Genomic DNA, 70,278 nt, shown 5'->3' on the forward strand with positions numbered 1-70,278 from the left:
TTAAAAGATTATTGTAATTGTAATTTCATTGAAACGATATCCTGTTTGTGGCCTACCCAAGTACATGTGTTTGAAAATCAAATACTGAGATAAGTCGTACCAGTTGAACATTTTTTTAAAAGAAAAAAATGAAATCCTATCAATATCAACCCAATTTACGGTAGTTCTCTAGAATTTCAAACTATTTGTTTCTTAATTCAGTACAACCTTTTGGGATATGCTAGAAACACTTAATTTTGTCATTTTCTACACTGAAATAAATAAAAGTACCAAATTCCTAAATTCTAGGAATTTTGGCTCCTTTTCTTATTTAGTAATCGGGTTTTTTGGATTACTTAATAGGAAAAGGAGGCAAAATTTCTAGAGTTTAGGAATTTGATGCTTCTTTTATTTCAGTGTATTGATGTGCAACATTTTATAAATACACAGTTATTTTTATTGAGAAGAGCCAAAAGTTTCACAAAAGTTTTTATTGTTAACATTGAAAATGCACTTATTCCAAAAACAAAGCCAATCTAGCAAACAGTATTTGTTAAATTAGTCAAACTTTGTTGTAATTTATATTGAAAATATGAAACACAAAATTTATCGAAATTTCCCGTTTTTTGTGGGTGTACTTTTCCTTCATAAAGTCCGTATTAACAGTTCAATAGGGCGAATCTGCGTTTGTAAACAAGCAGTCTATCCCCCTCTTACTTAACGTGAACTGTCACTTGAGCGAAAGGGATAGATTGCTTGTTTACAAACACAGACAAAAAAAAAATCAAAATTTTGCCAAAAAAAAAAACAAACTTTGGTACCAAATGTTGTCTTAACCTGTAGCATCAAATATGCATTTTAAGTCCTCTTAAACATATCAAAACATAAGGAATTTCCTTTTTGTTAGAAAAAATGTGTAATTTTACCTCTTAAAAATATGTAATTTTACCACTTTTTTGGTTTGACATTACTTTTTCAGTCTAAGTTGAAGTAAAATTACATCTTGAAAGAAGTAATTTTCAACCTTCCAAAGTTACACCTTCCAAATTCATACATTATTTATTCTGTACAACTTTGCCGAAGACACCAAAGTGATTGTGATCACATGTCCAGTTTTTATAACCAATCTTAAAAATTGTATGACAGAACTAATCATGGACAAAGTTTCTTTCAAATCAATGAATACGAAGAAAATAATTTTCATTAGTAAATAGCAGTATACAACTAGTTGCAAAACTCAATAAATCCAGCAATCGTCGTATTTTTTCACTTTAGTAAATCTCGTTCTAAAAATAATATTCTTAATTTGATATAAAAAAAAGTTAATTATTAAAGAAAAATGTGAAAATCTAGAGAATTACTTCGTTGCTCATCAAAATTGTTATTCGAAAAAAAATTTCTTTAAAAAACCACTCAATAAAAAAAACATCTTGCGTCAGCCGGGAATCGAACCCGGATCAACTGCTTGGAAGGCAACTATGCTGACCATTACACCACCGACGCCTTATGTTTGCAAAGAGCTAAATTGCAAATTAGTGTGGATTGTAGGTAAATTGTATCGTTTTTTTGTAGATATAAGGGAATGGCATGGCGTCAGTTGTGTGCTATCTTGTGACAGCGAAAATTTCGTGCTTTTCAAGAAAATAGATTTTTTTATGTTTGATCGCAAATATTGTCAAAACTATGAATGTTGGTGTCATACTTTTTGAAGCAATCAGTTCTCATTTGGTCATTTCAGTTAAAAGATACAGTCAATAATGTGAAATAATTGCGATTGCGATAATCGAAGGGAAACGGAAGCGAATTTCTAAAATCGTGTTGGTGAAGTATAGCAAAACGTAATCATTAACTTATTTTTTTTCAAAATGGTCAATTTATTTCAAATAATCACTTACGATTTAATGCACTATATCAGAACAGAACAAAAATAATTTTTGAAATTGTGATAAATAAAAAAAAAGTGTCATCAACGAACATGTTTGTAATGGTTTACTGGTTTATTCAATAATGCTACGAAACAATCTTGAATTCTTTTTTCTACAAACTAAAGGAGATTGTATTGCACAACACATTCTCTCAGCTATGCGAGTTTACTTTCTTATTAATCTCAGTCTCGCTCCGAGTATTTTTTCCCTGATCTTTGGTACATTTGGTTAATCTCTGTTGAGGTTAGAGCGGTGTATTGTTTTCAATAAATTAGCACAATAAATAGTTTGCAATAAATTACTACTGTCTAAATCCTTTTTTTGCTGCCAGCAGCAGTTCCCCCTTCTACGGTCTCACCTCCCTAAAGATTGCCGGAAATCCCGGCGGAAAGGTCATCATGAGAACCGGCGTTTGCTGGCCAAATCCACCCACTCCCCCACCGATGGGAACGTTAGCGGGTCGCTGAACCGGAAACTGCTGACCTCCCGGAAATTGTCCCCCTCCAAACATCGGATTTTGCTGCGGGTGGAACACCGGAAAGGACTGAACCGGGTACTGTCCAATCGGCCGCTGGGGAAACTGCTGGGGAAACTGACCGGGGAACGGGATCCCCGGAAACCGGTTGACTCCGGGGAAGGGTTGCTGGGGGAAGGTGGGAAACATGGCCGGGAACGACTGCATCGGATCTTGCTGGACCGGGTGGCGTCGGTTAGGGGCAAACACCTCCACGTCCGGATGCAACGGAATCGACTTGTCGGCTAGCATTTCGTTGATTGCTATGTCACCGGTTAGGTCGATAACTTCCGGTTCGGAAGTTTCGTCCACTTCCTGGTTTTGGTTTTGGTCACGGATTGGGTATCGAGTTCCGACTACGATCCGCTTTCGGTCGTCCTGGTGCTGCTTCCACTCGTCCGGGGAGATGATGTCATCGGAGTCTTCGATGGAATCCTCGTTGAGTTCGCTGTTGAGGGCGTTCCGCTCGAGGGATTCGCTCAGTTCCGGTGAGGAGAGGGCTAGCTTCGCTAGCAGGATTTCTCCTTCGAGAGATTCGATGCCGGAAGAGGCGCTGAGCTGGCGGAAAATATTGTTGGTTGAAATAATATTTAAAAAAAAATAGCAGAAGCAATCATAGAAATATCTTTAAGATTACTTTTTTTAAATAATTCTCTTGAATTCTTTAAATATTTAAGGAAGTTATCAGGCTTATGTTCGGGCCTTTTTATAAATTTATAATTTTATATCTGTATTTTTGCTCAAAAATGACATCAAACTCACTTTTTTCATACACAGTCCAAACTCTATTATCATAAGCTTCAGTGATTCGAAGTTCGATTTATCCTGTCTTTTTTTTTTATTTCTATGGAACTTCGGGTTACACATCATGGACAAAGAAATAAGTTTTTTGTATTTATTATCTCATCTTGAACATTCTAGATTGTATTCCAATCACATTAGATCCGAAAACCTGTAAGGCTGGTACAATTTTTATTTACACCCTCACCAGGGAGCAAATTTATTTATTTATTTTTTCAAAAAACTTAAAAATAGATATAAAAAAAATGATTTTTTGAAAATTTTCAATGTTCAATATATCGCAAAAAAAGAATGTTAAAATTTTTGTTTTCGTAAAATGCATTTTAAAATACTTTTTGCGTTCAATTGTTTAGAACAGCCATTCTCAACCTTCTTTTAGGCTGGTACCCCCTACCGTGTAAATCAAGTAGGCTCGGTACCCCCGTTGAGAATCGCTGGTTTAGAATATGGCTTGTTATTCATTTTTTTTAGCCGACTTTTATTATTTTTTATTTTTTTTACGAAAAATATACACTTTTTCATTTTAACAATACTTCATGAAGAAAAAAAAAATGTTATTGCTGAAAAAATGTGAATATTGTCAAACACTATTTCAAAGATCATTTTAAAATAAATGATCAAATTTTCAATCGAAAATAACATTTTTTAAACCTCTACGACTCAACCCCGCCATTAGACGGGCTTCGATTTAAAAAATCGTCAAAAATCCATTTTTCAACCAATTTATGATCTTCAAAAAGCATTGGAAAGAAGAACTCTTAAAATTTTAGACAATTTAAGGGTTGGAAGTTTAACTTGTTTTATGTAACTTTGTCAATTTTATTACTAACATTTAAAATATGTTAAGTAAAAAGAAGTATGCAGTAATTTTTGTAGTGTCCCAGACTATGCCTCTCGGCATTTTTTCACAATTTAAATGATAATGGTACGATTTTATTGCAGAAAATGTGAAATCAAGCAAAAAAATGAAAAAGTTACTGAAAAAGAAGAAAAAATTAGATAGGCAAAATGTAATGATAGGAGGTGGTAAAATAGACCAAATACTACCAAAAATAAAACTAAAATAAACAAGATAAATGCAAATTAAAAAACTCAAAATAAAACTAGAAAAACATAAAAGAGAAGTAAAGTTTTTCGTAGAACAAAAGTTGCTCGAAATGACCTCCTGAACACGGGAAAAATAAAAAAAAATGGGCAGTAGAGGGTTAAATAAAGTTTACAATTTTCAGTTTATATACATGTTTAGCATAACATAACTACCTTTTCGAAAACTGTTATTTTTTTTTTGTTGCATTTCATGAGAAATCTCACGAGGAAAAAGCACCCCTGCAACAATATTTTTGTTAAGACCTGAGGAAATTTCCTACAATTTTCTTTTTATTTACTTTGTTGGTCACTGCTGGTTGCTGAGATACAGCCATTAAATGTCTAAATTTTGAGAAAAATTAATTCTTTTTAGCCGTCATTTTTCAACAAGCGATCCCTCGAAAATTATTGGATCGTTTTTTCAATAGTAAAAATTATACTTTTGAGGTTTTTTTCTTCTCTTTCATTTTCAAAATAATATATAATCAGTAGTAACGTTTTTTAAGAACCAAAACACTTAATAGGTCATTTTCAAATGTTGGCCTTTATTTTTAGATTTCAAAATATTTTTTATCGAAAAAAGCAGAAAATATCACACGAGAAAATTTAAACTTCAAGAGACTGCATGTCAGCAACCAGGCAGTCCGATAAAAAGTCATAAAGATAAAATTTAAGGATTTAAAAAAAATTAAAAAATTTAAATATTTTGCTAGGGTGTTTTTTGTTTAAATTTGTCTTCAAATGCAAAGTAATGGACAAATACCTGAAAATGTATTTAACTTGTGTCTTTTATTTGAATACTGTAAAGTAATTTTAAATTGCAAATTTAAATATTTACTTACCTTTTTTATTTTTTTGGCAATATTTTAGAATCTTTCAGAAATCCAAAAAAAATGTTTCAATTATCAGATTTTGCACCAACCTAAACTCAAGCGCAAAAAATCTCTTTTTTTTGTATTTTAGGAATTCAATTTTAAGTCATGAGAAGTGACATTAAAGCATAGAGTTTCAATAGTCCTAACAATGACCTACAATTTTACCGAGAGCACCAAATCGATCAGAAAATTCCATGCACATTTTGTATGCCTATCCCGAAAAAAATTATGAAGCCTATGAAAAAAACTTATAGTGACATAAAAAATGCATAGGCAAATTTTCATCCAAATAAAAAAATTAAAATTTAAAATCTCAAAAAATTGCGAAATTCTGGAAAATGACTTCCAAATGATTTTTTTAAATAAACTTCGGATAATCGAGCTAGTCTGAGAAAGTTTGTAAACCATTATTTTTGATGTTTTTTAAATTATATTTGGAGCAAATTTTGAGCAAATTTTCTGATATTTCGAAAAAAAAAATTTCGTGAATGATAATCCTGGGCAATTATTGTAAAGAACATTTTGATAGCAAATTGAATATTACAAAAAAAATATTTTTGTTGGTAAAATTTTAACAGCTTTGCCAAAGATATCATAAAAATCTTACCAAAGATACAAATTTTCAAATATTTACATATAATTTTTGTACGGAATGTTACTAAAATTCAAATTCATAGGCCAGGGAAGATTCCTACAGAATTTCTTCCAAGTAGAAACATGCCAAAATAAATTCACAAACACATCTTAAAGGGATAGATACTTAGACTTTTTTATTTGCCTCAAGTTAATATTATTAAACTATTGTTAAGAAAAGTCCACTTACCTTCATGATAATTGTTAACCTCGTTATTCACATGCAGAATTCGCGAACTTTAGTAGCATCAGCATAAATATGTAGTAGCAGTATTAAAAGTAGTAAATCAAAGGTTCAGGAAAAAGAAACACAACTCAACCGTTTAGAGGGGGTAAGAAAAATTAATCGTGTTAATTCGTTTAACAGTTGTTTCCTTTATTTACAATACAAAGTTTTCATAAAGTTGTTCTTTCTTGTCACATCATCTCATTCGTATCTTTTTTTATATAAAATATATAAGGTAATATTCATCACACTTCTATTCATTTCATCACATCTTCAATTGCAAACCTTTTTAACACGTGCTTTTTCTATTCATGTTTGTACAATTCTAAACTGTTTATAGTTATTATGGAAGGGAAAAAGTAGTAGCAATACACATGTTTTACAAAAAGTCGAGGATCGCGCGATCGTCGTGGGGACGCTCTATCGCTCGTATTGCAATCAGGCCTGTGGAATAGTTTGGATTCGTTTTGCAAATTTTATATATTTACAAGGGGTTTGTTTTTTAAGAGTACAGAAGATGAAGTTGAAGAAAGAAGTTTGAAGAAGATAGAAACTAGCTTCTACTGGTAATACTTGTTTGTTTGTTTTTGAGTTTTCGTTTGGTTGCAAATGTTCGAGATGAAATTAAGACAACAACAGTTAGAGAGATCGACTACAGTTAAGAGTTTTGGATGGAAATAGTTGGAATCTGTACAATTATGGCCAATCCAATTCAGATTTACAGGGTATGTTAGGAGGGAAAAAAGATAGATTTATGCAGCAGGAGCAGAAGTGGTAGTAGAATCGGCATCGGCTTCAGTATTTACCTCCGTGTCCTTCTTGTCACCGTCAATGTCCTTAGTCTTGGAGTCGTCAATCGTGTTCAGACTGTCATCCGCCGCCGGGGAAGCTTCCTCATCGCTCGAGTCCAGCTCGGTGTCCCGCTTGGGCGTTTCCGCCGTGGTCGGTTCCTTCTTGTCCTCGTCGTCCGAGTCCTTCTTGGGTGCCTCATCGGCATCCGTTCCCCCATTGCGATTGCCAGTTTCGAGTGACTTTTCCGTGGTCGTGGCCGACTTGTCTCCGCCATCCTTCTCGCCAGATTCCTCTCCGTCGGCGGGCTGGACGTCGATCACACGCACCTTAAACACCGAAGTGCCAAAGTCGGTCTTCTTGGTGTAGTACGTGTCGTTGATGATCACCTTGTGGCCGTCGATGACCTGGAATTAGATATTCAGATTGAATTTAGTTAATGATATTTTATGAATTTTGAGAACCTTTTCAAGATTAAAAAAAACAAAATTCAATAGATAGTTAAAATATACTTAATCTTATTGTTTGATAAAAAAAACACTTCAAGGCTTAAAGCAATGATTAAAATTTTCATTGGCAGTAAAATCGTATTTCAAACACTTTTTTGGCATCGGGAAAATTACAATATTATTCAAATGTTATCAATTTTATGATTCGATTTATTAAATTTGTCTTATCAAACAAAGAAAAAGTTTGAACAAATTAAAGAGTATTTGGAGTAACTTACTAAAATAAATTCAATATGAGAAATTCTCTACGAAATCGTTTTTTTTTTATTTTAATTTTTGTATTTTCTAAATACGGCTAAAACTTTTATGGTGCTTTCGGTATGCCCAAAGAAGCCATTTTGCATTTTGTATTTTCGAAAAAAATACTCAAAATTAAAGTTTTTCACGATATGGGTATCAAATAATCGGATTTTTTTTCATAAATTTCGAATGTAATAAAAATATTAATAGAAAATACTCAAAATTTTCACAAATCTAGCTATTTTTGAAAAAAAAAAAACTCAAAATTTCAGTTTTTCAGAATATGGGATCAAATGATTAGGATTTTTTTATACATTTCGAATATAGAGACAACAGTTTTAAAAAAATACGTGTTTTCGAAAAATACTACAAAAATCCGTTTTTTACAATATGGGTTTCAAACGATCGGAATTTTTTCATACATTTCAAATGTAATAATAACATATTTTTTGAAGTACACACGTATTTTTGAAAAAATACTCAAAATTCAATAGCTGAAAATTTTGAGTATTTTTTTTCGAAAATAAGTAGTTTTGTGAAATTTTTTATCGTTTGATGCCCATACGTTAAAAAACTGATATTATGTGTATTTTTTCGAAAATACATAGTTTTGTGAATATTTTCAGTATTTTCTAAAAAAAATATTATTATTTTCGAAATGTATGAAAAAATCCTGATCGCTTTATACCCATATTGTAAAAAGCTGCAATTTTGAGTATTTTTTTCGAAAATGCGTAGTTTTGTGAAAATTTTGAGTATTTTCAAAAATATGTGTTAATACTTTCGAAATGTATGAATAATCCCGATACCTTGATACCTATATTGAAAAATCTGAAATTTTGGGTATGTTTTACAAAATACGTAGTTTTTTTTTAATTTTTAATATTTTCAAAAAAATTTTATCAAATGCGAAATGTATGAAAATTTCCCGATCGTCTTAAACCCATATTGTAAAAAACTTAAATATTAATTATTTTTCGAAAACACGTAGTTTTGTGAAAATTTTGTGTATTTTAAATAATGATGTAACTACATTCGAAGTGTATGAAAAATTCCGATCATTTGATACCCATATTGGAATAACAATAATTTGGAGTATTTTTCGAGAAACATAGCCAACATATAGATATTTTAAAAAAAGGTTTCTTTCAAATTTAAAATAAAAAAAAATATTTATTTAGGGAAGTTTGGGCACCTTGTACAAGAAAATCTTTTTTTTTTGAAAATCTCGTCAAAAAAGCTTGTTTCTTGAGACAAATTCGAGTATTTTAACTTTACTAAATTTATAATGTTGATGTGTCGCAGAAAATCTAAAAATATATATTTCAAACAAAAAAAATAAATAAAACTGAACGCCACTTTTTACATACTTTGTGTAGATTATGTACATCAGAAATTTACAAATACTAAACATATTCTTTAAAGAGCCCTGACGTTTTAAATTGATTATGAACTCAAAAAAAAGTATTTTAAATTGTTTTTAATTGATTTCACCCATATTTTCATCACAAATTTGAAGTTTTTTGAAAAAAAAAAAATGATGTGAATTCTAACCATTCTCGCCTTCCATACTAAGGGAATTATAGCCAAAAAAAACTTCTTAAATACACCTCCTAGATAAAACATCAACATAAGATGAGTGTAAAAAAATCACTATCTGAAAGGGTGCTTCAAAAGTTATGCACAAAAAAAAGAATTCGATTGGATGTAAACAAAAAATAATTTTCACATAGCCTCAAAAGTTTCAGTTTATTGAGAAACTTATGCATTATTCCCGAAATTTCAAATTTGGAAAATGTCCCAAAGCTCTTTATCCGATTAAAAAAACAAATAATAATCGTTAAACAATCGATGTATAAAAATAATTTTATTTTAACTCTCAAAAAATAGCTTTGAAAAGTACAGCCTTTAAGAAAAAAAAAACTATATAAACATTTAAAACTTTTCAACAATAATTATTTACCGCGTTTTTGTTTTTCACCAATGAATTTTGTAAATTCTTCTTTGAAATGAAACAAAATTTCTCTATAACCAAATAGAAGAGCTGTTGACATTTTTGTGGGTTAAAATAAACTATCAATTTAAACATGCAATAAAATAAAATTCTTTACAAGACTCTTGATAACTTTGGAACCTTCATTAATTATTCCACCTACCTTCACGGTCGAGGTCGAGTTGGTTTGTCCACCCTCCACGTCCGCCGTGTCCACGTCGGGAATATCAATCGGGAACAGTCCCGGTCCAGAGGGGATAAAGTCACCACCGCCGTAGAACGGATTCCACGAGCCGGCAAACCGGTCACGTACCCGCTTGATTACATCTACAGAAGACACCAGGAATGCAGCAACAATTAGTCAGAGATACGAGATTAAAATTGTTTAATTGCTTTGACTTAGAACTCACTCACCGTCAAGGTAAGACGAAAACTGCCACGTGAATGGATTGATGGACGGGAAAAAGACCGGACTCTGGCCGCCGGCGTGGGCAAAATCGTCCGTGTCCAGCACGCCGTCGAAGCCTTCAAAGCTCGACGGGTACCGGTTGATGTACGAGGGTCGCTGATGTTCCAGAGGGACCACGATGAACTCGGCATCGCTTGAGGGATCACTCTTGCTGTCGTCATTGCGGGCTGGAAAAATTAGAATAGAAAAAAGCATTTTAAAACATAATTTGAAGTCAGATTAATTAGAGCGCTCCCCCTTTTTATTTCAAAAAATGAGCACCTGCCGCTTATTTGCATTTAAAAGGTGTCACCAGCAGTTTCCGGCTTTCGTATTGGGTCAGCCACACGCGCGTGGGCAGCACAGATCACGAAACGTAAACAAAACTGCGACTGCAACGTCAACGGTGATGAGTCAATATTCTGGTTTTGCATTTTGCCACATTGAATAGAGTTGACATCAACTGGACCGAGTGACACAAAATTGCCAGCTGATGAATATCGCGATTTTGGATTTATACATAGAGATGTTACGGGCTGTTTGCGTTAGAGTTTGCTTGAATGACACGATTGAATGTGGCAATTTGAGTAATGATTTTTGTTAAATTAATAATGTTACAATTTTCTACCTAAATAGTTTTATTAAATTCTAACAACTTTAACTGTATACTCAAATCACAATTGAGATCTAATTTTTCTGATGATTTTTAAAGCACTATTAATTTTTACACGTTTCAAATTTACCGAATTGTTTTACTTATTTGGCTTTGAGCAAGTATAAATTGAGGCTGTTTTTAAACCCTGTTTCAACGAGCTCTGTTAACATTTTATCAATAAAATGACGAATTTGCTTAGCTTACTGATTATGTACGCTAATAAATCGCAATTTTCAAGGGGACCGTAAATCCAAAACATCAAATTTCACGGAGCTTGATAAATTTTTAAAAAATCTGGAAAATCTAATTTCAAACAACAAAAAATATTACTATGGTTTTTGTGCAATTCCGCTTTTTAAAATACTTACGTTTCCTGTAATGTTGTGATATGGACTCCAAACTGAGATTGAGTCATACAAATTTCAGCATGTTTGTATGACCCAATCTCACCCCCCAGACCCATCGTAACCCCTGATCAAGGATGCCAGATGCACAGATCTGTCTGTGTTTCACAGACATTTGAGCTTGGGTTAGCCATTTTTTGACTTGACTTTCAATAAACTTCATTAAATTAGGGTAATTCTCTACCAACTCACACAGCAGTTGCCCCGACCCCTCTTCGATTTGCGTGAAACTTTGTCCTAAGGGGTAACTTTTGTCCCTGATCACGAATCCGAGGTCCGTTGTTTGATATCTCGTGACGGAGGGGCGGTACGACCCCTTCCATTTTTGAACATGCGAAAAAAGAGGTGTTTTTCAATAATTTGCAGCCTGAAACGGTGATGAGATAGAAATTTGGTGTCAAAGGGACTTTTATGTAAAATTAGACGCCCGATTTGATGGCGTACTCAGAATTCCGAAAAAAACGTATTTTTCATCGAAAAAAACACCAAAAAAGTTTTAAAAACTCTGCCATTTTCCGTTACTTGACTGTAAAAAATTTTGGAACATGTCATTTTATGGGAAATTTAATGTTCTTTTCGAATCTACATTGACCCAGAAGGATCATTTTTTCATTTAGAACAAAATTTTTCATTTTAAAATTTCGTGTTTTTTCTAACTTTGCAGGGTTATTTTTTAGAGTGTAACAATGTTCTACAAAGTTGTAGAGCAGACAATTACAAAAATTTTGATATATGAACATAAGGGGTTTGCTTGTGAACATCACGAGTTATTGCGATTTTATGAAAAAAAAGTTTTCAGGCTGCAAATTATTGAAAAACACCTCTTTTTTCGCATGTTCAAAAATGGAAGGGGTCGTACCGCCCCTCCGTCACGAGATATGAAAAAACGGACCTCGGATTCGTGATCAGGGACAAAAGTTACCGCTTAGGACAAAGTTTCACGCAAATCGAAGAGGGGTCGGGGCAATTTTTCCCGATTTCGTGTGAGTTGGTAGAGAATTACCCATTAATATTTTGTAAAAATATCAATCTAAACTTATTTCGTTAGTTTAGTCTTCAAATGCTTAAAACGGAATTTGTAATGAATTTCCGTGACTGTAAATTGACATATTTATTTCAATTTAAGACAAAAGCACAGACATACACAGTTTTTTTTTGAATATGTGGCGTGCAAATGTCAAGCCAAAATCATTATGTTGTAAATAAATCTCCAACTCGATTTTCTTTTAACAAACTTGTCAAAATTCCAAATGTTTAAAACTTAAACAAAATCATTGAAAAGTATTTTTATCCCTCGATAATTAAAGAAAATTAAACTGTACCAATTCAGAAAAATCATTTTATTTTTAAAACTGGGATTTTTGACAGATATGCAACATGTTGAAAAAATAAGTTATAGAAAGTAAAAGAGTCATATAACTGTCTAACGAGGGTAACTGAATCGGATAAATACGACGAGTCTTGAAAAAAATAAGTTTTGCAACATGTTTAAAACAACTTTTTTTGCAATTCAGTAAAATACCCTTTATATTGACATTTTTCAATGAATCTTTTGTTTTTCCGCTGAGAAATTTTCGGAAGAATGCAAATTTGAGTCCGATATTCAATAAAAAAAAATAAAAAAGTAAAATAAATTCGTAAAATCTTCGTAAAAAAAATGTCAGCCCTTACATTTATTATGTTCAAAAATTAATAGAAGTGCATTTTCAAATGTTAGTGATAATTTGATTTTTTTATAATTTTTGTTTTCAAAAGAACAGAAAATTTTATGATAGTTTCATTTTTTTACATTGAAAATCGGATGCATATTTGCCGAAATATCGTCACTTTTAAGCTATTTGATGATGTAGAGAAAACTTTATTTGACCTGTTTGCATTTCATTCAGGGAAAACGGTGCACGATATCAAATTTTATATAAAGTACTTTTTGATAGCTAGTTTAACCCTCTACAACCCAACCCCGCCTCTAGACGGGCTTCGCTCTGAAAAATCGCCAAAAATCCATTTTCAACCAATTTTTGATCTTTAAAATGCATTCGAAAGAAGAACTCTTAAAATTTTAGAAAATTTTAGGGTTGGAAGTTTGACTTGTTTTATGTGAATTTGGCCATGTTTTAAAAAATGTATTTTTTTCAAGGGGTCAACTTTGGCTGTGGTTTTATTAACATTTCCTATATTTTAGGAAAAAAAAGCTTGCAGTAATTTTTGTAGTGCCTCAGACTATGCCTCTACGCCTTTCTAAATTTTTTTTATGAAAATGGAGCCATTCTATAGCAAAAAAAAAAAAAACCCGATTTAATCCCACCTGGGGTGAGATAGAGCCTTTCTTACTAAAGAATATAACAATGGTAGAACTTTTTTCAATTCATAACATCGACTTTGTTTATTTATAACGTCAGCACAAAAGAAAGTCTTATGATGCAAGCAAAGTATTATAAATGATATGATTTCCAAAAGAAATAAAAAAACGCAATTTTCACCAAAAGAATTAATTCAATCGTACAATATGCTTGTACGTTTATAATCAAACAAGCGTTTATGACAAACGCGATCATAGCAAGCTTCCCATGCGCCAGTGACAATGCACACCGCGGTTTTGGTTTTTTAGCTTCGGTGAACCGCGTGTGCCGCACGGTGCAGGGAAGCTAGCCTAAGAAGCCTCTAAGAAAGTGACAGAGTCAGAGATAGCTATTTTCAACAACCGCACCACTACACACTCAATCGCGAGAACCTTAGGTAGAAAGCCATTGGCGTCGCCAGCATTGAAAACGATATAAACGATGAAAGCTTGGAAAGCTCCTATTGGAATCCAATGAACCCTGTTAGATAAACTTACGACAAATGAAGTCTACATTTAGGCGTTTTTAGGAGCGCACGGGAAACAAATTGATTGTAGCCGGATGAATGTCCTATGTCACAAAAGTTTTTAAATAAACATTGGACAGATATGTAAAAACGGACAGGGCAAAAGAAACCGAAAAGCTACGATATCTTACATGTTGTAGAAAACATCGGTAGACAAGCTACTACAAACGAGTATAAGTCGAGCCAGCAAATATATGCGCCAGCATTCTCGCGCCAGTATTCGAAGCTCAACTTGACAACTTGTCGACTTGGCGACGAAGCGTCAAAAATCAATGCAGTGTGATTTTTTGACGATTTTTCCGCTTAAAATTCATGCTGAATCGACATATTTACGAAGATGAAAATGACGTCCTGGCTTAAAGTAAAACCTATACCTTTCTTTAGTAAGAAAGGCAAAAAGTAAATCGTTCTAAAAATTGATCGGGATTGCCGATCGATGTCGAATTTGTTTTGAGATAAATAAAAAATATGAAAATGAAAAAAAATTACCATATTTTCATTTGAAAACTGTGTATTTTGTTGAAAAGTCTGGCCGCATCCGAAAACAGATGGATATTTCGAAATTTGCGCGGCAACTCGCCCAGGTTCAGCACACTAGCTTTCATCTGCATTCAGATGAATCGAAATCGGATTTATGGGAGCTGAGAACGGCGCGACACAAAATTTTGCAAAATTTTACCACATACGAACATCACTCGATCTCCACGGAATTTATTTTCTCAAAATTCGAGGATTCGAGATAGACGAGTTCTGTCAAGGTGAATCGATAGAGCGTCGAAAATCGATGCAGTGTGATTTTTTGACGATTTTTCCGCTTAAAATTTATGCTGAATCGACATATTTACGAAGATGAAAATGACGTCCTGGCTTAAAGTAAAACCTATACCTTTCTTTAGTAAGAAAGGCAAAAATGTTAAAAACAAGCAAAAAGTTGAAACATTGACTGTAGAAACATGAAAAAAATCGAAAGGCACAATGTAATGTAATGGAGGTGGTAGAATAGACTAAACAAGATAAATGCAAATTAAAAAACTACAAACAAAACAAAAGAAGTAAAATTTTTCTTAAAACAAAAGTTGCTAAAAATAGCCTCCTGAACACTGGAAAAATAAAAATATTTGAAAAAAAAATTAGGCAGTAGGGGGTAATCTAAAAATAAACTTTAAATGTTTTTTTTTCTACATTTTTCATTTTGTTTCAAAAATGATGTTCGAAAAATGGCAACAATGCCAAATTGATTTTGACCAACTTGTACCAAAGCTAAAAAAATGCAATTTATTGTCATTCAAAACATACCAAAATAGATTTTCGAAAATGGTTATTATGCGTTATTCTATTTTTGAGTGATGAGTCAAATAAATCAGCTTTTTTCAGTGTGTAACTTTTTTCTGATAATTTCCTTTCATTATCTACGACTTTGCAGAAGACATCAAAATGGTCAGAAAATCAATTTTCACGAAACATTTTTTTTATTTTCAGTTGCCAAAAATTGCCAAAATTGCCGGTTGCCAAAGACTTGTATGGCCGAACTAATGATGCAAAATGTCTTGTTTGGTCATAAGGTCATAAGGTACACACACAAGTTTTTTTTTACAACCAAATTAAAAGATTCTAAAAATAATCACTCCTAAACTGTTCCGAGAAGCATTACTTTTCGATACAAGTGCTTTAGTTTAAAAAGTTGAATTTTCATTGCTTACGTCGTATAGTAGTTAAAAAAGCAAGTGTGAATGATCAAAAAAATGTTAAATACCGAGTAATGACCGTTTTCATAAAAATGTAGAAATAATTCCATATTTTTTACCAGTATCAAATCCACGAGTAAGGGTAAACCTTACATGCATCACCTTCATAAATCTTACTGGAATTTTCAGGAGTTGTTTGCACATATATAACTAGCATTTAAATCAAATATGAGCTTTTCATATCGGTAGTAGTTAGGCAAACCTTGAAAATCAATAGAAATACAAAAAGCAATATATCCTTGCCATTTTCTAAGATCTAAGCTAGTTCATAAAAAAACGATTAATTCCAACCGTCAATCAAAACAAATCGTAACAGCAAACGTGATAGCATGCGTAAAACGAAAGAGAAATCATTGACCTTGTTCAGAGTGCTCTGCCAGTCGGTGCAAAAGTACGAGGTACCATAAAAAGACCCTACACCATTTGCATGCAAGATGAGTACGCTCAAGTGCCCTCCTTATTTCCCCCCGTATGGTGAAGAATTTCACACCCAAACGAATCGATTACTGTATTTATCTCAAAAATTGGTAAATCCGCTCACGGTCAGGTTCACCATAATCGGTGCTGCCGAAACTGGTTGCTCACCCCAAACTCACCCAAATCATAATAATAATAGTAATTCATTAGGCGGGGAAAGGTCGAAGATCTTAAAACAGCTTACAACTGCTGCATCTGAAAGTGTGAAAACCGCCACTTTAATGCTGCTTCTCGTGGTGGCAGAAAAAACTGTTGATCTTTGCCACTTGAGCGATTGACAAGAGGGTCGTCGTTGCGGTGCAATGTTTAGATTCACAATTTGCACACCGCATTTCCTCAGCTAATTGGCAACGTTCTGAACGCGGTTTGAACGGACGGGGGTAGGAGGACCAGAAATTACCCCATTCCAACACTTTCGGATGTGCGGTGTTTGAATACAGTCGGACTTCGTAGAGTACGGAAAATTTATAAATTTTGCAAAGACACAAATCATAATTTGGGTAGCATAAAATTGAGAAAAATTTCACTCAATTTGCTTACCAAAGTAAAAAATTCACTAAAAGTGGGGTTGACTGTACCCCACATCGTGACTGTTGGGGGGGATGACGACAGTCACAGTCACATCAGTTGCGGAGGGTAGTTTTATTGCGCCTTAAATTTTTTGTGTTCTGCGATGCAACGTCGTTTGTCGGCGTCATTTTCTGCACTGCACTTTTTGTTTGCAAATTATGCATACGCACAGTGAGGTGCATCACCATTCACCATGTGTGCATTTGCAAGTAAAGTGTGAAATTTGTAAGAAATATAATGCATGAAAAACCCCGCACACACACGAGCGACGCTAATTGGCTTAGATGTCAAAACCAATCGAAAGACTTTGCTTTTGTTTTTTGATTCGCACCAATTTGGTGGCAATAAATTTGGATGCGAGCAGCATTGGAGCAATCAAGTATCATTAGATGAGAGGCAATATGACGAGAAAACCCCAGAGAAATCAGCGCGATAATTTGATCAAGTGTTTCTCGATCAGTCTCGATCTCAATCGTAGTTTGAGCAGAGCAGATGATGCGTTCTGGAATGCTTCATAGCATGAGCTGCTACACGATTCCCACGCATGGCGGGCAACGTGTTCTTCCCACTTGTAAGATTTGCTAATTTAAAACTACAACGTCATGTGAAACCGGCGTGACGAACATTGAGATCAACAAAAGGAAAGTTGAGCTGACAGAGACTGACGTCATGGAAGCTGCCCACAAATTGCTCAAACTTACATCAACTTTAAACTCAATTATTGCTTATCGCACAATAACTCAAATGACACAATTTTTCATTTCGTTATGCAATAGGTACTTCCCAAAAACAAAACAAATAAACATTCACCTGGAAGTCATCGTTACGCAATGAGCTTCATTGTAGGTGATAAAATCGTGATGCGTTTCGTACATGATAACAGTACGACCTTTAAGTAGTGAACATTGAAGGGAGGTGAAACTAATGGTGATCGCTTTGAGTCATGTTGTCGAATCGACGTTGTCACAGATGGCAATGTTACGAAATGTGTTACGTGTAGTTTGTTATCAAATGGACACATCGCTCGTTAGAACTATGAGCGATAGTGTGGTCTAGTGTGTAATTGAAATCTCAATTATAAAATTGCATTTTCTCGTCAGACTACACATGGGACCATGTACAAACCGTAAGGAGACTTTTTTGTAATTTTCAGAACCCCCAAAACTATTTTGGACCTAGATAAATCGCCCACTCATTGAGGAAAAACAAAACCTTATGTTCGGTCCTGGAAATAAGTAATATCAAGTTACAGATAATATTTGCCTTTAATTGCCGGTGCTTGAGCGGAAAGAAGATATTATGTATTTTCAAAACAAATATATCTTAATAAAAATAAAAAAATTGCACGCAAGTTGCTACGAAGATATATAAAAAACGTTACTTAATCCACCTTTAGGTGGTTGTAGCCTTCCTCGCATTCATAAAGTGAATACACTACAAAGCCTCAAAAAATTGTATAAATAACATTTATTTTTTACCAAAATATCTGAGATCCGGCCTCAAAAAAGTGTATTAAAAGCACTAAAGTACTTATAACTTTTGATAGGGTTGTCAGATTTTCAATCTTTTGGGCTTGTTGGAAAGTTCTTATGATTACCTATCCAACAATGGGTCGCAAGATAGATCCGGACAACTTTTTCATCAAAATATTTAAGATCCGGCCTCAAAAAAGTGTATAAATATCACTTAAGTGCTCACAACTTTTGATGGGGTTGTCAGATCTTCAATCTTTTGAACGCGTTGGAAAAGTCTTTCAAATATCTTTCTAACAATATATAGCATGACGAGGTTTCTTACAAAAACCACCCTTTTTACAATCTTCCGAAGTTTAACTAAAATCGTTTTTTTTAGCATAACTTTTGAAGTACTTTTCTAAACTTCATAATATTAACTAGGGTCTTGTGGGACCCCAAGACGGATCGAATGAGTCCAATACGATCCAAATCGGTTCAGCCAGTCCGGAGATAATCGTGTGCATATTTTTCGGTGCACGGACTGACAGACAAACACACGCACAGACATTTGTTCAGAATTTGATTCTGAGTTGATAGGTATACGTGAAGGTGGGTCTAGGAGGTCGAATAAAGAAGTTCATTTTTCGAGTGATTTTATAGCCTTTCCTTATTGAGGTAAGGAAGGCAAAACGTTGTCTGTGATTTAGCTGTGTCTCATATAATTTACCATTTACCTCCATTTTCTAATGTCAATTCAGCAACTAATTGTCCGATTTTCAATGAAGCATTCGTGAAATTTTTCGATCAAAAACAATATATTTAAAAAAACATCGAGACTAACATTTCTAAAAGACATAAAATTGAATTTAATGTTTGTGTGTGTGATGTTTGTTATGTTTTCTGTTTGAAGTTTTAATGTGTCACTTTGCCCTGTCAGAATTCTGCCTGGCCAGAAACTTGAATGCAAGTTTGACACGTCTTGTGTACAAGCCACCGGTGCAAACAAGTTGCTGAGATATCGACATTAGAAAATTGAGGGTTGTTTGAGTGAGACTTATAACAATTCAATTTTCCTGTTTCTTTTTCTTTTATCCGCCCAATTTTCAATATTTCTTGTACAAAACTGTAGGAAATTTTCGGAACTTTTCGAAAAAAATATGATCAGGAAAAGACAATCATGGACACTATTAAAAAAAAAAACCAGAATTTTTCAGACAACATTCAACTATGAATGACTATATTTTGAAAACTGTGCAGTTTATCAAAAAATCTATTATGCGCTTCTCGCTTGCAAAGTAGAATTTACATAAAAAATGAGGTCTGTAAATTTTAAGCACAAGATTTTTTTTTTTTTACAAAAATCACAATTAAAAAAAAAATCTTAACTCGTCGGCAAAATTTTGGATTAGCTTAAAAGATGCGGGTTTATGTCCCCTTAAACATATAAAAAAAAAACAAAATTAAAAAATTATGGATTTTGGGAAATTGAACTGTTGTGACAAAAATTTGCTGAACAGTCCTTATAGTTTTTCTGAACAGTCCTCATCAATACCTACAACTTTGCCGAAGAAACCAAATTGATCAGAAAATTCATTCAAAAGTTACAAATTTTCAAATATTTACATCACATTTTAGTATGGACAGCAAAATGGTCAAAGTCGGCCAATTTCGTAGAGAATTGCTCACATGAGCTCTTTTGTCCCGAGATCTTCAAATCAGCAAATTAAATTTTCATATGACCTTTTAAACATTTAGCTGTTTTTTCGGACCTCAACATATTTTTCATTAAAAGCCCTAGCCTTTTTCTGAAACGTGGCGCTCTAAATTTGGTACAGCCGTTCCGGAAATATGATTTTTAGAAAAAATGAGATTTTTGCGAAAATCGACGAAAAACGTCATTTTTGACCACCCTATTTCGGATAGGAGCATCATAATCGCTTAGATTAAGCCTTATAAAATAATTTTCTTCTTTGCAATTTGTTAAGTATACCCAAAGTTAAAGAACGAGGGAATAGTCCTCACGAAAAGAAACGTGAGGAAAGTGCTATTTTGCGAGAGTATAGTCCTCTCGCGTGTTCATTCGTTCATTGGAACAGTTCATCCTATTGAGTGACTTATATGGACAAATGACCGCCACTTAGTTACCGAACCACGGTGGCCCATACGGCAAAGGCACGGTTCAATAAGCCGAAGGTCTTGGGTTCGAATCTCGGTACCGGTACTTTTTTTTTTTTATGGATGAACTTTTTTGGATAATGAACCATGAGTAAAGTACTCACGGCAATTTCGGGATTTATCCTCTCCGTCCGCACACAGTACCATTTTACTACCGAATCGTGCTCTTTATCCTCTCGTATGCCAATGCCCAGTTCTGGGTGTATATTTTCTGAAAGTTTACATTTCAGTGACAGAATAATTTCAAACATCATTTTTATCGAAAAAAATATTTGCAAAAAATCAAGCTTTGAAGAAAAAAATAATCATATATTTGAAGAGTCTTGTACAGTGTACAAATTTTATTCTTTTTTAATACCAACATGTTTTGTCAAATTTGGACCAATATGCACTTGGGAATGACCCAAAAATAAAAAAAATAAAAAACTCAAAATTGGTATTCTGACTGAATTAAAATGATTCTTATTTGATTCATCGTGACAGATTTGCGGTTACGTTAATTTAAGTGGAAAAAATATTTGCGGTTTTTCATGTCCACCACAAGTAGCAAAATATTAAACCACAAATAGCAAATAAAGATGTGATTCACAACAGCCTTTGCTCTCGGTGACAATTTCCTAGAATGTTAATAAATAAACATATAAAGAAAAAAAAAGTCACAACCAGGTTAAAATGCTATAAAAAAGAAGGTGACTTCAACGGTCACCATAAAGCAATGAGGAAGTATTATATTCCCTTTCTTGAAACTTGAGTTAAACTGCGCGCTTAAGGTGTGATGCACTTGCATGCGTTCTTTCCCCCCTTTACCTGCTAGAATGCATTAAGTCACTCTTCGATCCGCTCATCGAGTGGCAGCATCCATAAATTAACACTCGGAAGTCGTTTGTTCAAGTTGAGCGCATCTTTGTTGCTGACATTGCAAAAATAAAATAAAAAGCTGAAAAACGTGCCTCCAGTGCAATTTCCATTTGGCGATTCCAGGTCAAAACTACATTTAATTTTGCAATTATTGTGCTGAGTTGTACAGGATTTTCCTCAACTGAATAAGTCACGATCACGGCCGGTTAATGGTGGGCACAAATTGATTACCCCAACTCACGTTATCCACCATCGCCGATCCTCGTGACTTGAGCCCTGAATGCGCCTCATTGTCTAGAGAGAAGACCCCAATTCGATCCACACGAGCCGCTTCTAGTGGAACAATTTTCAAATTTTGTGCAATTTTTCCGCAATTTTCTCCCCTCAGAGTCGTCACACAATGGCAAGCCTCATTAAAGTGAACAACCGACTCAACTCAAGTTAGACTCAACCTCGTGGCCATGATTGTCATCGTTTTTCCGCGCTCCGGAACTTCTGGAAAAAAAGTGAATCTTGTCGATAGCGACTCTGCGAACGAGGCGGCGCCAAGCTTAAGTCAAGTAGCTCTCTGTTACATAAGTTAGTGTATTGGATAGACTTGTGTCGAGAGTTGCTGCGCTCCGAACTGGGCGATGACCAAGAACCAATCAAGGTGAAATCGATTTGGGGCTGGGTTCGGCGTCTCAGGTGGTGATGATGAGATTTGTTTTTTTTTTTCTCTGGTAGCTGTTTCAAGTACTTAAGCCGGTAAGTCACGGTAGTCAGGTTTTTGGTTGAACCGAAGAAAATCGGTGCTTTGGGGGAAGGTTAAAGTCGAGATTAAGAAGTGTTGAGAAGCGTTATTTATGTTTCGACCAATGATTGGTTTTATAATAAACAAACGGCAGTGGTATGTTATTTTCCTTATTTCATAGTCGAATTTTAAGTCAATGTTGAGTTTGATACTTGAGCAATTGGGTACTTAAGCCCTATGTAAATTTTTATGTACAACGAAAACACGATTAAAAACCATTTCTGATCATTTTTTTTATTTTAATGCAAAAAAAAATTGACAAGACAACATTTTTTCGATGGATCAACTATGGTCCCCTTGGAACGAGCTGTCGAGTAGGAGCTTTTCTGTCAAGAAGGACCTCGAGGTTAATTTTTCAAAATTGATTTAAAAATCCATTTTTAACTCTTTGTGGACGTACAAAGGGTCATTGTACTCAGAAAAATAGGCTTTATCGCTGTAAACAATAATATCAGCAATCTAAGCTTCATTTTAGGACCCAATTCTCTACGAAATCGGTATTTTTTTTAGAATTTTAATTTTTGTATTTTTTAATCCGGCTGAAACTTTTGTGATGCTTTCGGAGTGCCCAAAGAAGTCATATTGCATCATTAGTTTGTCCATATAATTTTCCATACAAATTTGGCAGCTGTCCATAAAAAAATTATGTATGAAAATTCAAAAAAAATCGAAAAATAATCTAAAATTCAATAAATCGATTAAGTGTCTTCGGAAAAGTTGTGGGTATGAATAAGGACTACACTGAAAAAAAATGATACACGGTAAAAAAATGGTGATTTTTTATTTAACTTTTTGTCACTAAAACTTGATTTGCAAAAAAACACTATTTTTATTTTTGTTTTTTTTTTATTTGTTCAAGGGGACATAAAATGCCAACTTTTCAGAAATTTCCAGGTTGTGCTTAAAATCTTTTACCGAGTTATGAATTTTTAAATCAATACTGATTTTTTCAAAAAATCGAAATATCGGCAAAAATTTTTCAACTTCATTTTTCGATGTTAAAATTTGCAATCAAAAAGTTCTGTAGTGAAATTTTGATAAAGTGCACCGCTTTCAAGTTAAAGCCATTTTTAGATTAAGTTTTTTGAAAATAGTCGCAGTTTTTCATTTTTTTAATTTAATGCACATGATTGCCCACTTCTGAAAAAAATATTTCTGAAAAGCTTAGAAAATTTTCTATATTTTGCTTTTTTGAACTTAGTTGATACAACCCTTAGTTGCTGAGATATTGGCATGCAAGTGTTTAAAAACAGGAAAATTGATGTTTTCTAAGTCTCACCCAAACAACCCACCATTTTCTAATGTCGATTAAATCAATACTAACATTTCAAAAGGGCTAAACATTCAATATTATGCCCTTTTAAAATGTTAGTTTGGGTTATAAAAAATCGAAAAGATCCGAAAATTTCACGAATGTTTTGTGTTTTAACATTGTAAATCGGACCATTAGTTGCTGAGATTTTGACATTAGAAAATGATGGGTTGATTGGGTGAGACTTAGCAAACATCAATTTTCCTATTTTTAAACACTTGCATGGCAATATCTCAACAACTAATGGTTCGTATCAACAAAGTTCAAAAAAGCAAAACATAGAGAATTTTTTCAGCTTTTCAAAAATATTTTTTTCTGAAGTGGGCAAACATGTGCACTAATTCAAAAAAATGAAAAACTGCGACTATTTTCAAAAAAATTACCCTAAAAATGGTTTTAACTTCAAAACGGTGCACTTTATCAAAATTTCACTAAACTACTTTTTGATTGCAAATTTGATTTTACATCGAAAAATTATGTTGAAAAATTTTTGCGACCGATATTTTGAAAAAATCAGTATTGATTAAAAAATTTAAAACTCAGTCAAAGATTTTTTGCACAACCAACAATTTTCTGAAAAGTTGGAATTTTATGTCCCCTAGAAAATATAAAAAAAAACTGTGTTTTTTTTTTGCAAATCAAGTTTTATTGACAAAAAGTTGAATATAAAATAACCAAATTTTTTTTTACCGTGTATCATTTTTTTCAGTGTAGTCCATATCCATACCTACAACTTTGCCGAAGACACCAAATCGATCAAAAAATTCCTTCAAAAGATACAGATTTTTGAATATTATACATCATTTTTGTATAGGCAGCGGCCAAATTTGTATGGAAAATTATATGGACAAACTAATGATGCAAAATGGCTTCTTTGGGCATACCGAAGGCACCAAAAATCAGTCTGCGATCAGCAGAGAAGCGAGTCAGACGTGCGTCCCTCACAAACCAAAAAAGTGCTTAAAAAGTGCAAAAATGCCTCACGGCAAGAAAAAGAGGCGGTCCTCACCAGCAGGATCGGCAGATTTGAAGAAGCTAAAGAATGCCGAAGCGCTACCTGCAAAGCCAGGCAGTTTGAGCAAGGACACTCAAAATTCGTCTGGAAACCAGTTCGCTACCCTCCCTGTGGACGTGAGCGAGAAGGAAGAATTTGAACGACGGGAAAAGTTGCCACCCATTTTTGTGAAAACATCGTCATCGGATTCGGTGCGAAAGTGGCTGACCGGGTTTATCAAATCTGGTGCTTTACGAGCTTCCATTCGCTTGTGTGCTGATGGACTCAAAATTCTGCTACCTACCAGAAAGGATTACAACTACGTTCGGGATTTCCTGAACAACACCAAGATTGAATACTACAGCCATGACGATCCAGGTAAACGGCCCATGAAACAGGTCCTCCGAGGCCTGTACGACATGGATGTGAGTGTGCTGAAAGAAGAGCTCAAAACTCTTAAGTTGAACGTGATCGAAGTCTTCAAGATGACGAGACACAACAAGGACATCAAGTATCGTGATCAACTGTACCTGGTTCATCTCGAGAAAGGATCGACAACGCCGTCTGAGCTGAAAGCAGTTCGGGCAATTTTCAACATCATCGTGACTTGGGAACGTTATCGTCCAGTGCATCGTGACGTGACGCAATGTTCGAACTGCTTGCAGTTTGGACATGGTGGAAGGAACTGTTTCATCAAGAGTCGTTGTGCAACCTGCGGAGGTGAGCACAAAACTCAAGCTTGCGAAACAATCAACGAGAACATCGAAGCGAAATGCTTCAATTGCGGTGGCGACCATTCGACCAAGAATCGAAGCTGCCCAAAACGAGCTGAGTTTGTGAAAATTCGGCAGCAAGCGACGACGAGGCACCAACCAAATCGTCGCAAAACACCACCAACTTTCACGGACGTGGATTTTCCTGCTTTGGCGTCACCTGGAGCGGGATCTGTTCGAGTGGTTCCAAATCTGCAGCCTTTGCCGTTGAATCAGCGGCAAAATGTTGCAGAGAATACAACACCTCCTGGTTTCAGTCAGCAACCGAAGGAAAACCAACCAGCATCAACGGATGAAGGCAGTAGTGACCTGTTTTCACCACAAGAACTTTTGAACATTTTCATTGAGATGACAACAACACTGCGTGGTTGCAAAACTCGTCAGGAACAAGTAAGAACGCTTGGAGGATTTATCTTAAAATACAGTTCGTAGTTTACTCGTTCTAATGTTTTTGAATATTTCAATGAATTTACTTTTTTAGTTTTAAGTTAGGATTAGTTGTTAAAGTGATTTTTTTTTTTTTTTTCTTTTTTTTACCCAAATGTATTCGATTCAATGCAAAAATGTAAAACAATTTGAAGTAAATAAATGAATGTGAACAGTTAATAAGAAAACGAAAAATATAACAAAGATGAAGAGCATATAGCCATACCACTTAGAATGTAAATGAAATGTAATTATTATAAGAAAGTTCAATAAAGACATATTTAATTTCAAAAAGGCACCAAAAAAGTTTCAGTCGGATTAAAAATTACAAAAACTCGAATGATCGAAATCTGAGAGAAGAGCTCATTGCATTTCTATAGGTGAATATAAAAAATATTAGAAAATAAATTTTGAAGATGGTGCAGAAGGAAAATTGAATTATGAAATTTTCTAAACTTTTACTAAAAAAATATTTAGTATTTTTGTTATATTCCAAAATATTTTTCTAGCAAGGTCTTAAACATTTGTAAAATCTTATTAAAGTAGAATAACTGTTCCTTTTTTTCACATCGAATTTCTATGAAATTAATATTTAATTTAAATAAACATGATTCAACTTCACAAATCACTTTAAATACAGTATCCATTAATTAATTCACCATTACAACTAAGCATAATTAACACCATCATCCCGGGGTGTCATGACGAACTGCCCATCAGATATGCTCAACGCCATTGTTTGGAATATAGTGTTGAGTTGATTAACTGTATTGACACTGCGAAGGCTAAAAGCAGGGCTTTAGTTCAACTGTGATGATGAAGCCATAATCCAGCACTAATTAGCGTGATCGACGAGTGACCTTTTCTGCACATAAATCAAGATCAATGCTAAATCCACATCAGTCCCACCTGGATGTGTCCATCGAACCGCATCGCATCAGACAACTGTACTGAGCGGGCATAATTATCATCACCATCATCATCACAACCAGAATCTGGGAGGGTACCTTTTCGCGCCAGCAGTGTCAAACTGGGCAGCGTGTTTGCGGTTTGTGCGTGCAAATCTGCCGATGAAAGCACTATTTTAATGGTCTCTGGTGCGACACACTCTGATTTGTCTGGATTATGACCACCAACGCAGCATAAATTCCCTTGTCCCAGCATCACTAATGGGACCAAACAACAGCGAGACAGTTGTGTTGTTAGCATTATTCTACAATTTTCGAAACCTATATCAGATTTAATCATGTTCCCCGCTTTCCCCCGTCCCCTCTGAACCCTCGAAAAACTTTGAGAGTTGTCAAAGCGAATTTGCTGCTGCTGCTGGCTGTTGTGTAGCAGATGTGTGACAATGTCAGCATAAAATCACACCTCGCAATCTCATCAGCAGCATTATGGCATTATGGAGAGCAGAGAGAATGAGGGACAGCACATGCAAAAAAAATCTCCCGTCCAGCTTGTCCAACTGGTCAAAATCGCGATATTCCGTCGCGGCTGGACCGCGGTCATTGGACCGCTTTGGGATGTGTCTGGGGCCACCCAGGCTTTGAGAATTCTCTGTGGTTTCATGGTCTTAATTTTTTTTAAACTTAATAATTTGAAATTAAATTTAAAAAATAATAAAATTAGCATCAAAAAATTTTCTGATGGTTCCTTAGCCGAAATAATTAGACCCGGTGGTTCCCAAAAACGAAATTTTTCTTCAATTTTCGTAAAAACCACATTTTTCAACAAATCATCACTCCGTGCCGTTTCAACCGATTATAACTGTCTTGGACCCAAATTTAAGGCTTAGTTTACCTTTCAAGGAAAAATAATTTGAGATTCGACAAACCAGCCAAACATTTGAAAAATCGTATGGAAACATAAAACGGCGTTTTGACCGTGTCTGGACCAAAGAGCTTATGTCTGATAATATTTTTACGGGTTCCTCTGACAATTTCACATAAAAACTGTAGAAATAAAAACTGATTTTTTCGACGTTGCACGGGAACGGCAACATGACGATAAACGAGAAAAAATCTACCTTTTCAGTAAAACTGCGATAACTTAAAAAATAAAGCGATGACTTATATTTTCTTAGGTAATTACGGACATATTTATTCCCTAAAAAGACTCAGATTTTATTTATTTGCGTTTTTTTTCTAAATTGAGCAGTTTATTTTTCAGTTTTTTAAGATTACTTTAAATTATGCAAATTTTAACATTGTTTCATACATGAGCGCAGTTCTGTAAAATATAGACAAGATTCATATTTTTTCGAATTCTAGAATGTTGATCACGGATTATAATTTTATTTATGTGAATTATGTGTTAATGCTATTCTTTCAAACCTTAGTAATGAATTATATGTTATATTATATGTTTTCAATGCTTACATAACTTATAAGTGAAGAACATGAAAATCATTCAAATGAAATCAGAAACATCAGAAACATCAAATTTTAGTAAGAGGCTGAAAATTAGGTATGAATTTATAAATCACTGTTGAAATCACCGATAGTTTTTTATAAGATTTTTAAGAAACTTACATGAATCATATCTGTATTTTATGTTAAATCAATTTATAATAGTACTAATCATTTCTGTTAAGTTTCGTCACAAAGTCAGCAAAGCATGAACGAATAATCGAGAAATTAAAAGTGAGAGTGTGTGCAACATGGAGTTAAACTTTCTATGAAGATGCTGTGAAGGTTACCATGACTCTTTGAAAAGTTTAACTCCATGTTGCACGCACACACTCTCACTTTTAATTTCTCGATAATAAAAAAGATTCCTGGCTAATTTTTTTTCCAATTTGTGTTTAAGCTTTATGAAAAACAAACAACTTGAAATAAAATTTGTACCAGCCTTATCCAAAAAGTTTATATTTTTCAAAATTTCATTTTTATTTTTTGAAAAAGTTACGTCAAAATATTGAATCCTCATTTTTTTTTTTCACCTTTTGGAGCACTTAAAATATTTTTTACTGGGTGTTGCCAAGATCGGGATAAATATTTTGACAAAAACGTGTGTTGCCAAACATGGGGTTCCACTCTATTGCATTCTTTCAAAAAGGAATAGTTTTCTCTTTTTCTGTTTTTTTTAACCTGTTACTGAGGTTTTGCATTTAATTAAAAAAAATCATACTAAGGCAATTATTGGATTTGATTTCACAAAGAATAAACTTTTTTTTGTTTGGAATAATTAATTTGCTCTTGTTATCAGAAATTTAGATTTTTTAAATAAATTACGATATTTTCGTATTGATGCCAATAAGTTCAAACTAGTGAGGGGGTAATTAACAAGAAATTTCCCAAAAAAAATATTACATTTAAAAGCTGAGGAAATAGTCACAGATCAATAATGTTCAAAATAAATTAAAATAAATAAATATTTTTCATATTTAAGATAAACATATCAGTCCAGAAAAAAACAAAGGATTATTAAATATATCTAAGACTGAAAATTTTAGCGTTAAAAAAATATTAAGAAAAACTAAATTTTTAATTTCAAAACTGATTGTCGAAATTTCGAATCAAAATTATCGCAAAATGTCATTTAGATCATTACAGTTATGCTACTGTCAAAAAATCATAAAATATTAATTAATTAATGAAAATAATCTCTAAAAACTTCATATCAAACAAAAAAAGAACAAAAAGTCTTTATTCGATTGAAAATGCCTCAATAAGCATCAAACAATTTATTTTGCAAGATTTTAATTGAGTTTACAGGTTTCTTCAGAGGAAAATTTATATTTATGATTAATTTTTGCTAAAAGCAAAACTGAAAAAAGACTTGGATCAATCATTAAAAATTTCAGTTATTTTTCAATCATCATTCAAAATTATCAATTTAAAATTAAAAAGTTTAAATTTAGGAATCTATTCAAAATTTCCTGAGAATCACTCCAACGCTAGCGAGTTATGCTGCCCCCGGAATTGACAGTTTCGCGTGACGTTCAATCGGTCGGCCTGCTACGATGTTCCGAGCGCTGTCCGTGATACGATGTCCATAAATATTGCAGAGAGCTTCAACCGAGAGATAGCCGCGGCCGATGCCACTTTCAGACATTAGTCTCGTTAGCGGACTGTTATTACCATTATTATTATTAGTGTTGGTGTGTGAGTGTACACAAACACGACAACGGCAACGGCCGGAACGCCGGAACTTGGCGTGTCTCCTCTCGTTCAATGTTTTTGCCTGATGGACCGACCCTTGTCCACTCGCAAGATCCCCGAAAACAAAACAGTCAACCAGCGGACATACGAACCGGCTTTGTGACGACGCCAACGACGCTAAATAGATTTTAATGGGACGCGTAACTCGCGACATTGGCGAAGGGAGGACGGAATTAAGGCCCGGGATTTTGTGTGGGACGTTGGATGATAGAACCGGGCAGAAGCGAATCAAAGTCTGATGGAAGTTTAAACTGTGATTGATCTGGTCAGGCGTCAAGGGTTGGTCGTTAATGAGGGTACAAGTGATTTAGACGGTTAGAAACGGCGATAATGATTGAAAACTTCATTATTCATGTCAGGGTGCGTTGGATAACCTGTGATTAGTACTTGTTAAGGAGGGTTTAAAATGATTTTATTCATCAATGATATGTTTGATAGTAGAAACATCTTCTTGATTGATTTTTGGATTTGATGCGTTTATTTAAGAATTGTAAAGTTGAAAAAAAAGATGACAGCGTCGTCTGTCATGGAAAAAGCGATATTTCCATGACAAAAAATGCATAAAAAATATCAAGCATAATAAAAAAAAATTGAAGCTAAAAATAAAAAAAAATATAAATATATATTTTTTGATTTCAAGCAAAACAATGTAAAAGGACCGAAGCCGAAGTGTAAACAAAGAGTCTATCCTGCTCACGTCAGTTGATGTTTACATTAGGAATGAGCAGGATAGACTCTTTGTTTACACTTCGGTTTCAGCCCTATTACAATGTTTAGCTAGATTTGTAGTCATAACAATTGAAATTTCAAAAAACAAAAAAAATGTTAATATTTATCACACGAAAAGTAATAAATTGATTCTTACGGTTACTGCAGCTGGTTTCTTCTCCCACTTCTTCAATATTATAGCAAAAAAACGTGGAGTCAAAAAAATAATGTTTATTTTTATGAACTTTTTTTTACCAGATGTTAATTAAAAGAATTTGATTTGCTGATTTTTTTTTATTTTTTAAAGGAACATCACTTTTGTTTTCCTTATAGAAGCCATGTCAGTTTGCAAGATTTTAATAGTCCTAATAAAAATCAATTTAAATTGGACACAATCAGATCAAAAAATTAACAACATTCAATGTAATTAAAAAGTTTACAAAAAAATATTCATTATTTTCCTTCAAAATAAAAAAAAATATTTAGAAAATTTTTTTTACTCAACATTTTTTTGTTATAATATTGAAGATGAAATACCATTATTTTCTTTATTTATTGCAACCAAAAGCGTTTGTGTAAGCAAAAAATATTTTCTCAAAATCAAAAATATAAAAAAAGCCAACAAAATTCCTTTGTCAATGAAGTTGTTTTCAAACATATTAAATTTATTGTAACACATAAATAAATGAATAAAATCAATTTGAACGAAAAACATATTTTTTGCAGAAGGAAAAATAAAAGCTAAGATTTTTCTTATATAATTTTAGAAAAATGGTAAAGGAAAAAAACAATTTCTTATTACTTAGGCCGTTGCAAATATTTTTTTAAGTTTATGTCCTTCGACTATGGTCGGGCTCGAGGGGGGGGGGGGGCAAAAAAATTAAAAAATATAAAAATTGAAATAACAAGCTATTTTCTCAACATTTGAATGAAAAAAGTGTTTTAAAATGCATTTTACACCTGCTCAGTTTTTCGCAATCATTAGTTTTCAAAATATTCAATTATTGAAGAGATTTTTTTTTCGCTGAAAAAAAAACTTTTTACGGTGCTGTACATTGGAATTCCACGAAAAATGAAAATATTTTTGATCGATCTCAGACATGCTAAATATGATTTAAAATGCAGGAAAATGCTTTTCTAATTGTTTTTAGTTGGTTAGACTTCTATTTCCTTTAAAATTTTGAAATTTGTTGACAAATTTTTTTTTGCCCCCTGATTTTTTGATCCGATTTTGAAGGGGGGGGGGGGTGACATAAACTTTGAAAAATATTTGCAACGGCCTTATTTTCAATCGATCACACGTTCAAGATTTTTGACGTATTTTAATAAACTTAACTTACAGTCTCATTTGAAATTTTTCAAACCATAAAGAACTCCTTTTCATCCTCCCTTGAGAAAAAATAAGTGTCAAATCATTTCCATTAATTGATCCCCTAATTGCTCCCGCAAACAAAACCCTAATTTCGCTCACTTTCTCCGAACCAATTGATCGGGGAAACCCGTCACACCGATTAGGTGGTGCTAATTAATTGCCACTTCCATCGAAGCAGGCGCGGGCCCAAACAAAAAACATCAAACAGTTTCACTCTCTTTTCCCGAAATCGACCGGCTGATCAGGTTCCCCCGACTTTCGGAAACTGCGGCGCATATTCCGTTTGATGGTTTTCGCAAAACTGGCGTAAAAGAACAAACTTGGAAATCGGAATCAACAGATGTTGCGCTGAATTGCTATGTTTTAGTTCTTGGAAATTGTTCAAGCTCACCTGGGTACGCGTAGGCGATGCTGGCCACGGCCCCGACCACCAGCAAACAGGTCGCGAAGCTCTTCATTTTATGTGTTCACTTGTGAGGGGGAGGAATGTTCCAGATCACTGTTCCAGAGACACCTTCCGGAAGTTCACCTTGTTCTGTATTGTCACACACTGGCTGTCACTTGGCTTCCCACCACTAACAAGCTTACTGCGATCGATTTTCACTTTTCAAAACAAAGAAATTTCTTTCCCTTTTTTTCTACGAATTTTTCTCTTTAAAAAAATCTAAATTTTCTCCCCGTCGTTTCCCTTCAAATTTTGGCAGCAGCTGGAGAATTCTGCTCAGAGTCGCGGTCGTCGTCGTTTTTCGTCACTTGCCGAACCGAGAGCTGGTTGAAGTGCTCCACTCTCACGTGTCTCGTTCTCTCTACTGAAACCGAGTGCGGTGGTGGCTCTCCTCTATATATGCTGGCAAACGGGGTGGTGAGTCGGGTGAGTCAGTAGCAGACACACTCACAGCAGGCCGGTTTGATGGGGCAGATGAGCAACGTGATACAAACAAAGCTGGCTGGGCACTCTGAAGTGGAGTTTTGTGAAAAATCGTAGAAAATAAAATTAATTCTACTGACTTTTCTTATTCCAAAATATTTGAATACATTTTAAATCCTATTTAAATTTCAAGTTCAACATTATTTTCAAAAAAAAAACTATTTCAAATTTGAGTGCCTCGCAATAATAAACTTAACACTGTATTATGTTCTCACTCCGTGAGCAAGCAGGGTTACTCACACCACCTGTGAGAGATTGAGACGTGGTTCAGTCACTAATGCTACACGTAGGTATGGAAATGAGTGTGGTCAGTCGGTGAGGTTTGTAAAGTTGTATTTGGATTCTACCCTAGGCTTGGAATGACCAACACTGACGATGGTCGCCGGTGTTGTGACGCGAGAGTGCCCGGGAAGGAGGAGATAAGGTGTCTCACTCGATATGTTTTTTTTTCTAGAATATTAAAATAACTAAAAATTTTGAACCGAATCTTTGGCTTCAAGCATTAGGAAATAGCAAAATTTCCAATAAATTCATTGAAATCATTATGAAATAATCAATTAGCACTTATTTAAAAAAATCTAACATTAAACAGGTATTCATCGATTCCACGTTGAACCAGCAGGATCTAGTTCAAAAATGTTCAAAAATTTAGAACAAATTTTCCCTACCCAAAATAGGGTTGTCCGAAAAATTGCGTTTGCAAAAAACACAATTTCAGCACGCAACGTTGCAAAAAAAGGTATTAAGTTTGGTTATTTTGAAAAATCCAAAATCCAAAACTTAAGAATATCCATTAAGGGGTTACATACATGTAGAAAATCTCAATATTAAATTTTACAGAATATTTATTAAATCCTATAAAAAGATGAATTCCAATCACTCCTGAAAGTTTCAGGAAGATATGTAATGATATAAGTGAGTAGAAGACGTTTTAAGTTTGAAGTTTTGCCATGCGAAAAGCGGACTGTCAAACTTTGTGAGCGTTTTTCTCGGAACACCGAGTTGAATTACAGGTGCCACGATATCTCGAGATTGAATGGACCAAATTGGCTGAAATTTGGGGTGAAGACTCTCAAGACATATCCCGTGTGCATGACGAAGCCCGATTTTGAAATTTTGCTTTTTTAAAAAATATAAAAATCCAAAACTGACGATTTTTTACATGAAAAACACAAAATTATTTTTACCTTTTTTTTAATAAACTTTTTTTAAATCGGCTTTCGTCATGCACACGGGACTGGTTTCATAAGTATTCACTAATATTTTGAGCCGATTTGGTCAAAGCAGTGTTGAGATATCGTGGCACCCGTTTTTTGAATCTGCTAACTTCAAATAGCTATATTTCGGCGATGATGCAACCAAATGACTTCAAATTTATGTTGATTATAGTTAAAAATGTTTATGTTAATGTCCTGAAAACAAATTTAAAAAAAGTTTAAGTATGTGCCAATACCAACCCTTGACATCATTGCCGATTTACATGTATGTAACCCCTTAACAGGATTGTGAGATATACTAAAAAAAGAAATTGGATTTCGATCTTTCTTAAAGTATTTTGCTTCCCCATCGAAATGTCGAAAAGTCATTATGCATCTTTAGTTTCATTAGATTTTCTGGTTTATGAGCTATAACTTTTTGAAAAAAAATTGTATTTTTTGAAAATATCGAAAACTTTGTTAAAAAACTTTTTTTAAATAATGTTCGAAGCAGATTGAATTTGCAATTGAAAAAAACTCTAAAATTTTGTTGATAAAATGTACCGTTTTCAAGTTAAGGTTTTGTTCAAGTACTGTTAGGTATACATTTTTGATTTCATTTCGTTTTTTTGCTTTTGCAAATTAAAAACACTTTTTGGAAGAATTTAAAATAATTTTCTCTCTGAAACTCTGAAAATCGGGCAATTGGGTAAAAAAGCTTAAATTTGTGATATTATTGTTCACAACTATGAAGCTTATTTTTCTGAGTACATATTGATCTTTTGTACGACCGCAAAGGATTTAAAATGGATTTTTTAAACAATTTAAAAATAATATTTTTTAATATTGAAAGGTCGTTCCTAGGGAACCATAGTTAATCGATCGAAAAAATGTTGTCTTGTCAATTTTTGTTTACATTAATATAAAAAAAGTGATCAAAAATTGTTTTTAATCGTGTTTTTTACCGCTGTACATAAAAATTTTCGTAGGGCTTTATGACCCTTTTAGTTTCTGAAATAACTATCGATGAAAATTAATTTCTTTAAGTTTCACCTAATTAGCCTGTAACTGACCAACCGATTTTCAATGTTCAAAATAAAACTTTTGTGGAATTTTTTGATCTTTTCAATAAAACTAATTTCAAAATTTTAAAATCAATCTTGACATTTGATAATGGTCTACAAAAAGATAATTTTCCCGATTTCATAGTTTAGATCAGATTTTTTTTTTTGATATATTTGTATTGAAAAGATCAAAAAATGTCGTACTAGCTTCATTTTTCAACAATGAAAAAAGTTATTAAATCATAAAAATAGCTATGGTTTTTTTTAAATTATGTTCCATTGCAATTTTGAAGTTATTTCGAAAATATTTGTTTCAATAAACGATTGAAAACAATTTAAAAAGCATTTTCCTGTATCATTAATAGTAGAGTTTTATTTTATTTATTTTTTTTATTTTGCTTTTAATGCAAATTTTATTTTTTTTAAGTTTTTGCCCCTTGGCTTTGGTGGATAGGGAAAAAAATAAAAAATTACACAATTTTACAGGTTGAGCCTAGTTTTCAAAACATAAGCTTTAAGTATCACAAAATTATTTTTACATTTTTAAAATTATGTCTCTGTCAGAAATTAGCATAATATTAATACTTCAAGTTTTTCAATGTTAAATTATTTTTTTTTTTGCAATTGTTTTGCTCCCTGTTTTTCGAAAAACTTCTGAAGGAAGGGGGGGGGGGAGAAAAAAATTGAAATCAAATTTGCTATGTCCTAATCATTTTGTTTTTAAACTGGAACCTACATTCTGAAAAAAACTAAAACTTTGAAGATAGCTGTTTTGCCCACCCTCGACTTCAGCCAAAATCAAAGGACACAAACTTTGAAAAATATTTGCGAAATATAGAACACATTTGAAATTTCAATAGTAGTTTATGCAACAAGTTGCAAAAAGAGGATTTTTTCAGCACGAGTCGTACAATTATCCAACGAGGTTCACCGAGATGGATAAATACGACGAGTGCTGAAAAAATCAAGTTTTGCAACGAGTTCCATACAACATTTTTTGCAATTTCGAAAAACACCCATTGAGTGAAATTTCAAATCGAATTTTCATGTATTTTGTCAATAAATCGTTTAATTCAAAAAAATGTTGAAAAGAGTTACTTTTCGAAACAAGTGCTGAAAAGTTCAACTTTTTTATTTTTATTTTGAAAAGTGTTGCTATTCGATTCTGTTATTTTTGGTACAGAAAAGTAGGCTATTTCGTCGTTCAAGAATGACAGGAAAAGTAAGTAGTTTCACGGTAAACCTCGTTGGATAAATGTACGACTCGTGCTGAAAAAATCCTCTTTTTGCAACTTATTGCATAAACTACTATTTTGCAATTCCGAAAAACACCCATTGAGTGAAATTTTATGTCAAATTTTCATGTATTTTGTCAATACATCGTTTGAATCAAAAAAGTGTTGAAAAGTGTTACATTTCAGTGCTGAAAAGTTGAACTTTTCAGCATTTATTTTGAAAAGTGTTGCTATTCGATTCTGTTATTTTTGGCACAGAAAAGTAGGCTATTTCGTCGTTCAAGAATGACAGGAAAAGTAAGTAGTTTCACGACGGAATTGCAAAAAAATGTTTTTCTGATGTAATTTTATTTTTATTTTTCAAATACAGTCCAGACTCCAGAAAACACTTTTCAAACTCAAAACTTCGGAAAATGGGATCATGAAAAATTAGTTTTACGATTGCCCAGTCCAGACTACATTGAAGTGATTCAGAATTTTTAAATCCAAGGCGACGGTGATGAAATGTTTAGAAAATGCATTGGTATGCTAATCGGCAATCATCCAATCAATTTTTATTTAAATGGACTTGCATAACACGAATTTGAAGTTACTTCGGATAATCGAGCCTGGACATCTCTGTTTGCCTTTGGAACAGTTTACTGATTTTAAAATAGGATCGGACTGTTTTTTTCCTATTGATATCACAAATGCAAATAAAATTGTTGGTTGAAAATATTTCGCTCACACAGTTGAAAATCTTATTTTCACTTATGACTAATAGTACCCACATTTGTTTCACACAAATGTGTAAATTGTCCGCAGCATTTTTGGCCACTTAGCACGTTACTGAAAAGTACTGGTATTGTATTAATCATCCCAAACCCCATCGTGTATATAAGTGGAAAGTTGAACCTCTTTCCAGAAAGAACTTCAACCTACTCCAAGCAGCAGGCTGTTGGCATTTCCCTTGACATTATTGTCAATTATGAATACATTAGGGTTGCTAGGATCGCGTAACTTGCCTGCCCTTCCTACCAGCTGTGCACTCTGTTTGCAAACAACAACAAAAACTGTTTAAAGTGCAAATTTGTGATAACAACAACTTTTGCAACGATTCCTTCATTGAAGTCACTGTCTCTGCTTGGATCGATTTCAATTACCTGGTTTCAAAGCCCGCTTTGATCATCCAGCCAACTTAGTCATGGTCTCACGTGGTCTCGAAGTCGATGAGCTGGAAGTTGATTGCTTTTGTTCGACCCTAGAACCACGACAATCAGCTTTACAAAGCTCATAACAACCACCCCAGGAAATAGCTACCGCGCGGATCATCTCTCGGCGAAACGGAAATTAAGTGTGACTGCCACCCTTGAGATCACGTTCGGGCCACGATTTGCTAGGCCCGCTGACTACCGGCCATAATCTGACCATCGGCTAAATATCAGTGGCAACAAATTACTTTGCAAAATAATTTGATCTTTTGGCTTGTCCGCTATTCTCGCGTGCCCGTTTCTCCGCTTAAGATTTAGCCAGATTAAGCAACAGAACCGGATTTTTCCGCGGGCGTCTTCTTTCTTGAGCGCTGCACCAAGACGCACCGCGCACTTCGGAGGTAGAAAAACAAAATTCTTAATCAGCTAACAGGTTTTACAAAACAACAAGAAGCAAACCGGCAGCTTTGCTGTTAATTTGCAAATGAAACAAAAATTTGAGACTCATGATGGAATCGTTGAGAAAAGAGAGGTGTTGGAAACGCATGCCATGCTGAAGTGGGCGAAAAGGAGGGAAAACAGAATCGTTGAAGAGCCAATTCTGCTAATCGAGATTAACACATTCGAATTTTTCAAAATTTGGCTTGATGGGAAAATTGCAAAAAATCTTAGCTTTTTGAAATAAAAATTACTGATCAATTAAGTTCATGTACCTATTTCCAAAAATTCTGACTTATGTTTAAAGTTGACCTTAATTGTTCAAATTACACAACATTCAGTTCATTATTTCAAACCATCTGTCAACCAGTACCGCCAGCTTAGTTAATCCATTTAACCAAATTCGTTGCAAATTTATCGCTCGGAACGCATCTTTCTGATGGACCAGCATGAATCCCAAAAAAAAGCTACACATCGTTTGCAAACATTAGCATCAACAAACTGCTTTCATATCTGGCACCTTTAAATAACATTCAGTTTTTTTTTGTCGTGCCAGTTCAAGCTACTTTTTTTTGTCGATGCCGGCAACGCATGTTGCAACGCTTCATCTGCTGTTGATTTAGCCCACGAGGATTCCACGGCCCAGTAGGCCTTGCCCACTTGTGTACAACTGCGTTTGCGTTTTCTTGGTCCACACGACGACTCAACTTGACCTCCGTGGCCTCCTGCGGTTCGCGATTGAGATCGATGTTTAGAGATCCCTCCTTGGCAGAAAATCGATTATGATGTTTTAATTTGGATGTTTTTTTTTTTTTTGTGTGACCTAAGCTAAGGTCGACTTTTGGCAGACACTTGCGCGATGAGGTCGTAACGCTAATCGTAAAACGAGGATGATCATTAAGTCAAGTGGCCTTATCTTGAACAATACAGAATAAATCACTCCACAGTCTGGCTGAATCCCCTTTCAACCCTCAAGCCAATTCTTTCACGTGTGAGATTGCGCGCGGTGATTACGATCAATTAAAAAGCCCCACCCGCAATCAATTTATGCCGTGTCGTGATTGTGCGCAGATGAGATGATCTTTCGGATGTGCGATTTGGCTGTCACTTGGACAGGAAACGTGATTCCTCAGACTTCCCGGAACTTTCAACCAGTTAATTGGTTTGTTGTTGAAAAGTGTACTTTTTCGGACATCGATTCCAAGAAAGCATCTTCTCAAACCTTGCGCAAATCATCGTCCGCTTAAGGTGGGAAGAATAAGTACACTTACATTTGCGCATCATTACTCATTAGTCACCGTTTATTATACCATCAACAGAAGCTGTACCCTTCTAGAAGAGGGAGCGCGCACTTGGGTAAATTTACTGTTTTTCACTGGTTATGTCTAATACGCCATGATATGTAGATTATGAACAGGAATTCAAAACAAATGAGTGTGAAACTTTTTAACCACTTGCGGGGAAATCCAGAACAGTCTTAGAGTTAGGTGACTAATTGAAAGTTTGTATTGTAGTTAACAATCATTTTACTCTGTTTATTCATTTTTTAAGGATGATTTAATGTTTCAAGATTTTTAACTTTATAATAATTTTGAAACATTATTAAGATGTATTAAAAAGTCATTCGTTAACTTCAAATTATTGTTTATGTTTTTAAATGATTTTGAATATGCCATGTGTAAAAAAAACACTGTTACATTTCATAAATCTTAACGTGGAATAAGTAATTCATTATATTTTAGAATTAAGAATTTAATACTATATTTTTTCATACTATTTAAGACATTTTCTAAGAAATGGCCTTTATATTGAATGTTTGGCCCTTTTGAAATGTTTGTTTTGATTCCACATTTTTCAAAATATTTTTTTCGAAAGGATCAGCAAAATTCTAAAATGTTAAATTTTTTAGCAAAGAAAATTAGACCATTATTTACTGAAATATTGATATTGCAAAGTTTGGGAATGTTTGTGTGAGACTTAAAAACCAGATGTTTAGTTTTGGCAATGTTATTGAAAATTTTCAAAAACTTTTCGAAGAAAATCTTAAGTATAGACACTATTTTAAAAAACCAAAAAAACTAGATTGTTTTTATTTTTTTTGTCCTCAAAAATATATAATAAAAATTCAAAAATTTAAACATTTTGGGAAAATGTTTTTTTTGTAAAAAAAAAGTTAATTTCAAAATCGGATTTTTTTTCCGCTTACCTATCTTTTTCTGAATACTGTCTCAACAACTCTTCCGAAGACTCCAAATCGATCAGGAAATTCCTTCAAAAAAATAAATAAAAAATAAACAATAAGAAATCATTTAAAACAAGCCAAACGCAGAAAATTCACTTCAAATAGTTTTCACTTGATTGGATTTATATTTTCATCAATATTTTTAAGTTTATCTAAAAAAAATTCCCGTAATTTTTAGGGCCGGCATCCGACAAAAAATTTGAAAATATTTGCAACGGCCTAATAAGCTCTTATTTTTATTTTGTTGATTATTCGAAAACTATTGGCTGGTAAAAAATATAAATGCCTTAAAAAAATAAAAATAAAATCAATTTGTTATATAAATGTCTGCTTGTTGTCTTTCTTATTGAAGAAAGTTATAGGTTTTACTTTTTTGAATAAAATCATTTAAAAATTTAAAAATCATGCCCAACTATTTTAAAGATTTAACTATATACAAGACTACATGTTTTGAATCTTATAATTTTTGTGTACATTGAGTTTGCACAACATTCTAGAACATTGTATATATTTTTACTCAAAAAACTGACGTGATACAGGCTATTGGTCAAGTCCCACCGCCATTAAAAAAAATGTTTGGGTTTGTGATACAGGTACATTGAAAGACATTTTCTTTACATATTTAAAATATATTTGTTTTCTAAAACTGTACATTGCAGCAAATGTACAGCGTTTGTTAGTCGTGCAAATGACAAGGCAGTTTGTGAATTTCTCTTAAAACTGGTATCGCTGAGTGGTTAACGATCATGTTTTTGTCATTTTGTTAAGGGTAACATAACATAAAACTAGTTTTGATTGCAATCTTCCTCAAATTTCTCTAAATTTGTAAATCTCGTCACTGTTTTTCTGATTTTTATTTTTTACTCAGATCACTTTCAATAAATGCAACCCACTGTGAGATTCTCCTTAAATCTAAAACTACTGATTCCACCGCAATCTCAACCGTAAACTAACATACAACAGCACGTGCAGCACCAGAATCCAAACGCTGAGTCCGCCGACGTCCATCCAGTAGCAACTGTCCTTCACTTCCAACAACTCCAGCACCTTCACGCTCTTTCGGTAATAGCAAAACATTTCTTCACACCCAATCTCGGTCCGATTAATCCCGTAGGTGGTCAGTGCCAAACCCTCGAACCCGTACCGAAACGGCGACACGTACGTCAACGGCTTGAACACATCCAACAGCTCACTGTACCGAATGAAGAACCCGGAGAACAGAATCATCGGTATCATCGAACTGGGCACCACGAACGGACTCACATCCACCGGAAACACACTTCCCGCCACCATTCCGTACATCTGCGCGGTCCAACCCATCAACGCACAAACCGCCCAGAACATCACGATCCGGCTGGTTTCGTTCAGTTGCCCCGTCAGGTAGTAGGCTATGAGCTGGAAGCACGTGACTCCGGCCAGCATGAGCGGGAAATCGGCGACAATTTTCGAGCAGAAGTAGGCCGCGATCGAGTAGCAGTTGCTTTTGTACTCACGAATGAAGACCGCCATTTCCAGGGGGACTAGAATAATTAAAGAATCTTAAAATTTTCTCTTTTTGAAAATGCGTTGAAGAACCTACAAGTTAGCACCACCGTCATCGAGTTCGAAAACACGATAAACATCAGCATCATGATCAAGCAGCTAATGTTGGACAGCACCTTGCTCCCATTATCCCCTACGTCGTAAAACACCGCCCCCACAATCAACCCAAACAGAATGTGCCCAATGAAGCGCAGCCGGGTCAGCGCCAGATTCCGGAACGTCCCCAGCGCCGTCCTCCGCGTCAAAATCCAAAACTGCAGGAACGCCGAGATGGGATATTGCGGACTCGAACCACCTTTCCGTCCTCCCTCGTCGAGCAGTTCGTCGTGCTGGTCGTCGTGAAAGCCTGCAAGAAGGGGCAGTTCATCGTGAGTTGGAGTATGGCAGAGAGAGGTGAGTTTTAGCGGAGACACTCACCATTCAAGTGTTCGGTGGTGATGGATTCCATGCGCTTCATCAGCTGGTTTACCTTGTCGCCGGAGTCGGTGTCGAGCATTGAGGCCACTTTGAGAGCTGAAAATGAATGAATTTTTGGAGTATTCTGATAATTTAATAACATAACTCTGTAATAGAAGACACTGTCAAGTTAGAGTAAATAACTGTTTTAACTTATGATGTTTCCACATTGGAATGCAATTAGATTCAAGTTAAATAAAAATACGTTATAATACCACTGATAAATTTTGAGCACAATTTGCTTCTTGACAACGTTTATCTAAATTTGAATTGAATTTGAAAACAAATCTTTGCTTGATATCTTTTGTATGAATGAATATATTTTAAATTATTTCAAATAAAAATTGCCGGATCAATAAAAAAAACATCAGTAGCAGTCGTTTTTAATTTTTTGGCAGATAATTGGGTTTCAAAATCGTTTTAATTCATTTTATTTTTCACTTTATATATCCAAATATTTTTAGTATTGCATCAATATTCTTTAAGTTTGCTAAAATAATATTTTTAAACTAATATAAAAAATGAGATTTTCAATTGAAAGTAATTTTTTCCTAACTTTTCTTGGGAAGCTTGATGAAATAGCCCTCGACCAGGTTAAAAATTTCAAATTCATGGCTAAGTATCGATTAGAAATCTGGAAAAATCTGGCAGACGAAAATCTAACAAATCTTTACGGTGAAGGGGAGGGATGATATAAATAAATAAATTCAAAAGTTTGTAGAATTTAGACGGTTTAGCTGACTTTCTTAAAGAAAAAAAAACATTATATATTTATTTTTTTTTTATAGGCATAAAGTGAAAAATCTGGCAAAATCCATCAATATCTGGCACAGAGAAGGGTGAATCTTTATTCTCACTGACACTTGAAAAATCTGGCAACCTGGCAACCCTGCTCTCGACACTCATATGGCTGAGAACAACTGTCGTAAATAATAGCTTTGGTCCCTGATCGTGAAATTGATTTCATGTTTATGATGTTTATGTGACTGAGAGATGATAAATAAGATTGCGTGCTATGTTATCGAAATAATGATTGCTTCATTCAAGGTATTACAAAATACTTTATGCAATATTACAGTCATTTTACAGTAAAAAAATGTCAAAATATAAATTAATGAAGGGATAAAAACTTATTCCTTAAGTTCAACGTTTGTTCCTCTATCCATTATTCAAAAATTTTAAATTTGCAAAAGTTTCAAAAGCCATTTTTGATTATAAATGCAGAAAACTTTCACAATACATTCTAAACAATAAAAAATCAATTGTACAAGTGTTTTTCAAAAAAAAATGCACTTGCATTGGAGCCCTGAATAATTAAGCAATAACAATTGAACATTACATTAGTAAGACAAAATTTTAAATGTTACATATATATTTTTTTTTAATATTTTTTTAATAAACTATTTTTTTTAATACAAAATATATAATCTAATTTACACCAAACATTGTTCAGTCCAATGCTAAATAAAAGCAAAATTGAGCTAGAGTTTAGGATGGTGCAAAATTTGGTATCGAAGTTTTGAGTTTAAAAAAAATTATAATATATTTTAGAACAAAATAAAAAACGCATTTAAAGACGCAATCTCAATTTTATTCCGAATTCTGATCTAATTTTTTGTTGTTTGACAAAATTTTAGGTATTTTTTCTTCAAAAATTGCTTTTTTTCTAAAATCATACATCCAGATTTTGCACCATCGTAAACTTTAGCATAAAAGATCAATACAATAAATCTAGAGTTTTTTTTTAATTGGTTCTATAAACATATGAAACACAATAGTCTATTGGACCTTTAAAAAAAACTCTGGAAATAAACAAATTTCGAAAAAAAAATCTTTAAATTTTACTTTTTGTACTTAAAAAAAAAGTCAAATAATAAAATGGGGATTTTTTCCGTGTACGTTTTTTTTTAAATCGTACCCACTGAGAATTTTGGCTCGAGCCTCGACTCGATTCAGGCTCGATCTCGAGCCAGATCGACTCGAGGCTCGAGCCAAAATTCTCAGTGGGTAGTGATATTGTACGGTCAGTTCATTACTGGACTCGGTCGTTGGGAACGACCTTCAAAATAGGCGGCGGGTCAGATGCGGGCTAAACAAAAAAGTTTTTTTTTTGTATGGAAAACTGTCAACGAGGCGGGGAGGGTGGGTTTTGATTTTCAAAAAGGTTTCCACGTGGTTTGTGGATAGTCCCCTAGATAATTCTAGGATTTTGCAGAACTCGATTTGATCAAATCTGTAATTTATGCGACGGAAAACATCGTTCCAACATTTTTGTAGGGATTGCTTCCACAGAATCTCGGACGATTTTTCTACACGAAATGTTTGAGTGTTAAAAATCTCTATAAAAAAGATACGAAATTCTATAGCATTCCTACTATCAAAAAATATGTATCCAACTTTAAAGTTAAAAAAAATAATTTTAATTAACTGTTAAATTTAAATTTAAAATTCAAAGCTATCGCTATCAGAGGTGAAATTGGGTCATACAAAAATGCTGAAATTCGTATGACACAATTTCACCCCCCCAGACCCAATGTCACCCCTGATGACGGTAGTATATAAGTAGCATTTTTATGGGATAGGACACATTTGTGTCATATAAATGCTTTGAAAATGTAATGTCTCCAAAATATTAGCATTGTTTTCCTACTAAATCTGATAACAGCCAAAACATATAGTATAGTAATTTTTCAAAATAAAATCGTTACTCTTATTAATTCGAAATAAGCTAAACTCAAACTTTTACGAAACTCACCAAAATCCGCTCGATTGTAGTACTGCGGACACACGAACCCAGCCTCCGTCAGCGTCGGCACCAAATCCTCCAACGCCCCCTGGTACATACACCTCCCATCCGCAACCACGTACAGATCGTCAAACAGTTCCAACAACTCAGAACTTGGTTGATGAATCACACTCACAACACACCTTCCCTGCCTCGCCAGCTCCTTCATGTACCGTATCACCTGGTAGGACGACTCACTGTCCAGTCCACTGGTGGGTTCGTCAAAGAACATAATCTTTGGATTGGAAACGAGCTCGAGTCCGATCGAGAGTCGCTTCCGCTCACCACCGGACAAGTTCCGGGCCTGATTGTGGGCACACTTTTCCAGTCCGAGCAGGGCGATGATGTCGTTGACGATTTTGGTTTTGTGAATTCGTGTTACTCGCGAGGGGAGTTTAAGATCTGCCGCGTAATGAAGCGTTTCTTGGACGGTGATGTTCTGCAGCAGGGGGACGTCCTGGGTTGTGTACGCCACCAGTTGGCGGTATTTGGCACGTTCTATGACTTCGTTGTTGATCAGGATGCGACCCTTGACGCCGGAGGTTCTAAAATTGAATAAAAGTAAAAAATAATGAAATAAATCCCCAAAGTTAACTCACTTGAACCCGCTCAAAACGTTCATCAGCGAAGACTTCCCCGCCCCGGATGGTCCCATAATGGCGGACAGCCGTCCCGACCGGAACGTCCCCGAGATGTTTTTGAGCAGCTGTTTTTTGTCACTGCCTCCTCGCTGCTGCTGGGGGACCGTGTAGCATAGATTCCGAAAGGACAGGCTGGTGATGGTTTTGACCAGTGGAATGACCACCTCCACCGTCTCCTCAGAGCTCATTTTTCAAATCGTGGTGGGGAGAGAGGGTTCTGAAACAGAAAACAGAAGTGACTGAGAGAATTAATCGAGGTCAATTAATGGGGTTTGACGACGGCGGTACAAGATAGTTTGAGTTCAAAGTGATGCGAAGAGAACATAAAACATATTTTATAAGAATATTTCAATAGCATTTCTAAAAATATGAGAAATTATTGATTGTTAATCTGGAAAATGTATAACAGACTTTTTACAGAAAAATAGAACAATTTTCAAATCAAAGCTCACATTTGATTTGGTCAAAAACGTGTGGCCTTTTCAAATGTCAAGGTTGATTAGAAAATCATGAAAAAAAAATTCCGAAGATCGCATAATTTTATGATAGTTAAATTTTTGTCATTGAAAATAAAAAACGGACGCAAATTTGCTTTGAAAAATCGAGGCTATTTTGGTGGTGATTAAAAAACTTATTTTCCTGTTTGCTTCTCTTTCAGAGACTGTATCTAAGCAACCACTGGGTCAAGCTTCAATGTCTTGTAAGAAAATTTGTAAAAGACGGATTTTTCGAAAAAAAAAAATACTTTAAGGAATGGTCAAGCTTGGCCATGATTTCTACATGTAAAAAGTCACGTTTTAAGCAATTATTGAATTTTGAGTACATAGTAAAAAATAACAGTAACATTAATATTTTGTATTCAATGTAATGTGGTGAATTTTCATTACTTTCTGTTGAATTTCACAGTTTTAATACATTATTCAGATAAAATTGCTCAAAAAAGAAGTAATACTCAACGAAAAAAAAATTTAACCTTCCTAAAATCATCTTTTTTACTGTGTGATTTAAACTTTAAAACGATGCACGATATCAAATTTTATGTACTTTTTGATGAATAATTTGAATAAAAATCCAAATTTTTTTTTCACGATTTTCTAAAATTATTTTTAGTCGAAAAACTGATAACACTGCCAAACATTTGATAAAAAAATCATAAATAGTTATTTTGCGCATTTTTTTTGTGTTAAATGTTCAATAAATTTTTTTTTATTTGTTTAGAGTGCAACTACTTTTTTTCTGAGAAGTCCTACAACTTTACCGAAGACACCAAATTGATCAGAAAAAAACGTTCTCAAGATAAAGATTTTTGATAGCATTGATTTAAATAGCATTTTCGAATAAGCATAGCATAGCATAGCATAGCATAACGATATTTAAATAGCATTTTCGTATAAGCTGCAAAATGTTACGGAGACTTGTATGAAAAAACTGCAAAATATCTTCTTTGGTCAAAGAAAAGGTTTCATTCAAATCAAATAAAATTTATAAAAAAATGCTCATTCTTGGGAGAGTTCCCAAAAAATTATTGAAATTTCAAACCATGGATTCAATATTTCAATAGAAATAGTATTTTAAAATGAATTATACACCAGTAAAGTTGTTAGGCACATTAAAATTTCACAAAAAAAACTAAATATGTTTTTAATTTGGTTTAATAATGCTGAAGGCGATCATGAATCTAGAAAAATTAGGTAGGTCTTTTTTCCGCTGTTGTTTTGGAGTTTTTAGTTTTTTTTGCCCCCTGATTTTGTGAGCCAATATTTAAAAGAAAAAAAATGGTTGATGTACATAGGAATTTTACAATGAAAAATAAAAATATTTCAAAACAAGTCCAAACATGCTAAATGTAGTTATCAACGAAGTAAAATGCATTTCAAACTATTTTAGTTATTTGAACTTGTGTTATCATTAACAATTCCGTAGTAACAGTTCAATAGGGTGAATCTGCGTTTGTAAACAAGCAGTCTTTCCCCCTCTTACTTTACGTGAACTGTCACTTGAGGGATAGACTGCTTGTTTACAAACTCAGATTCGCCCTATTGAACGGTTACTACAGAATTTGAAGTTTTTTTTTTTTTTGAAAAAAATAATTATGTACTTTGATGTATAGGGCCGATTTTGAAAAAAATTGCAGCAGTATTAGGCTGGAATTTTTTGGTAAAATTAGGCATACATTATTTTTAAGATATTTAAGGTTTGTTAGGAAGCTATTAAATAAAAGTTTCATAAACAACTGTTTTTTTTTAATTGTTTGTCTTTTCCAGTTCTGGAATTTTCAGTCACTGAAATTGATTATCATATGTTTGATTTTTAATAAAATTTATTTGAAATGCATTTTTACTAACTATTTTAATATCTCCCATATCCCATAGAAACCATCGACCAGACATAATCTAAAAATTTTAACAGCCTGGTATAATGATGAGGTTTGATTCAGCATGAAAAAATACAAGCAAATGTTTTTTTTTTTCAGTTTTGTTAAGGAGGTACCATACACTCTGAGTAAAAAATAACACATTTTATTATCTGTTTATCATTATATGTTTTGAGAAAAATCAAACAAACAAACTAAAAATAAATAAAAAAAAACATCCTACATACAATCATTCCGCAAAATTTCCAATCACACACCTTCACGAACCCGACCATCTGTTTCCAATTGTGCTCACTTTAGCGGCGACTTAGTCCGGCCTCCCACTTTGCCTGCGATGATCGTTTCGAGCTGACGTCATATGAATTGGCCATTCTTTCTGAGTATGGCGCTGAGAATGGATATTTGATTTGACTGTGCAAAAACGAAAAACAAGCAAAACCAACATCGACAATCACCAAAACCAGAAAGAATGCTCTTTCGTGTGTTATGCACGGTATAGAACAAGTCAAATTCCAGCAAAAAGAGACGCAGGAATCGTCACGTTGACGAACACTGTCTAGAATGAAGTTATTTATATGCACGACACGACACTCTCCAAAAACTGAACCTTCTAATTCTTGCCAAGAACTTCACCGTTTCCATGCGCTTTAGTGTAATCTTTTCCGGTCTTCGACATTCGATCACCTTTCGACTTCAACCTGTTTTATTGACTCATTCACATAGTTTTCACCTTTCAGCTGGCCCCAAAGTGGGAGAGAAATCGTACTCCCTAAATCACCCTCCCCCTTCCCGGGAAAGAATTTCTTACCTTCCGTCAAACTAGTCCACTCCAAAATGGAAAGTTGTCGCTCGAAAACGCCAATCCAGAACGTGTGTGTGCCCCGAGTGAGTTTCGATCTATTCTGAAACACAAATATCTGTCTCCCCAACACACGCCTCAGAGACAAAACAACAAATGACAGTCAACGGTGCGCCCCCCCACCCTCACCCTATGGGATGCCCAATTGCCCACCCACCGACCACGACGAACGAACGACGGAGCACGGAGCACAACCCAACCGGTTCGGTTGAAACGCGAGAGAAAACTGAGAGACAAGCAGCGATCGATGGGGCAAAGAAGTCCAGACCAAGATTTGGTGAGAATGGCCGGCATTTACGACGATCAACGGTGACGTCATTGACCCTTTAGGGGATGGTTTCGGTACATTTAAAACAGTAACTGAAATTTTGCTAAAATAAAAATGTTATTTCCAATTTAGCTGATGTCAAACAAAACCGATCAAATCAATAGTTAGATTTTTTAACTAGCTTATTTTTTTGAGAAGTTGATTTTAAATTTCCATAAAAAAAACAAAAACATCGTAAATTGCTTTGCTGTCCACCATTGAAAAAAACGGCTAATATCCACTTTGGCAAAAACGAGATATTAGTACCAGGTGGTAGATGTTCCAACCCATCTTCTGCAACTTGAATTTCACTAAAATAGTGTTTAGATTTGGCTGCCGATGCAAAAAACCAAACGGCTAATATGCCACTCTTATGGGAAATTGCCTTGATGGAGATTTGAAGACAAACACTAAAACGCGTTTTTCTCGGAATACTTGATTTGGCATAATAGCCGAATTTTTAATTATGGGCAGTGTGGATTATCTACAAGTCAAAAAATCGTTACATTTTCGAAAATTTTAATCATCAAAACATCTTTCAAGTGTATGATCAACAAAAAAATTAAAAAGGAATACAAACACACAAATGAGTAATTCTCGCTGAAATCAAAAGCAATATGTACTTTTCTAATGCCCCCATCCAATTATGAAAGATATTATGTTTGGTTGGTTTAATTTGTCGTTCCCTCGGCGCTACATTTTTTTTGAACAATATTTTTTTTTGGCTTAGGCATACACAAACATACTACAAACTTCACAAAACTTTAACAAAAACATGATGTTGTGGGGTGTTTTTGGAAAGGGAATGAGCAGAGCTGCTTTTCCATCGGCAAGTCAGAAAAAAATAGAATTCAATACAAACTTTAGCCATAAAACACCAATGCTTTTAAAGTCATTTTTGAAGACCAGTGTTACACTCTATTCAATCAAATTCACTCTTGTTTACTGTACTCTAACTGTTCTGTTAGTTTCTAATTAAATTTGGACAATTTGACTTACAATAAGTATCACATGAGATTTTTTTTTTGTTTTAGTTGGTTTTTGAATTTGATTTTTTTTAAGTGGTAATGCTTGGTAACAAACCAAAAAACACCATCAAAATTTCAATAAATTGTTCAGCATTACACAAAAAAAAATTGTCATGGCATGACAAAGAAAAATGATTTCAAAGAAAAAATTTCAATTTTGATAAAAAAGAATTATTTAATCGTGCAAAAATAAACTTGAAAAATCGAGGAAATTTGGGCAAAAATGTGAAAATATGAGAAAAATGCAACTTTTTATGTTTTGTGATATAAAACACATTGCCTTTTCTTACTCTTATTTTGTAATCTGAATCGAGTTGTTTTTTTTTTAATTTTTGCCTTCCTCGCTAAGGAGATGCTATAAAATCACTCGAAAAATTAACTTTTTCATTTATCCTCCTAGATCCACCATTATGGAGTTTCTTTGGAGAATTTGAACGGTGTGCGTCGTGGTCATCACGCAGAGATCCGGCCTCAAAAAAGTATATAAATAACACTTAAGTGCCAATAACTTTGGATAGGGTTGTCAGATCCTTGATGTTTTAGGCTCATTTGAAAGGTCTTTCGATTATCTAACTAACGATGGGTCGCATGATGGACCCGGACATCATTTTCATTGAAATATCTGAGATCCGGCCTCCAAAAAGTGTATAAATAACACTTAAGTGCTAATAACTTTTGATAGGGTTGTCAGATCTTCAATGTTTTGAGCTCATTGGAAAGGTCTTTTTAATACCTTTCTGAAAATGTATAGCATGATAGGGTTTCTTGCAAAAACCATCCTTTTTACAATCTTCCGGACATACGCCAAAATCGTTTTTTAAGCATAACTTTTGAAGTACTTAACTAAACTTGCTGATTTTAAATAGAGACCTATGGGAACCCAAGACGGATCGAATGAGACTAATACGGTCAAAATCCGTTCATCCAGTCCGGAGATAATCGAGTGACAATTTTTTTGTCCACCCAACTACACACATCCACACAGACATTTGCTCAGAACATGAATCTGAGTCGATAGGTATACGTGAAGGTGGGTCTACGAGGTCGTATTAAGAAGTTCAAAAAAACTAAAAAAGGGTATTTTTCAACCGTCAAGAAAGATGTATGTAATTATCAATATTTAAATGACAAAAAGCATGCAGTTGTTTTTGTATTCTGAAAATTCTATTTCGAATGAAATTACGTTACAGGCATATGAGAGGAAAACACCAACCACATTAAGATGGATTAAGTAAAGTTTTTATTATATTATTTAATCAAAATGCTTTAAAACATTTGAAGCAATTATTGAATTTAATAACTTGTTTAAAAATGTCTTGCCAAAAAAAGGACCAATAACATGCTTGAAATTCTAAACATTAACAAAATAAATGTTAAGCTATAGGCTGGGTTACCAGATAAATTTAGATTTGCAAGATTTTGCAAGTGTCAGCCAAAATTCTGACACCATCGATTCAGATTTGCTGTTACAGATTTTGACATTTTTGTCCACATTTTTTTTATTTTTCCCAAATTTTGAATAACTATTTGATCAAAATATACGATCTAAAATCTATAAGCAAAATTGAAACATTTATTCAATATTTGATATAATTCCAACTTTCTGAGTTAAATTTTAAATTAATTCATAACTTTCCTGCCCTTCTCCTGTTCATGATTTTTATTTTTTTTTCTAGTTTTTTATTGGTACTTGGCCAAATTTTTTTCTTAAATTTTGACTATAGGTACTTATTACCTACTTAAAAAAAAACAACTCATTACAAGAATGCAAAATAACTAATCGCAACAAAAAACGATAAAATAACTCTTCAATTTGTACAACTGAAAAATATATGTTAAGATGGAACACGCATCAAAATACAAACATCTGATCAAATGTTAAAGGGTTAAACAAATACGTTACATAAAAAAATAATTATTTTGATTTATCGAAAAATTTTTACAAATGAAAAACATAACATTAGAAAAGCAACAATACTAATTTTAAGAAATTTTAATTTGTTTGGCATATCAAAAATAAAGAATTTTTTGATATATCAGATCTGAAAACTCCTAGATATCTTTTTTTAAATATTGAAAATTGGGTCAAAAGTTGCCAAAATATTTCAAAAATAGAGGCCATTTGGGTGTCGCTGAGAATACCCAATTTTAGCTCGAAGTATTTATTTTTCAGCTGTTTCTTAGCTTTTTTTATTGCAAAGTTAAAAATGTTTTGAAAATTTCAACCCAATAATTCCCCAATAATCCACATTTTTTGTAGCGCTCTCAATTTATCACAAAACTATGAACTTTTTGCATGTGTTGAAAGCTCGAACTTTCAACTATGTTTGGTTGGTAAGAGTTTTTGGCCAAAAAAATTCTTTGTGTCGTTTCAAGCGTCTCTTAAAAAATAGATATAAGCATTTTTTAAATATCATAAGTGACTTGATCCCTTTTCAATATTTTAAACAAATCTTAAGCAACATGTTTCTTATGAATCCAAAATATTTATTTTCTGTTAGTTACAGATTTTTCACATTAAACCTGCTTATTCGTTTTAAAAATATAACAATTGTAATATGAAAATGATATGGTATAATTAGTCCACAATTGAGCATGTTTACAAAAGTTGATCATCTTACAAAACAAAAATTGTTGGAATTGGAGTAAGTTCTCTTTAACTATGCTAAAGGAATCTATGTACGAAAAATTAAAACCAATCAATAAACCTTAAGGCTTCAATTACTCTAAAAATGCATGGATCTGACTATGATTCAAAATTTCCTGAAGATAACAAAATTTATTTGAATACAGGTGATTTCAAGCCATCTGGACATCACAGGGCTATTTCTACTCATTACTCACCATCCTTCTCTCTGCGCAGACTCAGCACTTACGATCAACCGCACGCTCTCTCCTCTCTCGCGCTCTCGCGAAACTTGGTGGTAATAAAAACAAACACCGCACCACTATCTAACCATCCAAGCTGGCTACTACGATAGCGGCGATATCCATTCATCGCCTAGTGATACTCAGCACTCTAAATGAATGAAGTTCACTGCATACTAGATCAAAACAAGTGAAAAACATGAGAACTGATTCAGCCAGCTTTGAAAAGGGAGAAGCCAGACAAGCGATGTAATGTTTTGAAACCATTTCTAATTGCTAAATTCATTTTTTTTTTATCAGTAACAGTTTGCTTTCGGTTTGTTCGAGCCGCGATTCGTTCGATTACTGGGCATATGCCAGATGTTCCGTTAGTGGCCGTTATTGGGGAAAAGCTTGTGAGTGTGAGGAAATCGAACATTAGTTGTTATTAGACTTGGTTGGGATGCTGATTTTGCTAGTTTGATTTAGAATGACTTTCTCTACTTCATAATAAAAAACATAGTAAGTTTTATTGATGAACATCAAACAGAAATTTTATTGCAGTAACAGTGAAACATTTTGAACAATCGTGTAACGAATTACTACAGAACACTATAGTATCACAGAGATAGTTAAGGCACTCCAAAGAACAATATATGAAGGAAAACTATTGACAAAAAGCTACAGTTTTAATCTTTTATCCCTTAGCTTTTAATGTTTTGTGATGCTCATAAGTTGTGATGGTAATGTTCAACACCTATTGCATTCCTTGCTTTTAGATACCAAAAAAAGTATGTTTAAAATGAAATCATCGTAACCTCATTCTCAAACTAATGTACAACGCCACGTGCAACAGCACTATGATCGTCACCAACCCCCCGACATCGATCCAAAAGTTCTCGTCCTTCATATCCAGCATGTCCAAAATCTTCGCCGCCTTCCGGTAGTAGCAAAACATCTCACTACAACCCAGATCCTTCCTCCCAAACCCGTACAGCGCCAGCGAAGCTCCCTCGAACGTAAACCTAAACGGCGACACAAACGTCAACGGCTGAAACGCCGCAAACAGCTCGTCGTACCGGATGAAGAACCCGCAGAACAACACCCCCGGCAGCATCGTCACCGGAATGATGAACGGACTGACCTCGATGGGGAAGATGCTCCCCCCGAGCAGTCCGTAAACCTGCGCGAACCAACCCATTCCGACGCACATCGCCCAGAAACAGGCCGCGCGGCCCGGCTCGTTGATCTGTCCCGTCATGTAGTAGGCCGTGCCGTGAAAGAGGGTGATCCCGGCCAGCATGAGTGGGAAATCGGCGACGATCTTCGAGCAGAAGTAGGCCACGATCGAGTAGCTGTTGCTTTTGTACTCGCGGATGAAGACGGACATCTCGAGGGGGACTGCGGGGGGAAACGGACTACTAGATTTGAGGTTAGGGTTTGGGATTGATCGGTACTTACAGGTGAGCACGACGGACATTGCGTTGGCAAACACGATAAACAGCAGCGTCAGCATGATGAACCCGATGTTGGACAGGATTTTAGCGCCGTCGTTACCGATGTCGTAGTAGACGGTGCCGATGATTAGGCCGAACAACAGGTGGCCGATGAACCGGAGCACGGTTAGGGTGAAGTTGCGAATCGTTCCGAGGGTGGTTCTGCGGGTGAGGATCGCGAATTGGCGCCACTGCGAGATTGGGTACTGCGAGCGGGTTTCGTTCTCGTCAAGCGGTTTGGGGCTGAGACGGTCGGGACGTTTGTTGCCATTTTGGTCGGAGTTGGTGTCGAGCTCCATGAGGCGGATGAGCTGGTCAACCTTTTCCATTTCGGGGTTAGATCTGGACGCGATTTTGATTGCTGGAAGTAGAAAGGTATTATGAAGTGATCGATCATACTGAAAGCGATCTTCTTACCAAAATCCGCCCGGTTGTAGTACTGCGGGCACACGAATCCCACCTCGGACAGCGTTGGGATGAGATTTTCCAGCGATCCTCGGTACAGACAGTGACCTCCCGCAACAAGGTAGATGTCGTCAAACAGCTCAAGAAGTTCCGAACTTGGCTGATGAATCACACTGATCACACATCGACCCTGCTTTGCGAGATCCTTCATGTACGAGATCACCTGGTACGAAGACTCGCTGTCCAACCCGCTAGTCGGTTCGTCAAAGAACAGGATCCTCGGATTGGACACCAACTCCTGACCGATCGACAGCCGCTTCTTCTCACCTCCAGACAGCAATCTGGCCTGGGTCTTGGTACAATTTTCTAGCCCCAGCAGCTTCACGATCCCGTTGATCGTGGTCTTCTTCACGCTGCTCGATACCTTTGAACTCATCTTAAGATCCGCCGTATAACGCAGCGTCTCCTCAACGGTTATGTTCGGCAGCAGCTTGACGTCCTGCGCGTTGTAAGCCACCAGCTGACGGTACCGTTGACGATCGACCACCTCATTGTTGATCAGTATTTGACCCTTGACACCTTTGGCCCTGCAAGTTCAATTGAGCTAAATTACGTCACACCCTTAATTGATCACTCACTTGAATCCGCTGAGCACGTTCAGCAGGGTGGACTTGCCGGCGCCGGACGGGCCGAGGATCGCCACCAGGCGTCCCGACCGGAACGATCCGGACACGTTGCTGAGGAGGGTCTTGCTGGTGGAACCCTGCTGAACCGTGTAGTTGAGGTTGTTGAAGGCGAGCGTCGTGGAGAAGTCGAGCAGGGGAATGACCACTTCGGCGGGATCGTTGCACGAGGGCGTCATGATGAGCTGGGCAAAAAGATCGTTAAAATTCGCTCGTCATGGCTGGGATTGAATGACGAAAGTACACGTGTACGTATTCAGCAAGGTCAGCAATGGCCTAGAACGTGTAATTTGTGCCAGCTGACAGTGTCGTACAAAATCTGAATCTGCTCCCATGTAGTCGTGCTGCTATTCAGTGTGTCACAAAGTTACCGCACAGGCCCTCTGATAATGAGCGTAGTACTACCATCCGATATTAATTATTTACTCACTTGATGAGGGCGTCACGGTGTCAAGCTCTATAATGATATCTACTTGGTGTGTTGAATTTAGATTTAAAATAAACGTTACTTGACGAATGTTTTGATAGTTTTTGCCAGCAATATTTTTGATAAATTAGTTCGTTTTAGTTCTTCAAATCATGAATAACTCACATAAATTGCGTTCCTACTACCGTGATCAAATATCGCACATATCACCACACCACCACTGAACAACGTCGAAACTGTAACTGAACAGGTTTTGCATCGTAAAATGCCCGGAAAGTGCCACCCCGGACCGTGATGAGTCTTCTCTCTTTGTAGATATCATTAATGTGGACGGATGAATTGTGCAATACTTGCTAATGTTTGAAGAGTTCACCCTTATTAATTGCATCGAATTGTGACTTATAGTGTAGTCTGTTCAAGGTCTCGGATGAATTTTTGCGCTGCCCACTAGCAATATTTCGCATTCGATGATTACTAATTGTATTGTTTATTTACTTACGTTTAAAACTGTATCCTTCACTTAAATGTCTCCAAACATCGCCAAACAAACTTTTCTCAGCAACTACAAAACAGTGAAAGCGAATTTTCTTCCGCGTTCGACAGACCTGATGAACAACCCTTAAAAGTACTACACCAACTAGCTAGCAGCTGAAGAGCTGCAATAGTTTTTCACGTTTTCTGCATTTATATCTCGCTCTCTGAGAGTTCAAATTGGCTCTCTGTTGACGCCGGTATTGCCGGTTCATTTGCATTATCTGCGTCTGTTTGTTGTATTCATCTGGGTGAACCTTTCAGACTTAAACTGGTTTTGTTAAATTTTGTCGCGGTTTTTTTTGTCAAGGTTATTTGTTTTATTAGCAGTTCACTGACTTTATTGTCTGATCGATGCGATATCTCCGACAAAGTTGTACGTTATAATCAGAAACATTCAGAATTTGTGATTTTGACAAATTACCCTGCTATATTTTTCATTTTTTGTTTGAGGCAAAAAAATGCTGCAAATTTCATTCAAATCAGGGCAATCTATCAAATTAAAAAAAATATCTTCCTGCTTTTTGTATAAAAGTATTCAGAGTCGGTCGCCTAATGATTCAATAGAACTTCTTCTCTTTTAAGGTTAGAATCTTAAAATTCAATAAGGGAGATTTTATTAGGATTGCAAACAACTAGTTTTTATGATTTTTTTTCAAAAAAAATATTTGAATTTTTTTAGTGTGTTTCTATTTTTTTCTTCATGATATTATATTAAAAACATAAATAGTCAACAAAAACCTTTTCCGTTCTATAATTTACCTCAAAAAATGAAATTTTCTTTCCATTAAAACAAACTATGAAAAATCTGCCGTATGATTTTTATGTAAAAATTATCTGAATTAGTTCACTTTTCATACATAATTACTATTGAGCATTTTGAAGGAGTTTAATATGTCGCATGCTTCATTCTATGCTAGAAATGTTCAACCGATACATCTGATAAACCGCTTCTATCTAAAAGAACATAAGGCCATTGGAAATATTTTTCAAAGTTTCTGTCGCCCCCCCTTCAAAATTGGTCCGAAAGATCAGGGGGCAAAAAAATGTTTTTTTCAAAAAAATATCAAAATTTCAATGGAAATAGAAGTCTAATCAACTGAGAACAATCTAAAATGCCTTTTTCTGCATTGATAATCATATTTAACTTGTTTGGACTCGTTTAAAAATATTTTGATCTTTTATGAAATTACAATGTACAGCACCGCAAAAACTTTTTTTTCTCACAAAAATAAAATTTTCGTCAGTATTAAGAAATTTTGGAAATCAATGATTGCAAAACAACTGGACAGGTGTATGATGCATTTTAAAACACTTTTTTCATTCAAATGTTGGCACAGTGGCCTGTAATTTCAATTTTTAACCTTGACTTTGGTCAGAGTCGAGGGACATAAACTTCAAAAAATATTTGCAACGGCCTAAATTATCAACAAAATACATTTTCTTCATAAATTCAAGCTCAAAAGTTGGCAGAAGTCCAATAAAAGATTTTTTTTAATGTGTCATATTGAGTTAAATGCTTTTTTGGGTACAAATTTAGCAAATTTTGTGCACTACTTGTTAATGGTCTAACATGATGAAATCAATCTAATTTGAAATAATTCTTCAAAACACTCTAAAGGTTTTTTTTTTCAAGATTTATACATTCTTATTTTTCTTCCTTAAAAAAAATCCAAATTGTTTTATTCAACCTTATTGAATCTTTTTTCGGAAATACTGAAATTTTAAAAATTTGCAATAGCCAAGCATAATTTGGTATGCTTTTTCACTTTATTAGAGTTTTTTTTTTTGAAAATACTAAAATTTTCACAAAATACCATATTTTTGGAAAAAAAAACTCAAATTTTCAAAATTTGCAAAAGAAGCAAAATTTGGAATACATTTTCACTTTATTATTTTTTATAAATCACTTAAATTTGTGAAATTGCATGTTTTGAAAGTTTTAGAATTTCCGAAAAATACGATATTTTTTGTGAAAATTTTAGTATTTTCCAAACAACTATAACAAATTGAAATAGCATACAATAGTTCGCTTCGTTTGATACCCATATTCCAAATTTCGAATTTTTTAGAATTTTCGAAAAAAGTACGGTATTTTATGAAAATTTCAATATTTTCAAACACCTCTAATAAATTTTAAAAGCATACAACATTTTGCTTCGTTTGATACCCATATATTTCAAATTTAAAAAAATTGGGGTTTTTCGAAAAAAATACGGTATTTTGTGATTTTTTTAATAGTATTTTTCAAAAAATATATTACAAGTGAAAAGCAAACTAAATCTCGCTTCGTTCGATACGCATATTGCACATTATGAAAACTTGAGTATTTTCGAAAAATTAAGGTATTTTGTGAATAATTTGAAACTCACTACATTTTCAATAAATATAATCAAAGTGAAAGCATTGAAAATTTAACTTAATATGGATGAATTAAGTCGATTTTTGAAAGATTTTAAAAATTATCGACAATAGTTTTATCGATTAACAACCTTGAAATTTAAGATTAATAGAACGGCAAACTTTAAAACTTAACTCAAATCGCGCATTACTATAGTGTATTTAAATGCTTTATTCAGAAAAAATATGTTGGAAAGTTTATTTAAGTGTTTTAACTTATAATGCAATTCATGAAAGAGATTAAGTAAAAAAAAACAAATCTGAAGAATATGCAAGAAAAAGATTTTTTGTTCGAGAAAAATAAAATGTTCATCAAAATTTCAATATTTTTAAAACGAATAAATGCAAAATAACAGGGCTAGTGCAAAATACATTTTTAAACTCTATTTTGATTTAAATATAAAGTTTTTTTTAATGGTCCTATACTGCCGTTCTACGCATAATTGTCCTATGTTCAAAAAAGTGCAACTGAGAAAAACGCGATTGAAATTTTTGACCGATTTCTGTGTTTCTACGCATAATTGTCCCGTGGGTTCCTATTCGCCCTTTGTGTCTCTAATCGCCCCAGTTAGCAATTTATCACCCTTATTTGAGTTTCTCTTGTTATACAACAGGTAAACAAGACATAATGCTTAGTAAAACTAATGATTCCTTGTAAGAAAATACTTGGTGGGACAATTATGCGTAGAAGTTTAACGATGGGACAAACCGACTTGATGTTGTTTTTAATGAGTTTCCGAACAAAGTACCAGATTGTATGTGTTTTTCTTAAAGTACACATCAGACTAAACTTTAAAATGTCATAAAGTCAAAATCGTCCAAAACTGACACGGGACAATTATGCGTAGAACGGCAGTATAATCATATGAAAGACAAAAGCTTATAGATCCCTCTCAAAAAAAAAAAAAAAAATCCAGAAATGCTGATAACATTGCTTGTAATATTAACTTTTATATTTTTTGCCTAGAGTCGAGAGACATAAACTTCTAAAAATATTTGCAGCGGCCTTAACTAAATTTGAATTTATGTAAAAATATCATAATGCCTTTATTTGATTAAAAATGAATTGTAGCAAATTCCAAATAGTTTACTATAGATTTTTCATGTTTTCCAAAAAAAAAATCAATTTTAGGCTAAGGTTTTTTCCCCTGAGTTTGAAAAATGAAGAGGAGGGGACATAAACTTATAACAAAAATTGATCTAATCCAGTTAAACCAATTTCCTTTTTTTTGCTTGACATATGTATTTTCACCCTTAAGTATTATTTATGATTTATGCACTTTTAAGCATTAACAAAAATTGCTAAATGTTAAAAGAAGCAAATAAGCATGTAAAAATCTATCAAATCTTTCTGCAGGAAGCTGAGCAGATATAACTGAGCAAGGTCAGATTTGTTGCTGTTTGAGGTGTTAATCATAACTCAATCTTGTGACTGCAGACAAAACACGCCAATCGAATGTTAGTCACCTTTCAGCGGATGCGTTTAGCATATCGTTGGCGACTGCAACTTATCACTGTTGAGCAGCCTTCATCGCTTGAGTTTTTTTTTTGTTTATAGAGTTCACCTGTTCAGGTTGTGGTTTTCTTCAAAAGAAAGATATAGTTATTGGCTTTTCTTTTAGTTTTTTTTAAATAAGAATGTTTCGTTTGGTTGTTCAGCAGATTTCTGATAATAATATTTTTTTTACCAATATTAAATAATTTATCTAGTTATTTGGCCAATTGTTGAAATTTATAAAATACAAACGCACCAACTTCTTACCTATCGTAACCTTCTCCTCAAGCTTAAATACAGCAGCACATGCTGCAGAAAAATGAACACCGAAATCCCAAAAATGTCAAACCAAAAGTTCCCGTCAACCATGTCCAGCATGTCCAAAATCTTCGCCGGCTTCTGGAGGTAGCAAAAAATCTCACTACACTCCAGCTTCTCCCGCCCAAAGCCGTACATCCCGAGCGTGGCCGCCTCAAAGGTAAACCGAAACGGCGAAACCCAGGTGAACCACCGAAACGCCAGCGACAGCTCGTCGTACCGGATGAAGAACCCGCAGAAGATGATCCCCGGCAGCATCAGGATGGGCAGCACCAGCGGGCTGACCTCGATCGGGAAGATGCTCCCACCGAGCAGGCCGTAAACCTGGGCGAACCAACCCGACAGGACGCACATGGCCCAGAAGGTAAGCTCGCGCAGCGGTTCGTTGATCTGTCCGGTGAGGTAGTAGGCGGCGACGTGGAACAGGGTTATGCTTGTGAGCAGCATCGGGAAGTCGGCGACCACCTTCGAGAGCAAGTAGGCCACGATCGAGTAGCTGTTGCTTTTGTACTCGCGGATGAAGACGGACATCTCGAGGGGGACTGCGAAGGGGAAATGGACTACTAGATTTGAGGTTTGGGTTGGGGTTTGATTGATGCTTACAGGTGAGTACGGAGGACATTCCGTTGACGAATGCTATAAACAGGATGCTGAGCAGGATGAAGCCGAGGTTGGACAGGATTTTAGCGCCATCGTTGCCAATGTTGTAGTAGATGGCACCGATCAGAAGTCCCATGCCCAGGTGTCCGGTGATGCGGAGTACGGTCAGTGTGATGCTTCGGATGGTTCCTAGGGTGGTTCTTCGCGTTAGGATGGAGAATTGACGCCATCGAGATATCGGATACTGGGAACGACTCACGTACTGATCGTGACGCTTCGTGCTCGACTGGTTTGGAGGCTGGATGTCTGTGTGAACGAGCAATCATAACTAATGATTCTAGCAAAGATCTTTATCGGTTTATTATTTACCATTTTTCTCAGCACTAGAAACGAGCTGCAATCGTTGCATAAGCCGGTCAATCTCTTCGGTTGTGGTGTTAAAGTTTGATGCGATTTTAATTGCTGTAAAAAATTACTCCAGTTAATAAGTTCATACGAGTCATTCTATGTAATGTGATACCAAAATCAACTGGATTGTAGTACTGCGGACACACGTATCCCGCGTCGGACAACGAGGGTATCAGATCTGCCAGCGATCCTCGGTAAAGGCATTGACCAGATGTTACCAGGTAGACATCGTCAAATAACTCCAGCAGCTCCGAACTTGGTTGATGAATCACACTGATCACGCATCGACCTTGCTTTGCGAGATCCTTCATGTACGAGATCACCTGGTACGAAGACACGCTGTCCAACCCACTAGTAGGTTCATCGAAGAACAAGATCCTCGGATCCGATACCAGATCCAGACCGATCGAGAGTCGCTTCCTCTCACCACCAGACAACAGTCTGGCCTGAGTCTTCGTACACTTCTCCAGCCCCAAAAGCGCTATTATCCCGTTGATCGTTGCGCTCTTCTTCATATCCGGAACCTTTGAGGACATCTTAAGATCAGCCGTATACCGCAGCGTTTCTTCAACCGTTATGTTTGGCAACAAACTAACGTTCTGCACATTGTAAGACACCATTTTACGGTAGTGCTGACGATCAATCACTTCATTATTGACCAAAATATCCCCTTTCACACCTTTGGTCTTGAATCCACTGAGCACGTTCAGCAAGCTAGACTTCCCAGCACCGGATGGTCCAATGATCGCCGTTAAACGTCCCGATTGAAACGATCCAGACACGTTATTCAAAAGTGTCTTACTCCCGGAACTCTGATGAACCACATAGTTTAGACTCTTAAAGCTCAAAACCGTAGTTAAATCAAGCAACGGAATCGCCACCTCACACGGATCACTTCCCGAAGGAGCCATTTTCACAACGCGACCGTTCTCGATCAGAATCTCCCCACACACTAAACTAAACGGAATAATGAATGTAATACAACTTGTTTTAGCACCCCCACGAGCACGGCGCAACAAATAAGCGCCTCGTAACGTAGACTAATTATTCTCGGAATCGCTCCGACCGATCGAGCTACCTCGCGGGGTAACTTTTCCGCGCAACGTCAAAGCATCAGCGCGTTAGAAGCTCTACCTGACCGGTTGGGACTCCTGCGGACACTAAACGGTGACTGTCGCAGAAGAACATCTTGTCAACACCTGCGGCGGCGGCTGCAGTGAGGGTTGAGATGCTGGGAAAGCGTCGCGATGATTAGGGGAGGGTGAGCTGTTATCGATCGATTGCGGGGATTGCGCGGGGTATCGGGCGTGTTTTGATCAAGCTAAATTACACCCTGCCTTAATGATCATTTGTATCTGTACTCACAAATCATCAATTAGGAGTTATTTACATTTTAAATTTTCAATTTGTATAACCAACGATTGTTATCCTGATCAATGGCGAGGGGTTGCCGGTTTTATCGGTTATATCTTCTTAGTACCGTCATCAGGGGTGACATTGGGTCTGGGGGGTGAGATTGGGTCATACAAATTTCTTCATTTTTGTATGACCCAATTTCACCCCCCAGACCCAATGAGAAGATTAAAGATATGTATTCAAGAAAAGAAAAATAATAAACCGGTTTAAAGAAATTACGTTTGCAGTTTATCAGTTAGAATAAACGGACCAACTTTTCTGGACATTCCCGTATTATTTGTTTTTGTTTCAAATTGTCAGTGGGTTCCGAATGTTATTTCTTCAAAGTTTGTTTGAAGAATAATTGTGGTTCACTCCTTGTACTCATGGCATGCAATTTTTGACCGGTAAACGATGTCAAACAGCCCTAGCTCACTGCATCTGATTCTAGAGAAATCTTAGTGCTTATATCAAAACATTAGGGTGGCTCAAGGGTGGTTCATTTTTCGGGTACTCAAAACGTGTTGAGCATGCTGTATCATTCAACAGGAGCTAGATAGCATCATAAGTTTAAGTCTTAAGGTGAATCGGGAAGCTTGCCTGAATGTCCTGTCCACTTTTTTTCGTGAGCTCCAACTTTTTATTTTGATATTAATTTATTTAATTATTTATTGACGACATTTTCCTTAAAAGGTGCTCCAAAAAACTTCAGTCGAGTAGGCTTACCGTTTGTCTTAACAAGGTTTCAAAATTAACCCTCTACAACCCAACCCCGCCTCTAGACGGGCATCGATCTAAAAATTCGCCAAAACTTCATTTTTCAACCAATTTTTGATCTTTAAAAAGTATTGAAAAGAAGAAATCACAAAATTTAAGAAAATTTTAGGATTGGAATTTGACTGGTTTTTGTGACTTTGACAATGATTTAAAAAAAAATATTTTTTAAGGGGTCAACTTTGGATGTATTTTTTACTATCATTTCCTATATTTTAGGCAAAAAGAAGTATGCAGCAATTTTTGTAGTGTCTATGCATTTTTTACAAGAAGAATAATAATGGTGCCATTCTATAGCAGAAAGTGTGAAAAACGAGCTAAAAATTTAAAATGTGACTGTAAAAACAATAGTTGCTAAAAATGACCTCCTGAACACGGGAAAAATTAAAAATTAAAAAAAGAAATTGGACAGTAGAGGTAGAGGTAATAGAGTAGAAGTTAAGCTTCAAATGAAAATTAAAAAATCAAATAACAAAAATATAGGTTTTCCTTTACAAATTTCCAGATAAAATTGAGGCGTAATGGAACCAATCTATCCCATATTTTTGGGGATTTATAAGGCTTAAAAGGCATCGAGAAAAACTTCAAAATTTCAATGCAAATTTTAGTGCAGCCAGCTGAGTACAATACTTAATGGAATTCTTTGCGTTTATAATCATTCATAAAATGTTTGAATTGATTTTTTAAATATTTTGTGTTAAAGTGAATTTTTAATGTACAGTACTGCAAAAAGTTTTTTTTTATCATAAAAAAAATCAAATTATGTTTTTGGAAAACTCATGGTTGCAAACCAACATTAGGTTAGCATTTTTGTATGACCCAATCTCACCCCAAGACTCAATGTCACCCCTGATGACGGTACTGCTGCATAATACATTTCCCATGCATTCTTGGCATTAAAATGTTTAAATTGCTGCTGTTTTTTTTTTTTTTTGAATATTGTATTTGTCTTTAAAAGTATAATAAAATATTTAAAAAATAATTTACAGTTTTTTTAATTTCACGCAAATATTCAATCAAAAATTGAAAATTGAGTCTAGGGGGGAAGATTGAGTATAAAAATGCAGACATTTGTGTGAATCAATCCCACCCCTGATGACGATACTGTGAAAAAAAATAAAATAAAAATAAATTCCTGAGTGCTAAGGGTTAAAAATATACTAAAAAATTAAAAATCTTTAACGTGCCAAATTTAGTATAAATCACAAAATTAAACGGAATACAATGTTTTGCTTATTTTTTAATCTATGCTTATATTTTGCCTTCCTCACCCCCACCTTATTAAAAAAAAACATAAAAAGTCTGCGAAATCATTAAAATTTAATAACTCTAATGATAAGCCATTGCAACTTTATGAAATTTCTGCACCAAAGTATACCAAAGAATTGAAATATTATCAATTAATTTCCTTTTTGTTTTTATTTCTTTTTAAAACTTTGTGAGCACATTCCAAATAACCCGAAAGAGCATTTTGTGTCATTGTTTTGCCCATGCAAACTCAATACAACTTTGGCAGCTGTCCATACAAAAATGGTACGTTAGTATTCGAAATCCTGTATTTTAGTATCTTTTGTACTCAACCAAAAGATACAGATTTTCAAATATTTATGAACCATTTTTGTACCAAAAATTGTAAAAATGCAAAAAAAGAAATTGACACAATATGGCTTTTTTGGACATCGGGAAGGACATCACAAATTTTAAGCTAAATAAAAAAAAAATACAAATAAAATCAATTTCCGTAATTTATGAAGAATTGTTCAAAGAATAAAATTGCATTTTTATGGATACAAATAATATTTAAACTAATGTTTGGAAAATTAATCAGTAAAAAAGATTTACACAAATTACTAAAAAACACAAAAATGAAAAAAAATAATAAAGCACAAATTTTCACAAAAAATAAGGCATTTAATGAATCACAAGTTTAGTACCACACACATTTTCAGAGGATAACATTACACAATTATCGATTCTTTAGATTCGCTTTTCGACGAACCCCACTTTCCACTACTAATTAATTAATTTATGCATTGTTCAAGCAAGTTCTTTTTATAGGGTGATACGAATGTGGATAAAATCAGGTGTCGATCTAATCAACTTGGTGAATCTTTGCTAATGGCCAACGTTTGAGTCAAGTTCATGCATGATAAGCCAAAATAACATACCTGCACCGAATGTGCAGAATATTTCACCAGTTCTTTGTTTTGATTTTGTTTAAGAACATATTTCAACTGATTAAATTTCGACACAGAACGTCCTCACAAAAAAAAAACGTGAATGTCTTCAAAGAAGTCAAATTTGTGTCACCCTTATAAATATTCTCATCTGAACGGCAAACATCATAAGTTGCTCTGCCGCAAATAAATATTCAGAAATCAGCATAATATTATTTCAAATCAACAATGCTTAAATATCAGCGTTTGTTTCCGCACTACGGTATCTTTGGCTGAAGGGTTTTCAAATTTAGGGAAGCGAAAAAACTTATGACTCAATAAATATTAATTCAAGCAAAACAACGAAAAAGGGCCGTTGCCGAAGTGTAAACAAAGAGTCTACCTTACTCACGTCAGTTGATGTTAACATTAGGAACGAGCAGGATAGACTCTTTGTTTACACTTCGGCTTCGGCCCTATTGCAATGTTTTGCTAGAATGTCGGTTTTCATGTTATAGTCAATGAAATATTGTTTTAAATAACAAAGTAGATACCAGATTATCAACTCATTTTATAATGATTACAGGAAAGACTCAAAAATCAAGAAAAGGGAATCATATTTTTTTCCTGTTTTTGATTTTTAATCTTTGTTCACAAACTCACATTAGACTTCGGATAATCAAATCTATACCGAAATGACAATTTTCGCGCACAGTTGTATTTTTTAGTCAGATATTTTATTTTAAATAAGTCAACTATTTTTTTTTTATTTTAAGTTTTCACTTTAGAGTTTTATTCTTTACCTTATAGAGCAAACGTGTTACCAGCTTAAACAGTGCAAAAAAAGCTAATGATATGATAAATTTAACGCAAGTCACGACATCATCAATCGTGTTATCACATTACCATATCCAACGTTACTTCATGAATGTATACATTATTCCTTCTGTTTGCCTATGCAAAAAAGAAAACTTTCCAGTTCAACACAATCTCGAACAATTCCGTGACAAGTCATCCCACAATAATGCACATAAATGTCAGTTCTTTGTCACGCAACGCACTTTATTGAAACTTGTTCTAACCGCAATTCAATCATCACAAACAATTTCCCGAGCTAACACTCATCTTCATCTAACCTTCACCCACAGACAAACATACACGACCACGTGCATCACGCCAACAATGACGGCCAGCCCACCCACGTCAACCCCGTAATCAGCCTGGTCCATGTCCAGCATGGCCAGCACCTGGTCTCCGGTTTGGAAGGGGCACACCCGTGCGTCGTTACTGCCGGCCGAGCACGCAAGATCGGTCCGATTGAAGCCATAAATGGACTGAGCGGTTCCTTCAAAGGCGTACTTGAAGGGGGACACGTGGATCAGGGGACGTAGGAAGGGGACGAGCTCGTTGAACCGGATGAAGAATCCTCCAAACAGGACCATGGTGAGGATCACGACCGGGACTACGAAGGGGGCGAGTTGGATAGAGAAGGTGCTGCCGCCAAAGAGGCCGAAGATCTGGCCGAACCATCCGGTGAGCAGCAGGATCGCTCCAAATCGAAGGAACCGGTCCAGCTCAACCGGTTGACCCGTCATGTAGTAGGTGATTGTGTGGAAGCAGGCATTCCCGATGATCATCGGGACGAAATCGGTTGTGAGCTTGGCGAAGTAGTAGGCCGCGATCGAGTAGCAGTTTGCTTGGTACTCGCGCGTCAGCACGGCCATTTCCATGGGAACTGGGGGAGAGGGTGGAGTCAGTGGTTACTGCGTTAATGTGATTGTTTGAAACTTACAGCTTAGCACAACGGCTACTGCGTTGATGAACACGACCAGGGCTAGGGAGATGCATATGAAGGCCGTATTGGAGATGATTTTGGACGCGTCGTTGCCGATGTCGAAGTAGATGGTTCCGATCATCGCGCCGAGCAGGATCAGTCCTCCCAGGCGGAGAATCGATAGTATGTAGTTGCGGATCGTGGATAGAGCTGAACGGCGCGTTAGGGTGATAAACTGGTGCCAGTGGGATGTTGGATATTGGGATCTGGGTTTAGGTGAACTTGTCTTTGGTTTGGTCTGTACGTTGTCCACGATGGATTCCATCTGGTGCATCGATTGATACACCTTACTGATTTCCGGCTTACTCGGGGATGTAATCTTTAGCACTGAAAACAAAGCAAATTTCATTGAACGATCAAGTAACCTCACTTCACTTACCGAAATCTGCTCGATTGTAGTACTGCGGACAAACGAGTCCCACGTTCTCAAAGTACGGAATCATGCCGTCCAGTGATCCTCGGTACATGCATCTACCACTCGACAGTACGTAAATATCGTCGAACAATTCCAAAAGATCGGAACTTGGCTGATGGACCACACTGACCACGCAACGATCCTGCCTGGCCAACTCCCTCAAGTAAGATACCACCTGATACGACGCTTCACTGTCTAACCCACTGGTAGGTTCGTCAAACAGCATGATCCTCGGCTCCGAGATCAACTCCTGGGCAATCGACAGCCGCTTCCGCTCTCCACCGGAAATCACCCGCACCTGACTGTGGGCGCACTTATCCAGCCCAAGTAGCGCGATCACATCCTCAACCGTTTTCCTCTTGCGCACCTTCGACTTCCCATACCTCGTCCTCAGATCAACCGCAAACTCAAGCGTCTCCTTCACCGTAATGTTCGGCAACAACGCGATCTGCTGCGTATTGTAGGCGACCTTCGCCCGATAACTCCCCACACTCAGCTCCTGATCGTTGATCAGTATCGAACCCCTCACATCCCGCGCACGAAATCCCCCCAGCACGTTCAGCAAACTGGTTTTCCCAGCCCCGGAAGGTCCAATAATGGCCGCCAACCGGCCACTCCTGAACGTCCCCGACAGCTGGTCCAGAACCTGTTTGGGACCATGTCGGCGCGCGATCGTGTACGAAATTCCCGAGAAGGAGAGCTTTGTTTCACCGCGGTTGGTACTGCCGTTGCCGGTGGAGACCAACGGAATCGTAACGTGATCACTCTCGACCGGTTGCATCGTGACTAAACCCGAACTAAGCTTCGGTGGCTTAGAGTTGGTACTACCGGTAATTGCTTGGGCGCTAACGGACGCGTGCCGGTGATGCAATTTCCCACGCGACTCGCATAGGGTCGTGCAATTAGGGCGGATTTTGCATGTAATCGCGGAATGTTACTTTGATATTTGTTGTTTATTATGATTTGCATAAACTGGAAAAGGGTTGAGTGTTTATATTTAAATTTTCCTAGTTGTAATCAATCACCAGCTGTTAGCTTAATCACTTCTATAACCAAGCTATTAAAAAAATATATAAATATCTTGAAGAAAGGAAAAATCATCACGATTATGTCATCTGTTCAAATAAAATGATATGAATTTATTCTGTTATAACTCATGTTTTTTATTTCATCTGAATTTCTGAATGAAAAGTTGTTAAGCCCCAAAACATAATTCAAAAATATTTTCAATTTTCTTCATCCATACTCCACACCATAGTTTGTTAAAATAAAAAAAAACAATAAGAATTGAACAGTCCAGACTCGATTATTCGAAAGCCTTTGAAAAACTCACTTTGGATAATCGGAACACAAAATCAGTCGTTGTCTTGTTTTCAATTGCGCTAACGTTTTCAAAGTGCTTAAGGTATGAAATTACTTCCAATTACCGGAAACATGTTCTTTTGAACATTAGTTAGTCAGTCACTTGAAAAATAATCGCGAAACATGTAAATAATTAGCAGGCGCTATCAAAAAACAAACGCACCGAGTATTTTGACGTTTGACACTACCAGCTGCGTATGCTGGAGTGAGCCAGTGATGCCAGGGAACTTTCTTTATAAATGCTAAGTTTCGTTTCATGGGAAAATTTCATCACAATTGGCAGCACTAAAAGAGCGCTGGAAGAAAAAAAGAAAAACGAAACGAAGTTGACTTTATAGCTGTCGGCCACCATTGCTAGTACCAACCACTAGAGTCTTCCTTTATATCTACAAGGACTTCGCCGCCCTGGGCTCCTAAGTGTATGAAAGTATGGCACGGAGCGACGGCGCCGAATACCCATATTTACACAAAGAATTTTAGAGCGCTCGCCCCGAAGAAAAAAAGAACTAAGCTGAAAACAAAAAAAGGGCGTGGCCAAATGCATGCTCGTCTGATTAGAATACATTTAGGGAAATATTTTTTTAAAGGGAGCAAGCAATCAAGGAAGTTGATGTCTTCTTTTTCAAAAATTGATAAACTGACTGTAAAAATGGGCAAATTTTCTGTAAAATGCTAAGTAGGCAGT

General features: G+C 35.2%; 5 protein-coding genes and 1 non-coding gene across 11 annotated transcripts; all 6 read right to left on the reverse strand.

Annotated features, from left to right (window-relative positions):
- Positions 1-1,410: 1,410 nt before the first annotated feature.
- Positions 1,411-1,482, reverse strand: Trnag-ucc. Its single transcript has one exon. It is a non-coding gene; the product is annotated as a tRNA-Gly (tRNA).
- Positions 1,483-2,076: 594 nt separating this feature from the next.
- On the reverse strand, positions 2,077-32,591 carry LOC6046126. The gene is made up of 5 exons (XM_038254830.1): positions 32,154-32,591; positions 9,985-10,206; positions 9,734-9,897; positions 6,846-7,235; positions 2,077-2,976 (listed from the first exon to the last, which is right to left on the reverse strand). Exons 1-5 carry the CDS (start codon positions 32,218-32,220, stop codon positions 2,251-2,253), a joined length of 1,569 nt encoding a protein of 522 aa, XP_038110758.1. The 5' UTR covers positions 32,221-32,591; the 3' UTR covers positions 2,077-2,250.
- Positions 32,592-40,918: 8,327 nt separating this feature from the next.
- Positions 40,919-48,918, reverse strand: LOC6046125 (ATP-binding cassette sub-family G member 4). 2 transcript variants are annotated; one of them, XM_038254159.1, is made up of 6 exons: positions 48,662-48,918; positions 45,438-45,696; positions 44,809-45,383; positions 42,015-42,110; positions 41,635-41,943; positions 40,919-41,575 (listed from the first exon to the last, which is right to left on the reverse strand). In XM_038254159.1, the coding sequence occupies exons 2-6, from the start codon at positions 45,665-45,667 to the stop codon at positions 40,974-40,976; spliced, it is 1,812 nt and encodes a 603-aa protein (XP_038110087.1). In that variant the 5' UTR covers positions 45,668-45,696; positions 48,662-48,918; the 3' UTR covers positions 40,919-40,973. The 2 variants fall into 2 exon arrangements, with proteins under 2 accessions (XP_038110087.1, XP_038110088.1); XM_038254160.1 differs by lacking the exon at positions 48,662-48,918 and adding an exon at positions 48,111-48,566.
- A 4,567-nt stretch (positions 48,919-53,485) lies between these two features.
- On the reverse strand, positions 53,486-56,555 carry LOC6046124 (ATP-binding cassette sub-family G member 4). Of its 5 annotated transcripts, none has more exons than XM_038254162.1 (6): positions 56,071-56,155; positions 55,909-55,986; positions 55,434-55,663; positions 54,808-55,382; positions 54,356-54,751; positions 53,486-54,295 (listed from the first exon to the last, which is right to left on the reverse strand). In XM_038254162.1, exons 3-6 carry the CDS (start codon positions 55,655-55,657, stop codon positions 53,703-53,705), a joined length of 1,788 nt encoding a protein of 595 aa, XP_038110090.1. In that variant the 5' UTR covers positions 55,658-55,663; positions 55,909-55,986; positions 56,071-56,155; the 3' UTR covers positions 53,486-53,702. The 5 variants fall into 5 exon arrangements, with proteins under 5 accessions (XP_038110090.1, XP_038110092.1, XP_038110091.1 ...); XM_038254164.1 differs by having other exon boundaries at positions 55,909-55,947; positions 56,071-56,154; XM_038254163.1 differs by lacking the exons at positions 55,909-55,986; positions 56,071-56,155 and adding an exon at positions 56,405-56,555.
- Positions 56,556-60,527: 3,972 nt separating this feature from the next.
- On the reverse strand, positions 60,528-62,821 carry LOC6046123 (ATP-binding cassette sub-family G member 1). Its single transcript, XM_038257630.1, has 4 exons — positions 61,770-62,821; positions 61,619-61,711; positions 61,253-61,555; positions 60,528-61,191 (listed from the first exon to the last, which is right to left on the reverse strand). Exons 1-4 carry the CDS (start codon positions 62,566-62,568, stop codon positions 60,599-60,601), a joined length of 1,788 nt encoding a protein of 595 aa, XP_038113558.1. The 5' UTR covers positions 62,569-62,821; the 3' UTR covers positions 60,528-60,598.
- A 4,198-nt stretch (positions 62,822-67,019) lies between these two features.
- LOC6046122 (ATP-binding cassette sub-family G member 1) lies at positions 67,020-69,036 on the reverse strand. Its single transcript, XM_001863336.2, has 3 exons — positions 68,196-69,036; positions 67,775-68,143; positions 67,020-67,717 (listed from the first exon to the last, which is right to left on the reverse strand). Exons 1-3 carry the CDS (start codon positions 69,010-69,012, stop codon positions 67,110-67,112), a joined length of 1,794 nt encoding a protein of 597 aa, XP_001863371.2. The 5' UTR covers positions 69,013-69,036; the 3' UTR covers positions 67,020-67,109.
- Between the last annotated feature and the right edge of the window lie 1,242 nt (positions 69,037-70,278).

This window comes from Culex quinquefasciatus, chromosome 2 (assembly GCF_015732765.1).
Source record: "Culex quinquefasciatus strain JHB chromosome 2, VPISU_Cqui_1.0_pri_paternal, whole genome shotgun sequence".
Lineage (NCBI taxonomy): Eukaryota > Metazoa > Arthropoda > Insecta > Diptera > Culicidae > Culex > Culex quinquefasciatus.

Excerpts from the sequence above, each read along its gene's own strand:
- LOC6046125 (XM_038254159.1), bottom strand. The coding sequence starts at position 45,667 with ATGAGCTCTGAGGAGACGGTGGAGGTGGTCATTCCACTGGTCAAAACC. Across the intron at positions 45,384-45,437 it reads AACGTTTTGAGCGGGTTCAA|AACCTCCGGCGTCAAGGGTC; the intron begins GTGAGTTAACTT and ends ATTCAATTTTAG. Across the intron at positions 41,576-41,634 it reads GATGACGGTGGTGCTAACTT|TCCCCCTGGAAATGGCGGTC; the intron begins GTAGGTTCTTCA and ends TAATTATTCTAG.
- LOC6046123 (XM_038257630.1), bottom strand. The coding sequence starts at position 62,568 with ATGGCTCCTTCGGGAAGTGATCCGTGTGAGGTGGCGATTCCGTTGCTT. Across the intron at positions 61,556-61,618 it reads TTCTAGTGCTGAGAAAAATG|ACATCCAGCCTCCAAACCAG; the intron begins GTAAATAATAAA and ends TCGTTCACACAG. Across the intron at positions 61,192-61,252 it reads AATGTCCTCCGTACTCACCT|TCCCCCTCGAGATGTCCGTC; the intron begins GTAAGCATCAAT and ends TCCCCTTCGCAG.
- LOC6046124 (XM_038254163.1), bottom strand. The coding sequence starts at position 55,657 with ATGACGCCCTCGTGCAACGATCCCGCCGAAGTGGTCATTCCCCTGCTC. Across the intron at positions 55,383-55,433 it reads AACGTGCTCAGCGGATTCAA|GGCCAAAGGTGTCAAGGGTC; the intron begins GTGAGTGATCAA and ends TTGAACTTGCAG. Across the intron at positions 54,752-54,807 it reads CTACAACCGGGCGGATTTTG|CAATCAAAATCGCGTCCAGA; the intron begins GTAAGAAGATCG and ends TTCTACTTCCAG.
- LOC6046126 (XM_038254830.1), bottom strand. The coding sequence starts at position 32,220 with ATGAAGAGCTTCGCGACCTGTTTGCTGGTGGTCGGGGCCGTGGCCAGC. Across the intron at positions 10,207-32,153 it reads CATCGCCTACGCGTACCCAG|CCCGCAATGACGACAGCAAG; the intron begins GTGAGCTTGAAC and ends TAATTTTTCCAG. Across the intron at positions 2,977-6,845 it reads GTGACAAGAAGGACACGGAG|CTCAGCGCCTCTTCCGGCAT; the intron begins GTAAATACTGAA and ends ATTTTCCGCCAG.
- LOC6046122 (XM_001863336.2), bottom strand. The coding sequence starts at position 69,012 with ATGCAACCGGTCGAGAGTGATCACGTTACGATTCCGTTGGTCTCCACC. Across the intron at positions 68,144-68,195 it reads CTACAATCGAGCAGATTTCG|TGCTAAAGATTACATCCCCG; the intron begins GTAAGTGAAGTG and ends CTTTGTTTTCAG. Across the intron at positions 67,718-67,774 it reads AGTAGCCGTTGTGCTAAGCT|TTCCCATGGAAATGGCCGTG; the intron begins GTAAGTTTCAAA and ends CCTCTCCCCCAG.